The 72,089-nt window shown below is 42.7% G+C and overlaps 1 protein-coding gene across 2 annotated transcripts; it reads left to right on the top strand.

Annotated features, from left to right (window-relative positions):
• Positions 1 to 32,857: 32,857 nt before the first annotated feature.
• On the top strand, positions 32,858 to 63,346 carry NDP (norrin cystine knot growth factor NDP). Of its 2 annotated transcripts, XM_082057735.1 has the most exons (4): positions 32,858 to 32,909; positions 43,377 to 43,518; positions 54,700 to 55,055; positions 62,390 to 63,346. In XM_082057735.1, the coding sequence occupies exons 3-4, from the start codon at positions 54,882 to 54,884 to the stop codon at positions 62,615 to 62,617; spliced, it is 402 nt and encodes a 133-aa protein (XP_081913861.1). In that variant the 5' UTR covers positions 32,858 to 32,909; positions 43,377 to 43,518; positions 54,700 to 54,881; the 3' UTR covers positions 62,618 to 63,346. The 2 variants fall into 2 exon arrangements, with proteins under 2 accessions (XP_081913861.1, XP_081913862.1); XM_082057736.1 differs by lacking the exons at positions 32,858 to 32,909; positions 43,377 to 43,518 and adding an exon at positions 44,442 to 44,561.
• Positions 63,347 to 72,089: the final 8,743 nt, after the last annotated feature.

The raw sequence follows: 72,089 nt of genomic DNA, 5'->3' as shown, positions 1-72,089 counted from the left end.
CCCTCCAGGCTACTCTAACCCCAGCCATAATTTAGTATGAGGCATGAATATCTTCACTTATTTTACCCATAAAAGAAGAAAATTGGGAATTTGTTCAGACTGCCAGGAATCTGGAATTTGTTGATGAATGGACATTTGGCTGAACACAGTGAATTCCCAGCTAATTGAAAGCAGATAACAAAAGTAATGCATTTACGTTGAAAAACATAATTTTCTTAATAAATAATTGAAATGGCAATCTACTGACAGATGAAATAAGAAAAAAGTACTAAATAAATTCCTATGTATTATATCCTATATGTTATAGACTACTTAACAGTCATACCTTATGAGGAGATTAAAATCTATAAATCTTTTTTTAGCACAGTCCCAGAGAGTACTTTGGCCTCAAAAGTGCAAGGGCCATCCTTTTCAGGGGAATGTGGTTTCAGTCATCATCAGCCCATGTTTCTGTCTCCAGATATCATACCTAGGGAAAAGAATGCAGAAGCTGGGGGAAGAAACCAACCTTGGAAAAATGTAGGGGGTAGCAAGTGTGATCACAAACAATTGAATTAGCATCTTTGTAGGTGTTCACCCTTCTCATCTCTTTCCTCTCCATGAGGGTGAGCCAGAAAACCTGTTTCGCATTGCACTGGTGAGGAACTGTGGCTGGATATTACACTTCAGTCAAGGGGCAATGATTTTCAGTTAAAGGGAGGTTAAGGGCTGAAAACATGTTACTTTGAAGCACTTACAGATGATCTGAGCACACCCTCCATTTTAAGGAAAAAAAAGTGAAGAATACAAACAAAAGCATATGGGTCCAAATATCCCGATCTGGGTAGGGCTATGACTTGGAAACCCTTCTGGATCTAGAAGCAGGTTCCTCCCATCTTTATGCAACAGGACAAAATTAAACTGCGGTTCTGAACTCCACTAAAGTGTGGAGTTTTCAAAATGCAAAGGTGGACTTTTTTATAGCTTTAGTTTGGCGGTAATAATTTGTTGTGGGATTGTGGTTTGAGTGGAACAAAATGTTCACAAAGAGACATTGAACATGACAGTGTTTAATCTGTTAAACTGCAAAACTTGGCCATTCTAATTGGAAGCACTATTAATCTGGGTTAAGTTTGGAATTACTTTTCACTGAATTTGCAGCAGGTTGTGGTTTTGGGAAAAGGCCATGGAAAACTTCGTAGTTTCAAAAAATTTTAATGGGAAAAGGGGGGAAACCACAATGATTTTGCTTGAGTTGTGATTTAAGAGTTTAGACGTGGTCAAACTGATGGGCTTCAAGGCCATGCGAACTACAGCAGAGCAGCTTGCAGAGGTGCTTCCCCTCAGATCAGCTCTTAATAAGCCACAAGAGATGCATCTAGCTTCCTCATAAAATTGGTCAACACAAAGTTCTACGACGCCACAAAAGGAGCTGAGGAGTCTGAAGAAAGGGGATAAATGGTTTTGAACTTCTAGCGTCCTTGCTACTAAATGTTCACTAGTTTGCAAGATCAATAAGTCCTATTAGCAGGGGAAAATTGCCACACTCTCAAGATAGGGTTAAAAGAACAACTGTTGAAAAGCTTTACAGTGGGAAACATGGTGGCTGCACTAGCCAAGAGGTCTTTTTTTTGTCTGTCTGTAAGAGCATCTAGCTGTTAAAAGCAAAGAGTAACTTTGGGAATGTTTGAGCACTCTATTGTGTAAAGAAAGGTCTTCCTAGTTGTCCCAGTGATGAGACAGTGTGCTGGATGAAAGACTCACTGAAAGCGTGTATCATCACTAACAATCTGTTTTCTCAGATTTTTTTAAGGTCAGAATGGACCTGAGGGTCTTCCAGACAGATCTTAATTTTAACACAACCCATGGGACCTATCTGGCTTTCTTCATGCTTGAAGTTTCTAGATTTCAATGTTTTACAGTACTTTTTTTCCTTGCTAGGGAATCCTCCAAGCTTTCTTAGAAACTGATCAATAACAAGGAGCCTATTGGTGAGTAATTTTGGAAGTTATTTATTCTCCCCTCTGAAAACCAGTGTCTTACTTCTGTCAGAATAAATCTAACCTCAGCATCAGACCATGAGATTTGTTAAATGTTTGTCCAACAAGTGAAGGAGTCCATCTTTGTGAAAGCTCTGCTGTCTATGCAGGCATAACTTGTTAGTATCAAGTCATCCTTGAGCCTTCCTTTGGACATGTCACATAAACTGAGCTCTTGAGTCTCTCAGAATAAGGCATGCTTTCTTACCCTTTAATTAAGTTAGTATGTTTTTTTCTGAATCTGCATTATTTTTCAGGACCCTTCTTCTGCATTATTTTTCAGGACCCTTCTTCTGAACACTACAACGCTTGTAGGAGCCATCACACCATGGTGAAGCACAGGGAATGTCTTTGCCTTAACGGACCCTGCTTTGCAAAGCCACAAGCTGTCTTGGCCCCTTCAGACATGGAACTCACGTTCATTTGACTTTCTATCAGGATCTGGAAATCTTTTCAGAATCACCAGGCTCCTCACTGGTAAGTCTGGCCTCTTTTGCTGTGTCACAGTTACGGAGCAAACTGGATCCATCTCCCAGATTAGCTGTTGCATCTTCTCCATTCACCAGTCCCTCCCGGTCTTTGTCTTATTTGCCAGCTCCATCAGCAGGGAACGGTTGTTAAAGAGTGAAGGGCCAAGAACCTAGCTCATGAGACTGGTTGATGCCCCAAAGACAGTTTTATTTGAGGTCCTATCAGTTGGTAAAATAGTCCAAGAGTACAATTTACATGTGCACCATTACCTTTACTAATTAAACTTGTACATGCTCCAATATTATATAATTACTTGGATAAGGTCTGGTTTTAATAAGTTCATGGTAATTTCAATATAATTCTATTTTTCCCCTTTAATTCTTAGTAGAGTCCCCAAATAACCATTCTGTTATTTTGTTCAGATTGACGTCAGGCTCATAGGCCTATATTTATTCATGTCATCTTAGTTACTCTCTTTAAGTGCTGGCACAACATTATCTTCCCTTCACATCTCTAACTTCTCTAGTGTTCCAAGACTTATTAAAAATCAGCAGCAGGGGTTCAGTGAACATCTTTGCCTCTTGGATTAAAATTATTCAAGATCTGCCAATTAAGCATTTCTACATTCAGAAATTATTCCTATAAAAGAAAGCGTTGTTTTTCTTACATAAGATGCAATACATTATCTGACTTTTCCCAAAATACAAGTGGGAAATATTTACTCAACATTTTTACCTCTTTGGGTCTATTGTTGGCAGTCTTAGCATGTCTGTTTAGAAGCAATGTGTTACCTTTGTGATGACCCTATTCGTAGCTAACATACTTTTAAAACTCCTGCTGACCATAGATGTTTGCTTGTGTCCTTTTCTTACCATACTGCTATAATTTACAGCCTGTGATTCATATTCATTAACACTCCTACTCTTTTTTTTAATTAGTGACTTCTCTGGACGAAAATCTTTAGTATGGGTTCTCAACTTCCTAGACACCAGAGGACCCACCTCAGAGAGACCTCATATGAATAGCCATCAATAACCAAAGCTTTGACCAAGCTCAAGCCTTATCAGACACCAATAGCTACTTAGTGGTGAAAGAAGTTCTTTACCAACCAGGATACATCAGCCATCACTTATCTGCTATCATTCAGCAGTTGTCAGTCATCTGCGTTTCTGTCCTTAAATTCTTCCTCGTAATATTTTCAGTTTTCTGAAGCCAGGCTTTTCAAAATACCTAATCCTGGCAGGGGCCATATGATGATGATCCCAATAAACATGATCCAACCATGATGGCTTGTATCTATGCAGCTACTACTTTGCACTGTCTGATCTGCTGGTAAGCTGTAAAGAAAAAAATGTTCAGATGGTATGTTGCACACCAGATTTTACACAATACATATAATACACTGCATGTATTAAAGTCATGCTATGTCTTCTGCATGTCTGGACATGCCATAAATGTGTTGATAGATGCAATGGGAGGTGTCTTGTACTACACGGGCTGTAGTGCCCATGACAATGCAGTTTTTTGTCCCCATGCATCATAATCCAGGGAGCTGAACTCATTCTTTCCTGTTGGCATTGAAGTTAATACTGGTGGTACCCATCTCAAACACCATTTCTGAGGACACTAATCCATAACAATATAAGAAAATTTGTTCCAGAGTTGCTAAAAACTTGAAAGCAGACCAGAACACTTTTCACAAACAGTGCAAGTCCTTCTTGGCTTTTGCACAGCTGATCCTCCTGAAATACATAATAAAGATTGATTTAAACATTCCAGCCATGGGAATCTTCCTTACAGATTTCAGCTGTAGCAACCAGGTCAAGCTTATGTTTCTAAAGGAGCAAAAATTGTTCCCAATTTGCTATACAAGCAATTACAGAATGTTTTCTCTTGGTCTATAAGGATGTTTCTCCTGAACTTTCTAATTTTGTGCTGGAAGAATGGTCAGGTGTTCTCTTGCTTGTCACCTCTTTGCTCCAGTATGACAGGAAGGTCAGTTCCTTCCTGCGACGGAGGCTCCTCAGCCCACTGCAGCCCCTGCACCAGAGAATAGAACCAGCCGAACCACAATCGAATGACAGCTGCTCTTGGTATTTTAAAATGGCCAGTGGTAATTTTACTTATGAAGTAAAGTTTCTAGCTGTTTCTCACGTAGCACAGGAGACAGCCTGTCTCAGTGCAGATTGAATTATTATAATGAGGCAATCATCCTGTTACTGCCAATCTACCCATACTCTGATGGGGTTGTGCCAAGTGATAAACAGAGACAATAGCAAATGCAGCTACAATATTGGCTGGCTTCCTTCAGAAAGTCCCCTCAGGTCTTTACAGAGGCATGGAAAGAGAGTCTAGGTTGGGGAATTGTTCTGTCATAATTAGGGTGAGGATAAAGAAGTGAAACATGAAGTCATTGTTATTTAAATGCCTAATTCATTCGTTATGTTTATTAAGATACTCTGGCTGGTTTTTATACTGATTTAACAGAAATGTGTCATTTAGTGAAATTCCCACCTTTATTTTCTTGTTGATATTCATTTTTGGACGAAAACCATGGAAATACTAAGTTAACCCAAAACAAACTTGTCATCTATTAGCAAAGGCTTATTCCACCTTTTGTATGTCTTTGTTGGATGCTAATGGTGAGACTGAGACCAGTCATCTTAAAAATCATTCTCCAAAATGAAACCAAGTTGCACTTGGGGCTGATGGCTTGCTGTGACCACAGAGGTGGAGGTTATTGATGCAAGTAGACAACCAAGGCTCAGATAAACTCAGGGCAGGATTAATCTCACATGGCTAGAAGGAAGATTTTGTCTTCAGTGGAGAAGAACAGGTTTTTGCCAGGGCTTCAGCTTTCCTTTCCTATGGTAGGTGACCACACAGATGTCCACATAGGCTTCAGTTTTAATGAACCACCATTACTCATCCTCAGCAACCCCAAACTGTGGGTAGCACTGGTCTCCTCAGCAGGACTGCCCAAGGAGTGGAGTCCTGTGCTAGGTGAGTCTTGCAGAGTGCAGGTTGAAGCCAGCCCATCATTTTGCATTCAGTGTGTGGTGATTTGATCAATTTCTTTAGATTTCAGAGTTTGAAAAGGAACAATGCAATTTTCACAGCTCTTCCTTTCTGACTGTCCTGCCAGCCTTGGAATGCTCTTCAGCCATTTGGGAAGGTATTATACTTGCAAATCCATTTATTACTTTGACTTTGGCATTCTCAGTAGAGCCTTGGCTGTACATCTGAACTATTACCCTAGCTCATTTTACCTTCTTGTAAACTTCGCTGAAATGTGAAGTGTTGGATGGGTCCTGTGTAAAGCATATTGTCCTATTAAAACACATTTAAAGAGTCTTGTAAACCCTGGAGATTAACCTCAATGTTTATGGAGAGTTATAGATGCTAATTCTTGCATACTTGTCATTCCAGAGCATGGCCTGGTGGCAAACATTCTTGCTACGCCACAGCATTTACGTCAATGGGATTTGTCCATGCCTTGACTCCTTAGGACAGAGAAAAGAAATGGTGGGAAAGTGAGGAATATGGGCATTTGCCATCCTGGACTACATTAGCTGGTCATAAAATCTTATAGCTATCTCATAGAAGGAGGGAAACAGACTGGGAAACAGCAGGAGGACCTTCCCCAGAGGACAGTTTCGGTTAAGACCATATTGATAAGAGGTGGTCTTGTCCTGTTGGAAAAAGAATTTTATCTTTCATTTTTTGTTAATGTTCCTGTGATGGGGCACAACAGTGTATGTTCTCCTCTCCTTTCTGTCCTGCCAAACACACTGAGTTGGCAGCAGCAGCCCCACAAACTCTGAGCTTCCTCGCCAGCTGTATGCATCTTAATCTGTCCACCATCCATCAGTTTCTTCTCTTCTGGATTCAGCAGATTTTCTGTCTCATGGTAGAAAAGTAAATAAAAAAATTATGAACTCAACTGTTTGGTGTATACGGGTATAACTGTAGGAAAATACTTTGTGTGTTCATATAATTATGTACATATATTGGTTCAGTGCATTTGTGTGTGGGGGGGTGTGCTTGTGTACACACATGCATGCATAATTTGGTGCATATTTATATGGCTAAAACAAATCTGAGCAAATTAAATTTGACTGAGCTGACACCTAAATATACCACTGCCTTTGTTGATATCTTAAACATGTAACTCTCTAGATCTCCATAAAGCTAATTCTGTCAACTTTCTGGTGGAACAGAAAGCATGTTTTGGTGATATCATTTTAGGAGACAACAGTTACATCAATTGAAACACTCAGTGAAGCCACAGCTAGCTCAAGAATTTGTACTTTATGGATAAATGGGTTTTTGGGGCAGAACTAAGGTTTATGAGAGAGCCCACCATGAGACCACCATGAAAGGAGGTGATGAGGATGAATAGGTAGAGCAGCTCTGACCAGGTGCTTTGGGACCAGCTGCCATCCAGAAGGGCTGAAGTTGATCATTCCTGTCTTCCCGTCTTCAGGAAAACAGATCTGTTTTGTTTGTTAGTTTGTTTGTTTTCTAATCTGATAAATAAACAGATGCTATCAATAAAACAACTGGCTTTATTATCTTCTTAATTTGAGACAATCTTCTGGATTCCAAATCTTGGCTGACCACTGTGATTAAGATGAGTGTGGTAGATGGAAATTAGTCATTCTCACACTAGCCAACTCAAAACCAATTTTTTTTGATGAAGGAGGGTTCTTTGAAGGTTGAACAAAGAGAAAAAATGCTCTATACCATTGGAAAACCAAGAGGCAATAAAAATTAAAATTAATTAAATTAAAATTAATAAGTTAAATTAAAATTAAGGAAAATTAAAGAAAAACAGATTAAATAGTCCTTTTTGTTTAGAATACTGCTTGACAAAGTTGGGCTAATAATTTGTCAGTGCAAATCAATCTAATGAATTTAATCTCTTTTTTCTTTTTAATGTGTTTCCAAGAGAGCTCATTGTTTTGAGTGCATTCATTAATCAACAATGCTTTCAGGATACCTTCTGAAAAATATTTTTTACTCTCTTGGTCTAGAGCAGGTCACAGTGAATAACAGATATTTATGATGCTTTGGTTGCATGCTTCACCATGTAGTAGGCTTCTGCTATCTGCCTGAGGAAGTGCAGCCTAAAGAATCAGGTTTCTAGTAACTATAGTGTATCTGTTACCCAGCTGTATCTATGATGTAGCCTAGAGGAAGGCACACTCACCTGTATAAGAAGATTTTAGGTGCAACATAGACGGTGAAAAAGACATGCTCCCTTTGGCTTCTGAAGTATGCTGGGTCTCCTGATTTCTGCCCTGTTTTCCCGAAAATAAGACAGGGCCTTATATTAATTTTTGCTCCAAAACTTACTACTTTTTAACATGAATATCTGCCTGGACACTATTTAAGTTGACTTTTTAATGAACTTTAACTAGGGCTTATTTTTGGAGTAGGGCTTATATTTTGAGCATCCTCAAAAATCCAGAAAAATCATACTAGAGCTTATTTTCAGGATAGGTCTTATTTTTGGGGAAACAGGGTAGTAGTAGTTAAATATTTCCCTTAGTGCCTTTGCTGTGGCCAGTCTCAATAAATAGATACAACTAGGAGGGGCGAGTAAAATAACTCTTGCCTCCATGATGACCTGTCTGCATGTCCCTAACATTTGATCATGCTCCCAAATTAAAAACCTAAAAGGATGCCTATGCAAAGAGCCACAGGCATCCAGCTCCATGTAGTGCTGAGCACAGATATTTTACACAGATGTAGCATGCAGCTAGTGTTTTTTTTCCCAATGGTTAGTCCCGTCAGAAATACCCACCAACTACCTTATGATTACTTGGTGTTTCTGAAGGCAAGATTTGCCCTGCCTCATTAAAAACAAAAAAAAACCCAAACAAAACCCAAACTAACCTTCAGGTGCACTCTCAGTTTGGACTGCCTTGTAACTCCTGGGTGGAAACGTGGGTGCACATGGTGTTTCAGGCCCTGTTTATAGTGCAGCCTGTGAGCAACAATGCAAAACCTTGCACTCTCTTCCATCACTCTTTCTTGGTTATCCTTTGTGATAATTACATCCTCCTGTGAACAGTTGTGTGGGCACTCTATGGAAATGTTACTAATAATGTTTGAATTTCACCTCTTGCCCTTCCACAACATCAATTTTAGGTAACTTGCCTTGGGTAGGAGCAGGTTCCGTGTCCTGCTGACCCACATGCTTGCACCAAGAGCATAGGGTACAGTGAAAATCAGGCCATAATACATACCAGCAAAGAGCTAATGAGAGTTTTGCCTTTGGATGACTAAGAAATTTGAGTTTGTTATCTCTAATAGCTAAAACAAAGAGAGCCAAAATTACTTCATCTTGGAGCGGTGCAGAGTTGGATGAAGACAACTCCTCCACAGAGGGAGAAGAGGAAAAGCTCCCCTTCCCAATCGTTTGTCAATTTCATGCCTGACTGGGATAGCCAATGGCTTGAAATAACAAATCCATTCATTTCACTTGCTTATCGAAGCTGATTTTACTGCAGGGCATGGGCCAGGGTGCTCTTTCCCATGACTGTGCAGCATCCTTCTGAGCTACACAACCTGGGACTACCAAAACAGCAGCCAGGCATGGGCAAAGTGAGCTGCATCCTGCCTAAGTAGACAGTCTGCCCCATGGAAAAAAAAAAGAAAAAATAAAAAAAGATAAAAACTATATAACTGGTAAAGAGTTTGATGACAGAAGACTGGCAAGTTTTGCTCATAGTTTGGGAGCTGTAATGGTCCCTTGGGGTTGATCTCCCCACCGCTGCTCTCTCAGTGGGGTTAATTTGGACCTTTATTTTGCCAAAAATGTTATGTGTAGGCCCTGTATGCTCCACTTGAACAGGATTTTTTGACATGTTCACAGCAGGTCTTTGTGGGAGAAAGAGTGACTGTGGGAACATCTACAGTCTCACTGCTTGTGCATGTCTGATGGGAATGGAAAAGCCTCTGAGCTGCTGTGTGGGCTCCTTCTGCAAAGGCCTCCAGACAAGGTGGAGAGCAGCAGAGATTGGGCTTTCAGCATTATGGGGAGACCCTAAAACTTCAGAATTTCCTAGTCACTAACAAATGTACCTTGACTGGATCTGATTTATTTCTTCCTCAATGAAGATAAGATGTTGTTGTTTGGGTCTGTTAAGAAGACTAATCAGGAAGAAGCCAGCAGAGTCAAGTGGCTTGCAGGCAAAAGCAACAGACAGCTATTGAGTTTGGTCTGGGTGAATGATTGCTTGATTGCACAGTTACTGGAAAATGTGGTTTGAGTGGCAGTGCAAGTGGTTTGTTCTAAAGCTTTGGGAGATGCTGGGTTCCCGCTAATCGTAGGCTCCCTCACATCCACTGATGAGTGGTGAGCCTCCAGGGATGTGTGTGGGAATGCCGGCTGCATGGCAAACGGTGGCAGATGATGTGGACCCAGAGGATATTGGTTGCTCCCGGGCAATTAAAAGGTCAGACAGCATTCCTGACAGAAGTTTAGGCTCATTGTGGAAGCCCAGGCTGCAGCATCACCAAGCAAACAAAATTTGGCAGCCTCAAATGAAATCAGTTTGGTGGACTGAATGAAGTAAGAAAAGAATTATGTAGCTTAGAAACATGCCACGCTGCCTTTCTGCTTGTGAGAGAGTTGAGGTCATAGCCCACAATACCGACCACAGAGATGGCAACCAGAAGCGCATTGTTTGTGAGGAAGGCCCTGTGTTAATTGTTTGTTGTCCCAAGCAATTGCTTGTTGCAATTAGTCTGTGATTGACTGGTTAAAAAAAACGATCTGTTGCCTGTTTTTTAAAAAAACTCTCCTATACAAGCTTGTGATGAGGGGTTTAGCTGGCTGAGCACAGGAAAAGGAGGCTGCTAGCAGGTTGACTTGACTTCATCATTCATACCAGCTCCAGCCTAGGCTTGGGTTGGCATTGAATGGGTCATGGCTTAGCTGGGGCTGCCCACAGCTGCTTTGGCTCTGCACAGGGACTCCTTTGGATGAGCAGGGCTGGAGGGACATGTAAGCCAGCTTGTCTGGTCTGACCCTTGAATGGTGTTTTCCTGTTTGGAGGAGCGCAGCAGAAGAAAGAAGGTGCAGATCATGGGAAAGTAGTAAGAACCTCCCCCAGTGAGCCAATTACTCAGACTTTCCTCCACTGATTGTGTCAGGTGCCTCTTTCAAAAAACTTAACTCACACTGTTAGGAGTTTAATTTTAGGCTCATGCCTCCCACATATGGCTTTTATACTGTGGGAAGCCTTCAGACATATCACACTTAATCTGTTTATCCTTACTCATTTTCTTGCCATGCTCAAAATTTGTTTTTAATCAAGAACAACTTTTCTGTCTCATGCATTCATCCAGCTAAATGGTAATGTGCAGTTCTGCTCCAAGAAGTCACTGTGTGCTTGCTATGTCAGTTCAAAGCCGGGTTTGCCGAGTTGGATGGCAATATGGCTTTTTCTCCTGCCACTCCTGAGCAGCCAGCACAATTCTGAGGCAGTAAAACAATTAAATTTTATTTCATGCCTCATCAAAAGACATGGCAGATAAATTCCCTATCTGTGGCCAGCTGCGTAGCACTTTGAGGATGCTTGTAGGACTCTTCCTAGGAGGGGAGTTAGTAAGGACAGAAATATTCCTGTTTCAGTGACACTGTCCACCTTCTCATTAGAAAAACCACAGTGAGTGAAAGCTTGGCCCTTCAGAAGACTGCAGGAGCTTTGCTACAGACTTTCATAAAACCAGGATTAAACTCAAGTACTTTTAACACAAATAAAACAAATTTTGTAACCAATACATCTGACACATTTCCCACTGAATTTACTAGTAGCTGAAGTGGGATCTTGGTCTGAAAGATAGGAAAGTCAGACCCACAACCATATTTCACTGGGGAGCCTACGCTCTCATACTACAGCTGATGTTGCCAAGGCAAAAGTAAGTGGAAGACAAATGAAGATGTTTTAGCTCTATAAATCTTGGAGTCAAACTAGAGGAAGAGTTGGATTAAAAGAAAATACACTCTGCTTCCCTTACAGTCATTGATGCCATGACAGAGAGAAAGGAAAATGCTTGTCCACAGCATGTATCCATACAAACATGAGTTTGTAGGGTGTTAGGGGAAATAAAGATGTCCCTGCTCATTGCGGGGAGGTCGGACTATGTGACCTTTGAAGGTCCCTTCCAACCCAAACAATTCTATGATTCTATGATAACATCTATGAAAGCAGGTTTTGTCCAGACATCCCATTTTAATCTGCTGCTTTACTTCTGTTGGCTATTTCAGGGAATGTAGCTGTTTGGGAATATCTGACACACACATCAGGTATTTTCCGTGTCAGAATCACCATTTAGGAGATATCGTTATGTTTTTCAGCACTTGTTTTTATCTCTTAGTGAAAGAGATGAGTGAATGAATCTCCATTCCCAGCAGAGCTGCCCAGGTGAGAGAGACATCCAGTACAGACAACCTCGTCACAGATGCTGCCAGGCACCAGCACTTAAAAACTGCTTATCTTTCACCTTCCATTTTTATGTACAAAATACCCTGCACAACAGATATGCTCTGGAGGGGTCAAGGGTTAGGTGCGACATAACCATACCTAATTTCTCTTTTACCCTCCCTTTCTCACAGAAGCCATCCGCCAAGCCTCTTCTTTTAACATCAGCTTTTCTCTGTTTTATAAAGGGTGGTTCTCTGCAAGGCCAAGTTTTTCAGCAACCTATGCTGACATTGGTCTGTCCCTTCTCTGCTTCTTGGAGCATCAGCTTGGACATGGGTGACCAAGAGGCACTGCACTGCAGAGCTGCAGTGTGACACTGCCAGTGCGTGGGAGGGGGATGGGGCACGCGTGGGTTGCTGTTTCGCTCAGGTGTAGATATGAAGACAAGCTTTAGCTGATCTGTGTGCAACCCCTGGGTGAGCAAAGCCCTGGCCTGGTGCTTGTTAACTTCTTGGGGCCCAAAGCCTTGGCACTGCCTCGGTTCTCATGTGGCTGCTGGGGCTGACAATTTAAAAAAAAATTACCTATGTTTTGCTTTCCTGGAACATGCTGCAATCATGGGGCGACTGGGGAAGTGGTGACATTACAAATACCAGACAGTGACCATGGGGCAGCTGTAAGGGAAGAGATGCTTAGTCAGATGGATTGCTAGAATTTCTCTCCAGCTGAAGAGGTATCCCAGTATTAATTCAATGTGTCTCTTGTTATGGTAACAGACAGTTTTGGTTTTGGCTTCTATCAGCACCCACATAACTCAATGACTACTTCTTTATAGAAGTAACCATTAAGGACTTGAACCATCTGAGACTCCACAGGCAGGTGTAAGACATGACAAATAAAAAGTCCGTAACATCAGTAAAACTTCTAGAACAAATATGAGATTTGAGGGGGTTTTTGTATTTCAGACAGAAACAGAAAACGTGTCTTTAAACTTTGATCTTCTTATAGGCCATTAGCTAAAGTGACTGTAATCCTAAATTAAAATAAAATATCCTTCCTAAGTCCTCTTTAAATTAGTCTTACATTTCATCCAGGTACTGAAGAAGCAAAACAAAGCAAAGCAGTTTTTCAGTCTCATAAATCAAAAAGCTTTTCCCATCATACTAAAGCTTTGTGCCAGAATTTATTTTACAGATAAACGTATACACATGCTCTGCCTGAAACACTCACAATTGCTGGAAAACACAGAGAGGCTTTGAAGGATTAAAACAGAAACTGGAACCTGCAAACAGACCTTGGCTAACAAGGGGTGTTTTTTGCAGTTCATTGGCAGTGCTGAAAGAACTAAAACAGTTTGTTTCAGGTTGCCCCAAAATGGGAATATTCAGTGGTTTGGATGAACAGAGGAGTGAAAAAAATAATTTGTGGCTGAACAAAATGTCTTATTGTGCCTGAAATAGAACAATATGGAGCATTTAAGTGAAGCTGGAATCCAGTTTATAGTGTAGTGTTGTATCTTAAAAATACGGACATTTGATTGTTTATTCACTTAGGGCTTTTAAAGTCTTATTTTTTCTGACAAGTCCAACTAGGCAACATTAGACATAAATTAGAACTTACTTTTGTCAATTTGTGTCAGCACTTTCCAGGAAAAATCTACAGCCGTATATGCCACCCGTCTGCCCAGCCGGCAACCATGATGTTACCTGTTTCTGATTTGTATAATGAGTGTGATTCACTAATAACATGCAACTGTTAGGAAATTATCAGGAACTCTCAGTCTTACAGTAGACCTCCAGTTCCTCATCCTTTTAGGGTAATCTTCTACTGAAAAAAAAGAAAGAAGACACTGGTGTCCCCTGCCTCTTTGGGAAAGGTTTTTCTCTGAAGTATTAACTCCATCTGCCATGCAGCTACATGAATTGTGGAATCTGCTAGGGCTACCAGGCATGAATAAGTTTGTAGATTCCAAGTGAACAAGTTCTAGAATGTTGTAATCAGCTAGCATTTTTAATGGTGGGAAAACTTCCATCTCTCAATGGGGTCTTACCTAAAATATGTTATGCAAAAAACTTACCATCCGATCCTGAGGTTATGCAGAAAGCTATTGAAAAGACAGAATACATGTTATTTTACATAATAATGTTTTATGTGCAGCACATATTATAAGTTATTTACTCTGCAAAGACTTGTGGTAAAACATATGTTGACTGTTAGTAACATTCCTTTTTTGTTTTTTTAATTTGCAGTGTATGTGGTTGTTGAAGAGCCAGCACTCTTCTATCTGTGACAACCTTGCATTTGAGAGCAAATGAGGGAACAGAAGACTCAAATAATGGGAAATTAATGTTTGTGTAATCTTCATATTTCTTTCTGGCATATTGCTGCATACCATGGGTTGAGATCTTCAGTTGCTGAATTTTTGCCCTTTGTGTTTTTCCTCCACACAATATACTGTAAAGTCCAGTGGCTGTAATGCAGCAACAAAGCAAACCCACTAAGCCTGGGGCAACCACAGTGTTTCATAACAGAGAAAATGAATACAGTGGCGTTGCCAGGACTGTCAAAGCAGCTGTGTGGACTCCTGAACCTCGGGGAGTTCGGTGGGGCACCTCAGTCAATGGACATAATGACTTCGTGGAAGTCAGCATTTGTGTTAATTAAAATAACTGAGATAGATGCTTGTCCGTTTTTGCTTTTGATCTCTGTTATCCATGGATATGTGTGCTCAAACTGGACAGTATTGCTTTGACTAGGAAACCCACAGTGTTTTTTGTTTCTTTGTATTGTCCCACCAGGCCTAGCTTCCTGGACACAGTGCAGAAGGATTTTCAGAGGGTTACTCAAAATCTTTTCTTCACTGGAGATTGTGTACAGCTCCAGGAAAGAAACAGGGAGGAGGGCATGAAAAAGCAGCAGACATTAAAAGTACCCTCACATGCTTCTTTTCCATTCTCAAAAATACTGGTAGTAAAGTCTGCTTGTTCTCTATGAGGAAGAAGTGGTGGGGGTGAGGGCAGGGGTGTGTGTCAGTTCATGGAGGAAATTATTTCTCTTTGTCCTTCTCCATGTAGGAATGGGAACCTCCCAAGGGATGGGATGCACAGTCTCAGAAGGATGTGCTATTGGTAAAATACGACACTTTGTAATGTAGCATACATGCATTAAATCATGTCCATTGATGGGAAGGTCATTTCTATCCCGGGTAAGATCATGTCTTTGATTCTGCTGATTTACTGTGTGGCAGTGGGGGGCTCATGGAAAGTCCTGAGTATTCTGGTATGAGCTGTGCTGTGGAGGTGGGGAAGGTTTACACCTGCCTCAGGCTGGATCAGTGTCAGAAGGCAGTGGTTCTCTCTGACGTGATCCAAAATGAGATTATAGAGGACAGCTGCTCAGAAAATGAGTCTGGAAACAGTAAACTGATGAAAGCAGCCAAGGTGCATTATGAGAGTGAGAAAAATCACTGGACATGCTGGTCTGTTCAGCACAGTACGCAGACAAACTGTGATACCTTGCACTTTTTATCATAAGCATAAAAGTAAACAAACTTCATAGATGCTTTGCAATTTTTCAAAAAAAGACTCAGGGAGAGAGGCATGTCATGTGAAGCATGGGGAAAGTAAGTGGGATTTTGGTTTTCCAAAGACAAACAAGCATGGTTTTGGCAATTTCCAGAGACACATGTGATCTTGCCCTCACCCTCCCGCCCCAAAACAAGTGGTACTTGGCAGAGACAATCACAGCCAGTGATGCTGGGGGGAAGGTACCCCATCTTCACCCTTGAGACTGGCATCTATTTGTAGGAAGAGAGTCCTGAACAACAGCAGTAACCCCCCCATGCAACCTTTCTCCACTGGCTGATTTACTCTTTTTATGGAGCTAACCCATCTACAGATCTCCTTTTCTCCACAGTCAGAAATTATTTGCTGTTATCTTTTTTGTTGTTGTTTGGTTGTTTTATTCAGTAGAGTATGCTTGCTCCATGCTCTCCCTGTCCCCCTGGGGTGCCACGTGGCAGACAAACTGACAACTGGTCCTGTCATTGCTGCCCTGTTTGCCCAAAGCCCATGACAGCATCCTTGGGGGCTCAACATCGCCTAAGAAATTAATATGTTGAAATGTAGGGCATGGGACTTGGTCCTCTTTGCTCCTTTCACCAGCAATGTCATCTCAGAGCAGGGTTTTTATGGAAGCTGGTAGCTCTGGTGGGTTCAGATCTTGGTCAAGAACAGGGTGGGACTGCGAAACTATGACAGAGAGGGCAGGTGGGTGGCCCAGGACATCAGTGGGACCATTCCCTGCTCTGAAGTAAGCTCGTCTGCATTGCCCTTGGTAGTGTGCTCATTCCTAAATACTTTGCACCACCTCCCCACTTCTGTGCCTGACGTCTCTTGAAGAACCCCAGCATAGTCACCCAGTGCCAGCAAGTCTGTGAATTTTAGCATTTAATACTGTTCTGAGTAGTATTTATGGCAGAACCCTTTTCTAGCCTAAATGAATTATTCTTTCATCTTTCCTCATAAAACATGAGTTTCAGTCCCTTGCAGCTCTTCTTGCTTCTCTTTCCTATGTGCCCCTGTCTGCCTGCATCCTCTGCAGAGCCTGGTGCCAAGACCTGGGCACAGGGCTGCTGCTCAGGGTTCCTCAATGTGGAGCAGAACAGACTAATTGTTTACAGCGCTTGCTGGCATATCCCAGAATGACATTTGCCTTTTTTCCAACAGTATCACATTGTCAACTCATGTTCGCTCCCTGCTTGACTCTGACCCCCAGACCAGTTTGTGCAGCAGCCTAGTCCATCTCACCAGCTTGTCCTTCTTCTGGGCACCCGAGATTTCCTTCCTGATTGCTGCCCTCCACATCCATCTTGCTGAGTTTCACCCTGCTGATTTCAGATCTGCTTAATTTTATTTTATCAGGGCTGCTCTAAGTTCCAGTTTTGTCTGTGTAAGTGCTGCTCAGGCCTCTCCAGCCTCATGCTGGTGAAAATCTGATTGAAGTCAAGATATAGCAAATCTACAGCATAACACTAACCACCAGGCCAGTGACCCTGACAGAGAAGGAAATTCAGTTAGTTTGACGTAATTTCATAGATTCATAGAATTGTAGAATGCTTTGGGTTGGGACCTTGAAGATCATCTAGTTCCAACCCTCCTGCTATGGGCAGGGAGACCTTCCACTAGACCAGGTTGCTTAGAACCCCATCCAACCTGGCCTCGAGGCCAGGCTGCTCTTCACAAATCCTCGTTGGCTGTTGCCCTTCCCCTTGTTATTCTCTGAGAGTCACAGGCTGCCTGATAATTTAGCTGAGTATTTTTCGGGGTACCAGACTTCTGCAGACTGTTCTATCATTCCCCAGGTGGTCTTTCTCTTCCTTTCTAAATCCAGGTACCATGCTTTGCCCTCAGTTAGTGAATCTCACATTTCAAAATTAATTTGCACCTGGCTTATTGGGAGCACTCTCCCTGGGATTTCCAGGGGCATCAGCAGTATGCAATGAGTGCATGGCCAGTCCTGTAGGTAGATATACACGTGCTTACTGACCAGCATTGAATGAGCCATATGTTCCCAGAAAGCAGTTTGCTGCTTTTCAACATACTGCAAAAGTGGTATCATAGGAAGAAAGGTTGCTGCAAATAAGTAAAAATCTGCTGTGTAATTCTGGGAGCTGAATTTGTCCCACAAGGGACAGGTCTCCACACATGGGTCTGGGGGAGATGCCTGAGCTGACCAACAGAGCCACTGTCTTCTGCTGTGTTTTTGGAAGGTGTCACACGGAATTTGCAAAACAAAACAAAACAAAACAAAACAAAACAAAACAAAACAAAACATCCTTGTGTTCACCTCTCTTAAAACATCTTCTAGTGTAGTTCTCCCCTTCCCTAATCTCTCCCTTGAGATTCACTGCTGAATTTTCTGAATTTGGGAATGATATAATTTCCTCGATCTTAGTCTGGTCCCACAGCCACCTAATCCTGTGCTACTTGCACCTACCCACATGACTTAAATCCCTGTGCGATACCTTTTACAGATGCCTTCTTTAAAGATAAACATATGTTATAATAATAGTAAAAAAACGCATTACTCTTACAGGCCTTCACACTCATTAACGCTCATCTGAATCTATGCAACCTCATTTTTATGTCTATAATTTTATTTCCATTAATTTTAAATCCATACCTAAGCTGAGGGATTTAATAACAGGTAACTAATGCCTTTCTTTAAGAATCTTTTTTTTGGTGCATTTAACTGTCATGCAGAGCACAAAGTGCAAGAGAAAATCTTTCCTAGGGACCATATGTTAAAAGAATAAAATTCTGACTTAATGCCGTAGCCTTGCAGAGTAACACAGTCAACAAAACACAGTCAGATCATGGGATAAATATCGACAAGTTCCAGGTATTGTTTAAGCTTGTTGCTATAGCAATTTGAAATTTTGTTCTATCAGCTACTTAAAAAGCGGATGAAACAATGCACCAGTATTTAATTCTTCCCAAATTTGCGGTGTCGGCAACACTCAAACCAGAATAGTCTGCTTTTAAAACAAAAGTGGTGCACGGGCATCTCTAGGCCAAGTTACTCTGCATAGGCTTCCAACCTGGAAATTATTTTTTCATATTAATGGAGAACAGTCTTTTCCATGCTCACTCAGCAGCTGTTACTTTAAGGTTCACAGTTCCAAAATAGATGACACTGTCTATTTTTCGAGCCACATAACTTCATAATTTCATGTGAAGGATAAGTGTTTTACTGGGTAATCACAGAAGGGCATGGGGTCATGTGCAGAGCTTTCCTGAGCAGCGAACGCAGAGGCTCTTAAGCACAGCTCAGGAAGGCGTGAATCATCTATAATGTATGGATGACCCCCGAGCAGACTTTCTGCAATGTGAAAAGATGGTGTCAGTGCATTGGGGAACAACAGAGATGAAGGTCAGGAACCCAGACCATCCAGAGGGGACTAGATTAATTGTAGGATGCAACAAGGGATCAAGCATTGACTCGGATTCAAGGTACTTCTTCATAGCTGTAGCAACTGTGTGAGGCTTGTGTCCCTTAGCAAGACTCAACAAACTAACCAGTCATAATTTTTCCTTTTTTCTTATGCATTTTCTTCCATACCCTTGGTAAACCACAGTGCAATCCTCTGAGACTGCATCAATACCCTCATGCATGTACAAAGTTGCTACAAAGGGTGTGTAGTTTGAGAAAGTTTCTTTTGCATTTTCTCTGAAGTAGGCAATATTTTTTTGCACCTCTGTTTTTTACTATTACCTTTATAACCAGTTAAGAGGTGTGCTGCTGAGTAGTTTCTTAGGATTTTACAGTTGCCATTTCTTGATAGAAAGCTGCAGTTTAACTCTTAGTGTTTCGTCATACTAAGGCTCTGAAAGGGAAAGGAAAGTGCTTTTCAGTCTGTAGTATGCAGATTGTGCTGGCCTGTAAGGCAGCAGACGGGTGGTCTGTGGATGCATAAAAGAAGTAAGAAAATCAAGGCACGCCCATACACATCCGAGAAACAAATAAACTGGGGTGGGGGGGAACAGACACAAAAACTGACATCTAAGGTTTAGCATCAATTGCATTTGGCTGCAGAGGAAAAGCAAATTGGCAGCACTACACAAGCTGGCTTTTGAATTTTTTTTCAAGATTATGCGTAGCTTTTGGAATAAGGAACATTAAACAACGCTCTTGGGCACTGTTGCCCACACTGTTCCATAAGACTGACAGAGACTGCAACACTGCCTTGTGAAATTTGGTAACTGCCTTTGTGTGAATCTCTGGGGATGGTACAATTGTTCTCTGTCTTATTGAATGATTGCAAACAAATTTAAATTTACTGAAAATTATTGAACAGATGGCTGTGTGCTATGAAGTTCATGCATAAGGACCTTTGATAGCAAAGACTGATAAAAGTGAGCTTCACTGGCTTGTGCAAGACAGGATTTGTTATTCTGGTGAGTCTTGGTACCTTCCTGGTCACGTTCTCTGTTCGTGCAACTCGCTGCAAGAGCAACCCTGGAAGGGTTAAATCTTTCCATCGCCAGTGACACCCCTGGGTCTAGCCTTTCTCAGAGGAGCAGCCTGTCCCCCTTCTCAGTGCTCAGAAACTGGGCAGCTGGCACCCTGCCCAGGGCTTGTTTGTCAGAAACTGGGATCCTTTCTTTCCTGAGTGCATGGCCGGAGAGCAGCGAGTATGCCTGGCCTGGTCTGGCAATGTCCTGAAATGTCCTGGGGCTGGAAATGTTTTTCATGGCTCTGGTGACTTGCTGCTGGTGTGGTGATAGCTCTCAAGATCCACAGGATAAGATTTATTTTTTTTTAAATTATTTTTTCTTTCTTTCTTTTTTTTTTTTTTTCCACCTTGCACCCCTTGCAGGTACAAATTTTCTATTCACAGCTCATTAAGCCAGCTTTTTCACAAGTAATAGTTTTTTCCCCTCCTCTGCACTACTCTTGGCGTGCATCACTCAGAAATGAAGACAGCCGGGTGGAGGGAGTGAAAGGAAAGGGGAGCAAATACTCTGCGCTTGCACTGCTGACTGCTCACCCTCTGCAGCTGCCATGAACACCTCCAAGGGCTGTCCTGTAGTTGAATCTCATGCAAGGCCAGTAAAGAAAAATTCAAAGGGAGTTACTTGCACCTGCAACTCATTTGGAAAGTGCCATGCTGCAGCTGCAACTGAAAGGTTTGGGACAAGTTTTTTTTTTTTTATAATCTACCCTGAAGCACCATTGTTTGGGCTGCTGGAAAAATCACTAGCCCAGTGAATGGGGTCACCAAATGCTTTTGTACACTGATTAGGTCTCATATTTGCAGGGTACCCACATAGCTCTCATCTGGATCCTGACACACAGGGTTTATAGGCATTCAAAATTATACAATCAAGTTATTTTTGCTAGAGTATGTTGTCTGGGCAGTAGTGAACTGTAGCTGCTACTCCAGCCTGGAAACTGAAGTAGTCTGCGTGTCCTCACCTCTCTTTTCCATGGGAAACAATGGCAGACAATTTCATTCAGCATCACCTACAACATTCTACCCCCAGCACTCTCAAACACCTCCTGTGCAAAAAGCATCTGGGGAGTTTTCTCAGAGCTACATGCAGTGATGTGCAAATTTGCCTACTTGGCTGCATGCTGCAACCACCCTGAAGCTTTCAATAGTGGCAGAGGAGCTGTCTCCGAACCCTTCTCAGAAATGACCAAAATATGTAACCTATCCACAGCTATTTTCAAGAGCTGCCTGTGAGTTTTACAGTAATGTTTACTTGCTGGGCCAAACTTTCTGTTGACATAAACCAAGAGAGTGCTAGGGACCCAGTTAACGAAAACCAGATGTGAGGGTGGAAGTACTCATATCACTGGGGACAGTTCTGAACTTGCACTGCCTGCTCAATATTTTCTGCTGACAGGACTGAAGAAGACCCCTCATTTTGGAACCCCCATGCTTGCCTTGCAGCATGCCAAAATGAGTTGCAAGCAAGACATGTTGCACATCTCGGCCTCCCAAGCAAAAGAGCTGGCCTCTTCCCTTAAGGCTAACAGGAGTTTTCTCAGATGCAGAAGCCCAGGAAATATCATGGCTGCAGGTTTTGGATGGGGAAAGAGGAAGAACATTGTCTGCTAGAAATCTGCGCTGTTGGCCTCACTAAAGATCACAGGTTGAGCTCTGGCACAGCACCTTTCTGCATCAGTGACAATTGGTGGAAAATTTGAACCAGTTAGTGAAGCAGTAGCTTGGAAATGAAGCAAAAATTACTTGGAAAAGCAATATTTGATGAAGCTGTATTACTATGACTGAGAAGAAAATATGCTCAAATAGAATATGAATGAAATAGCTGAAGGACAATTCACCCATGTCTCACAGAAAAAAAAAAAAACCTATTTGGACACCCTTAGCTCACTCTTGCAGGAGTTATTATTCTTCAGATATGACCTCTTTTTTTTAGCATTACTTCTTTGCAATGCAAGGATGGTCTCTGAAGTGCCTCTGTAGGGAACTGTAACTCTATATATGGTATCTGTGAGTTTAGCAGGGGAATGCACCCAGGCAGATGTAGCCATCTAAAGAAAAGGCTCTTGAAAAGTGAAGAGTGACCCCGTAAAACTGAGACACTCTAATAACCAGAGCAGTTGGCAGGTCTAAGGATTGGACAGGGCTAGAGACGTGTATGCATATGCAAACATGAAAACAGGTATGAAACCAGATAACATTTATTTTACTTAATCCTTGGTAGAAGCACATTCCTGAAATTAATTCGAGCACCACATCTCATGTGTGTTTCAGGAAAGCTACTTCTGCAGCGACATGATGCCAAAGGGGGACACAGCCTTGGCTGCATGGGGTTGCTGTGCTCCTGGCACAGGATCGGGTCCATGGCTGGTGTGTTGAGTTGGCAGAGCTGAGTGTTGCATGGGAAGCATTGGCACTGAGATGGGCATGGTGGGGAGAGCAACCACCACCATGGGTGCCATGAGGAACAGCCCCTACGACTGAGCTTCTGGAGGGGGTCAGAGCTTCCCTGTGATCCGAGAGGTGGGAGCAGGGTCTTTGCTCCACCTCTCTGAGGTGCAGTTTGCTTTCCATTCCAAATTTTTTTTTGATGGGTGTCTACCCACATCTATCTGATTTAAGTGCAGGTCTGTGAGCATGACAAGCACCTGAGCTCTGCTCCTTGTGGCCCAGTGAAGCAGATCTGTGGCACACACATGGCACGTTCTCCCACAGCAAGAATGTCATGGGTTGAAAGACTCAAGTGTGTGCAAAGTCAGTGCAATAACATGCATTTCACCAGGACAGATGTGATATCTTTCATGAGACCAGCCATATTCAGAAAAACAAAAAAAAAAAGCAAAAAAACCCAGACAAATTGGTGTATACACAGGTCTTTCCTCAGGACTCAGAAAACAGCAGCAGCATCTTCCAGACAAAACACAAGTTAAAGCCCATAACTCTCTGTTGAACTCAGTTGTGCTAGCCGACTGGTCAGCTTGAGAGAAAAAGGGCAGTTACAGCCTGGGGGGTCAAGACAGGGTATTAGCAAGGGAAAGGCGATAACATACTTATTCCCTCAGAGCAAAACAGCACATGTGGAATGAGCATAATTCAGCTAGACAGAAGGAAGATCAAAATATGCCTTGAATACAGGGACTTTGTTGAGTCCTTAACCTTTTTCTACTGTTGTAGAGCTAAGCATTTTCCTTTTCAAGGTTGCCTTTTGGAGTTGTATCAGGAGCCATCCTTTAGAACAACCCTCCAAGAGGTCAGAGGGAACATTTAGTGAAAAATATTTTCTGTGTGGTAACCGGATGCTATGGTCCTTTATCAATAGTCCAGCAGAGTTCACTCCAGCACATTAATGTTGTCCAACTGCATAGTTTCCATAAGTCCTGTAGTGCACGGGTGTAGTGTGTGTCACATTTCATGGTTAGCATGTGAAGGCTCCCTGGATTGCAGTGGGGCTGCTCAGAGGGCAGTCATGGCAGTGGCTGGGGAGATGGGCTTATGGATTTTTTCCTGTTTGTTGCAGTTCTTTTCTCAGGGGAGAGTTCAGTTTATTTTGCTTTTGAGTTTGTTGAGGGTGGGGACTATTTAAAAGTTAGGAAGTTAGATGCTGGGGAGAGTTCTTTCAGAACATATGGTCTTCCAGTGCTAGTTGTGGTTGCTTGCTGATTTTCCATGCGGATCTCATTAAGGTTTATTATGTGAAAATTGAGGGGTAGAGTCAGTCGGTTTGGTTTTTGCATTAAAGTAAGCTTCTGGTTCCACATTCGTTGTAAGTGTAGCTTCTTTGATAAGCAAAATACAATCTTACAGTGACTAGCGGTCCCTGAGAGTCTGCCCTAAGGCACAGCAATGTAAGATATTCTGAGTGGTTGCAAGCTTGGTAGAGATACATGTGTTGATCTGCAGGCATGCTTGTGCATGGAAGATTCATTGTGTCAGTTCTCTAATGATAATGCCCATGCAGCTGATAGACTGTAAGAATATTTCAAAGACAGCTTGATGGCATTGCTGGTTACTGAATTTGCGATGGGAATTGAAAACAAAGTACAGACTTCCAATCCAGGTGGTGAACATGTGATTTCTGAGTGTTGGTAGAATCATAGGCTTGGTGACAGAGTTATTTAAAAAGAAAAAAATTCTGTGAAGTTGGTTATAAAAAAGTTGGTGTATTTTAGGGTAAACTATGTGCCTGTGGCCTGAACTTATTAAAAAAAAACAACCAGTGGGGTCAGGGATGAAGTGGGTGAATTTGGTGGTGTGCTTGGGTTGGGAATTGGTGACTGTATTTTATTTTGTAGGTTCTTAAGAGAGGCTCCAACACTGTCACTGGGGATGTTGTACAGGTAATTCTTGGCTGTGGTAGCATGAATGGTGGTAATTTGGGGTGTTTCATGTTACCCAGCCCATGGAAAAAATCTTCAGCTTTTTGTGTGAGGAAAGGCTGTCTTGTGATAATTCTTCAGGAAAGTTGGAAACAATTGATCTGCCAAAGTTGGGATGGATTTTTTGTGTGTTGTAGGCTCAGGAGAGGAAAAGCACTGGATTCAGGATTGTTGTCTCAGTGCAACCTCTGTGCACTGTGGAGATTTCCAAAGCCTGCAGCCAGGCAGCTGACCAGCCTCCAGAGCTCCCAAGCTCCCGCTGCCAGTGCTACGTGTGCAGGCATGCAAAGAACTGCCTGACCTCCTGCATCTCCCCCTCTTTTTTGCTCAAATCCTCCCGGGGAGGAAGAAGCTGCTGCACGGATGAGGAGCTGCACAGGCAGGGAGCTTGGGGGACGTACTGGGATTTTCAGTCATATTACCCTGACTTGGGAAGCTGTTTGTCCTCCTTCATATTCCAGGCAGCCAGCCTGAACAGAAGTCCATATCCTGTGCCACAGGCCAGCCATGTTCACAAAGGTCTCTTTGTTACACCCGTGTCTGTTGCATTGTTCATCTTGAATTAAACTCTCCTGCCAAAACCACAGTGTACTTGGCTCTGAAAGCACCAGGCTGGTAGTGCAGGGGGTGAATTCCTGCTTGTTCCTCCTGCTCTGTCTCCTGCATCCTCCTGCCCCATAGCTTTCTTCTCACTTCTTTAGAAGAGAAGACTGAGGGGAGACCTCATGGGGCTACAGCTTCCTCACAAGGGGAGGAGGAGGGGCAGGCACTGAGCTCTTCTCTCTGGTGACCAATGACAGAACATGCGGGAATGGCAGGAAGATGTGCCAGGGGAGGTTTAAGTTGGACATGAGGAAAAGGTTCTTCGCCCAAAGGGTGGTGGAGCACTGGAACAGGCTCCCCAGGGAGGTGTCACGGCCCCAAGCCTGACAGTGTTCAAGAGGAGACTGGACAAGCCCTCAGATACATGGTGTGAACTGTGGGGTTGTACTGTGCAGGGACAGGAGTTGGACTCAATGATCCTTGTGGGTCCCTTCCAACTCAGGACATTCTATGATTCTATGATTCTATTATGATGTGTGGGAGAATGCAGGCAAAATGTGGTGATGCATCCTCCTTGCAGTCTGTGTTTTTCACTGGCTTCACATTATCAGGTGGGCAAAAAAGTCCTACTTTCCAGACAGGTTTGGATGGGTTTGCCTAGTGTCAGACCTAGCATCTGGGCTCTGAGCAGATGATGGTGAACAGGCTTTCAAAAATGAGACTGGCTGCTCACCCTTTAGGGAGCGGAAGTGCTAAGGTTTTCATCATACAGGAGGGTTTTTAATGTGTGCTGGATTCGTTGTGAGGCTCCTCCTGCCATAGGAGCAACTCAGAGAACAGCAACATTCGCTTAAAAAATTGACCCTCCAGGATACAAAGCAAAAGGAGAGCAGTTACAGGCCCACAGAAGAAAGCACTGGGGCTCTCTGGAGTTGCTGTTCCCCTTAGTGTGTGCACAAAATCACACTGCCAGGAAGCTGGGAGAATCTGACAGCTTTTTCATCTAATGCACCTATTTCTGGCCCCTGAGGCAGGGGACACACTGCAAGCCCAGTGCAGCCAAGGGCTGTACCTTGAGTTGCTGTTGCTGGAGGCTTTACCTGAATTGCCATGTAATATTGTTAATGTTCCTTTTTATTTTTCTAGTTAACTTGCCCTGTGCTCCTGTGTGTATTCACTACTATACTTTTTGCTACCTTAGAGGAAAATCAGGAGAGTTTTCCAACCAGTATTTCTGTTCAAGTTGACTTGTATTTCATAACAGGAGGCTTAATAGGGAGATAACTGAGCTAGGGAACAGTAAAGACTGTCTCCCTTTCTGCCTCTCTGGCTCTGCATCTCAGTCCTAAAAGGCCCCTCTAAGGCATCCATCTGCTTCTGGCAAACACCAGTCAAACACCTGTGAGCCAGATGTAAACAGCTGCATGGTAGGTGTCATTTTTGATCCAGCCTTAATACAAACCATGCTTAGGAATGGTTACAAATGGCTCCATACAAAAGACAAAATGCATAGCACAGGTAAGTAGCACCTCTTTTCTTATTTCATCTTGCCTTTTATCTTATTTGCTTTCATATCTATGCTATGGATGACACTTTTTTTGTGGTGGGGTGAATAGCAGCTGAATTTCATTAATCTGGCCTCAGTGTATTAAATCACCTAAGCAAATGCTTAAGTCATGTGCTCAGTATAAACATTGGTTTAACTGCTTACCTGAATAGGGTTACCTTAGTGCTATTACTTACCTCCACTAACACTTGTGGCTAGCCTGGCAGGCTGGCTAGTTCTCCCTTTGATATTTAACTTGGTGCATGTAAAATTACCTAGTCTGAGAGTTTCTGATAGCAAATCCCTTTGAATAGTACAATCCGTAGGGAGCACAGACTTTGCAAGGGCATTACCTTCCAGCAAAGTACCTTCTGAAGACCCCTCTGAGTAAGGGTGATGTGCCTTTTGCCTTTGAGTCATCTGTGTTACAGACTACAGTGGCCTTTGTTCACTCCTCCAGGGCTGGCTCTTCACTACTTGCTTCCCATTACATTTTCAATTTTTGAATACTTTGAACTGATACAAGAAGCACCTCTTCCTCCCCCCTGCCCCCCCAATTTTTTTAGTTTATTTTAAATTTAAACTTGCAGCTTCTTGCCTTGCCCAAAGGCCGCTCTTAGCAGCTGTAGGGAACGCACCATATTTCAATAGTCTATGTGTCTTTGCTGACAACCTCAACAAATATATTGAATTTCAATCTGGATCGTGATATTTTATAATCTCACATTTTATAATCTCACATTCCAGACAGTTACAGTTTGATTCTCCTGTCATTGTGAGCTATTCATATTTTTAGCAGGCTGCTGAATAGCTCACGCTGTGTCAGATCATGCTGGTTTCTCTGTAGTAGTTGCATTATAAGCCCCCAAGGAAACATATGCTGTAAAACAGGTTTGGCTCAGACTGGATGTTGAATCAACATTATAAAAAAGCTTGCACTTTCTTGTCTTCATTTTTTTTCCCATTCCTTCTCTTCCTTCCTTCTTTCCTTCTTTTTCTTCCTTTCTTCCTTCCTCCATCCATCCCTGCCTCCCTCCTGTTCCTGCTTCCAAAAACATCTGACATGTATCTGTTTTCATTTTCCCTATAGGGTGGGAATCCTCAGCAAAAAGAAAGCCTTGAGGTTGTTCTCACCTGCCATCAAGCAAAGTTGCTACAGTAAACTTGTAGCCACAAGAAACAGGATCAAAAGGTAAATGACAAATAAAGGCAATGTCAATATGCTGCTCAGACTCATTTCAGAAGCCTTTAGAAAGTGGAGTACCTTTAAGTAGACTTTTAGTGTTTTTCTAATCACACCTCAATAAAGCACTCTGGACTTGATACTTACAGTCAATCGCTTTCTGTTTACTTTATTAAAAAAAACAGTGGTCATTAACTGGTATCCTTAATTGTATCCTCCCTAAAATTTTAAGGGGTAAATAAAATACAAATCTAGAGATAAAAAGCACATGTCTATCAGGTAGGTGTGCACATGCACGCAGAGCTATGGCAGCTGCTCTTATAGGAGGCAAACAGGGCTGGAGACTTTGTCAATGCTCCCTTCAATCAGGAGATCAGTCAATAGCAGGGGTCTCCTGTACAGGGGCCAATTCTCTGCCCTCTCTGCGATGCTGTTTCCATGGTATCACTTTGGCGACAAGTCCTGGAGAGGTGGGGAGAGACTGGAGTCGAGTGTCTGCTGGTACTATCGCACGTAAACATGGTTTATTTAATCTTCAAATGTCAAAAGAAAATGTAGAAATATTTGGCTTGGCTGGCAATACCAGTTGTTGGTTGGACACTTGAAAGTTAGAAATTCAGCAAATACAAGCCTTTTTTTGCCTTGTTTGCTCTTACTACCTCCCCACCCTTTCCCCACCAAACACTTCATTCTCCGACCCAGCAATATGTTGAATAATTTTTGTTTCAGTTCCAGGAAGTCTTAACAACAAATTTCAGACTTTAATAGAAAGCAAGAAATAGGGCAAAGGAGATAGAGCAGCTTGGATTTGTTTCCTTGAGAGCAAATTTGCAGAGGTGTATTTGGGTAATTCAGTTTATAAATTAATTTATAAATTAAATTTGCATAACAGAAAATAGAAGATGACATTTAAAACTGTTTAGTATCAGGGCAAATTCTTAACATGAAGAAAATCATTTTGGCTTTCTTTGAAATCCTTGCATTAAGGCTGGGGTTCACCATTGAGAGTAGAAAAAAAAAATAGAAAAGAGCAATAGACAAGTTGTTTTTCCCCATGAAAAAAGGGACTGAAACATAGTCTTCATTTGGGAAGCAAGCAAGAAAAAGGTAGGCTTTTCAAGGTTGAGTAACCCTTGGTAACAGCTACTGGTACTCTACTTGAATCTAAATGACAACTGTACATTGCATTGATCCGTGTGTACAGACTTTGCAGTTAGCCTGCAAAGGAGGAAATAAAGAAAAAAATAAAAGTTATTTCATCTCTGTATTTGATCTAAAGGCTTTAACCTGTTTTAGGAAATGGAGTGATACAGTAGTAAAGATGGACCAAGTTAAAAAAAAGTCGCACAATTATTCCTCAAAACTTCCAACCCTGCACCTGCCTTTCCAGTCCTGTATATAAATGACCTCTTTCAAACTGACCAGACTCTACGGGCCCCCAAAAGAAGTCTGGTCCCTGGTGTTTGGACAGTGCAAGCGACTCAGGGATGTGCTGGGAGGTGACATAAGGCCTTTTCTCACTTCCCTTCCTGTGCTGTGGGACAAGTGCCCTCCTGAGAAAGGCCACTGCTGCCCAACACAAGTCAGAGCTGCTCCAACCACCTCCTTGCATTTTCCTTTCTCACAGTGGTTTCAGTTCCCAGATGGCAAAATTGCTCCATCACTTTGTGGGTGTCAGTACCCCACTGTGTGTCCCTGGGGAGGACACTGGGTACAAAGGCTGAAACTGGGAGGTAAATTCTGGGGGATCAATGCTCCCAACTGACCCTGGCAAACCCCCACCTGAAGCATGATGCCAGACCATGGTTCAGACAGCTTTTCCTGCACAAGGGCTGAAGGGGTGGTTCATGTCCCTTCCATTGCATGAATTGAAGAATGAAAAGTTTCAAATGAGATTCACAAGCCCCTGCTTGTGTCTTAACATTGAGTGCTGTAGCATGCGTGATGCCAAGTAGGGATTTGTTATTTATCCAAGACCTTCACACCCTAACCCTGGATATAAAGCCAAACAATTTGAGGGACACAGCCGGGATGACAAGGGAACACACCAAGTCATTGCAATTAATGTCTTTGGTCTGTACGTGAAAAAACGCTGCCCTACAGCAGTGCTGTGTTTATAAAGGAGTGGGAGTGACAGATCCTGGTGCTCTGGGAGCCATGAGAGGTTGTATGTAGACGAAGAGTGCACAGTGGCTACAAAGTGGTGCTGGTACTGTCCCATTCCTGCCGCTGCAGCCTTAAAACCCAAGCCTGTTTCACTGGCTTCCTCTGGCACCAGCCACTTCTTTTCTCCTTGCCCCTTTTTTAAGATGGCCCCTGCCCATGTAGAAACTGCTAATGAAAAGCAGGATTTTGATTTCCTTTTGGGACCCACCACCAGTTGGATGGTAACTCTGGGGCATCAAGAGGGACTTGGACATGGTGATGTGTGTTGATGGCCACTAGAGCTTTTCTCTCCAGAGGATGCTGCTGCACATTCCTGTGTATCTGGGGATGGTGGTGGGGTGTTACTGCTAATCAACCTTTACCAGCTGAAGATCTGCAAATGAATTAGCTGTTAACTGGTGGATTTAGTTCTTATTTTTAGATTTCTGGTCCTTTGTACACATCAGAATCACCAGACAGGTTTAGGGATCTTTGTATTTTGTATTTGGTAGCATTATGTAGACTTGTTGACTACAGACTGTTTTCATTTAAGGCCATATAAATGAAGTCACTGCACAGCTCCTGGGAGGGGTTGTTTATTTGGAAGAGAAACTATTCAGTGTTTTAGCAAGGTGCCTGCCTTCACCTGGAAAATCAGAATTGGCAATGGTAATTAAAGAAACTTTATATAGAGACATCAGTGCTTGAGTGTTATGAGTAGTCTGAGACTGCTGTGCTGAACAAAAATGTTCTTCAGTTTATTACAAACTGGATAGATAGAGCTGGCCTTTCATGCTCTGTAGACTAAGCCATTGAAATAAATGAATTTGATTTACAACTACAGAGAATCCATTTTTTAACAATATCATTTTCTCCAGGAAAGCATGGCATAAATGCAAATGAAATGTTCTGTGAAATGTAACAATCTTGGAAAAACCCCACAACCCAAATCCCCAGACAAACAAAATCAACAAACCATGATATTGCCATTCTTTATCAGAAGGTTTGATTTTAATAATTTTGAGAAGTTCTGTTCTGAAGAAGCAAAACCATCTCATTTGGACTTCATCATTTGCCTCACCTACTTCACTAAACTATTGTGCCATGCTATACCATGCTGTGACATATTTTACCACATAAATCACAAAATCCCAAGTATGGCTGCACTGCACCAGGCAGAGGTCCACCCAGCAGCACCCCATCCCCAATAGTGGCCAGCAGCAGATGCTGGTGGTGAGGAGCAGCCAGACTTGTGGTGCAGACTGTTCCTGGGAGCATCCTCATGGCTGTGAGCACTACACAGCTGGAGCTGATGTCTGTGCTGCTCTGCCATCGTGGTGAAGCACTCCTGCTCGAGGGCTTTGGCATCACAGGACTTTCGGAGTAGCTTTTCACCATGACTTTTCAGTCTTGTGGGAGATCTGGAAGCTGCAGTTTACCCCCCCGGTGTCAAGAGGGGAGAGATTTGGATGTATTGGATGGGTATTTCCCCTGCTATGTTATCTAACCATGCTGTAAGCAGCTTTAGAAGACATAGTACCAAAAATGCTGGTGTTGTCTAAACTATAGCTCCTGGTCCTCCATATAGTGGCTTGACCTACTTCCCTACATGCATGAGTTTGCATGACTATTTGCAGATGACAAATCTGGGGATGAACAGCTCAGGCACGCACCATAAATGCAGTGCTGATAAGAGAGGCTGAGGTGCAGGAATTGCATGCACAGTTCACAGTGCCTCCATTGCACTGACAATCTGCTCAGTGGCTGCTGCATCTGTATCATGTTTATTGTATACAGTTCATAATCATTAAAACAGTCTTGCTGGCTATGAGTGTATCTCTGTTTTGACAACTAACTTGGAAGGCCATGTGTTTTAAGCCAGAACAATAACTGGAAAAGAACAAAATCGCAACAGTTCCTATGGACTGACCATCCCTTTTCTGTGCTGAACAACAGTACAAGAAACTGCAACTACCATGTCCCCAAACTCTGGGGTTTTTTTAGAAAGCCTGGAGCACAGCCATGATTCCTTCTTAAACTTACAATGAGAAATCATCCTACTGTGCTGTGTTTTAAGCATCAAAACAATACAACTGCTCCATCACATTCATTGGATTTATTAGCTCAAGTATTGAAATTACCTAATTAGATACTATCACTGTATAACCCAAAGGATAGATTTAGAGCTGGTGTAAATTTAGGAGTGTCACTGACAGAACTAATGTAAGCCCTCATGTTTTGAAAACTAGGGCTACGGCCTGGTCACTTTACTTTCCAGAGTAATCTTTTGAAATAGAGGGCATGAGCTTAGAAGTTTGAGGCACTCCAGTTCCATAGCATCTCTTAGAGTCACTGTAAATGGATGTTACAGGCTGGTAGAAGATCGCAACCCCAAACTAATCTTGCACAGGTGGTAGCTACCCAGGGTCTGAGTGCAGTCAAGGGAACTGTGAAGGCACAGCTGAGAAGGGGGTGAATAACTGGAGCTTTTTTTATGAGCTTTGGACCAGTTCTGACTAAGCCAGTCCACAGTGAACAGGTATTGGCAGTCATAGCAAAATCCGAGCAGTTCAGAAACCAGGGAACCTGGCAAAGACCTGTCTAATTAATTTGTTACTTCATTCATGTATTTGTTCATGCAGTGGCTGAGTTGTAAACGATCAGCATATCCCAGCAAGGAAGTATGCAACTCTGAACCATAATTCCAGCTAGCTTTTACAAGAGCATCTCAAACAAGTTTCCTGTTTCTTTCCTACCAGGTTAAACAATAAGCATAACAAGGAGAAATCAACAACACGGAAGTTAATGCCATATAGTTACTGGTGCTTGCTGAGCCTCTGAAGAGCTTTTCAGTGTCAAGTGAAGGTGCTGGCTTTGCCTGAGATGTCTGCATGGGTGCTGTTAGGAAGCAGCAAACCCACCTGCTATCCTGAGCTCTGGACCTCAGCCCCAGCCTGCTGCAATGGGACGAACTGAGTAGGGGTTTACAAGGATGTCTGGTTGAGTTTCCACACCCATACCTCAAGGTCTGACTTGGCTGTGCCCTTGTCAGATATTCTTCCATCAGGTACAATATACGTGGCAAACCCGAAGTCTTCCCACTTATTTTCCCAGGGTTTTCAGTTGATGTATCTGAGTCCAAGTCCCAAGGCCACAGGCTCACAGCAACATCAGTAAGTTCTATTTCCTTCTCTGTGAGGTTTTTCTTGCTGGCAGCCAGCTGGGTTGGCCCAGATGAGAGCCAAGGAGCGGGCTAACACTTATGGAGCATGGACCAGCAGGAAACCACACCTAAGCTTGCTGCATCAGCCTTATCCAGTTAGCAACGTGCCCAGACCCTTACTGCCCTTCCTGTGTCCTTCAACCTTCAAAGGTTTCTTTTAAGACTGAAAATTTTCACTTTAATGCTTACTTGGTATCAGGAAAACCTGGTGCCTTCATCCTGACCAGCATCTTGAACTGCTGTCTATGGGGTGACAGCCTGGACTGTGCCTGTAGCAATCACAGCCTGCACTCTATACAGTGACATCCAAATCTGATTTCTCATTTGCTCTTGGGGCCATGGACAGGCACCTTGTTCATGATACACAAAATGCCAATCTCCAGGCATGGGCTTCTCTCATCCTTTGCTTGGAAGTGTCTGTGATATATTTTATTTGAAGCTTACTCTTGTAGCAATACAGGGTTGAGGATTCTTTCTCTTTCACAAAGCCTTTGTTTAAATTTACACACTGTGTGCACTGGCTAGAGCTGCCCACAAGCCTTGGGAGCTTGCTGGTGCTATGGGTAGGTTTCTCATACGTGTCACCATCCCAAGGATACTTTGTATCCTTCTCTTGTCTATTGGAATAGATGTATCAGCTAGGTTGGATGGAACTTTGACAAACCTTGTCTAGAGGAAAGTACTCCCATCCATGGCAGATGGGGTTGGAACTAGATGATCTTTATGGGCCCTGACAACTCTCAAAATTCTACTATTCTGTGATTTCAGCCCTATCAGGACCTGCCTGCACCCTTCCTGTGCTATTCTGCCTGCCAGGCACCTGATTTCTGTTGCATGGAGTTTCCCCCTGTACTCCGCGCTGGTGGCGCTGCACCTTGAATCCTGCATTCAGTTTTGGGCCCTTCACAACAAGAAAGACATTGAGGTGCTGGAGAAAGTTCAGAGGAGGGTGACAAGGCTGGTGGGGGGCCTGGAGCACAAGTCTGATGAGGAGCAGCTGAGGGAACTGGAGCTGTTCAGTCTGGAGAAAAGGAGGCTGAAGGGAGACCTTCTCGCTCTCCACAACTACCTGAAAGGAGTCTGTAGCGTGGAGGGGGTTGGTCTCTTCTCTCAAGTAAAAAGCAATAGGACAAGAGGAAATGGCCTTGAGTTGCACCAGGGGAGGTTTAGATTGGATATTAGGAAAAAATTATTCACAGAAAGGGTTGCTAGGCATTGCCCAGGGAAGTGGTGGAGTCACCATCCCTGAAGGGGCTTAAAAGACATGTAGGTGACATGATTCAATGCTAGAGTTAGGCTAATGGTTGGACTCTCTGATCTTGAGGGTCTTTTCTGACCAAAATGATTCTATGATTCTATGACTCTATGATTTTGCGATTTTATGACTTTGCAGTCATTGTTAGCTTTGTGACAGCCCTGGGAGGCTGAGCCATTTCCCAAGCTGAGATTTGTAGATTTTCTTCCCTTAAGACAACAAGATTTGTATATGGAAACCAGGAATCTTTATGCAGTCAAAAGGTGGCTTTTCTTGAGAGGTTTCTTTTCCTGAGAAACTCCTCCAGTTTTGATCACTGACCTAATGGCAGTGAGGTAAGGACATCTCTGAAATGAGGGTGCTGAATTCACACTCTGTTTCAGTACTGGCTTTCTGCCCAAGAGCACTGCTTGGTGTGTCAGGTAAAGGGTGTGTAGTGTGCAGTATCAACCATCTCTGAAAAGCCAGTCCCCTCTGGGAGGAGAGGAAAATGTGCTCTGTTCATGTACCGACTTCATTTTCCTTATTTGCTAAGGAAGCGACATTTTGTCCTGAGGATGGATGCGGAGTCCCTCCAGGGCTGAGTTTCTTCCATGACTGCTTATTCCGAGGGCAGAATGCTTGCAGCCTTCACCCTGGGCTGGGGGTGAGAGGCTCCAGCCACCCAACTGGAGCAGGGATGGGGAGAGTGAGGTGATTTTGTGCTGCGTCCTGCAGTTTGCAGGGACCATCTCTACTCCCTGGAATCCCTCAGCCTTTTCCAGTGCATTGGCCTGGGGGTGAGATCAAGGATGTGACATTTGCCCATGCCTTTATCTCCTTCAGTGGGGAACAGCCCTTCTGAGCCCTTTCTTTTCTTACCTTATGCTGCCTGTAGCTTTTCTTTCAGTGCTCGTAACCCTGTCAGAAACCTTATCAGCCTGTGCAGCTCTGTCCAGCCGAAAATTGATTATTGCCATTTGCGTATGGTCTGGTTGTCCTTTTATCTTCTGCCACAGCATTTTTCGTTGCTCCTTTGAATAAGCCACATACAGTGCTGTCACCATCCTCTTCGCCCATGCTGTGCACCATAGGTTCATGTTTATTCTTTCTCAAACAATGTAATCTGTTGTAATTTTTGCATCTTTTTTCCAAATGCCAGGTGTAGCTGCAGCTTGCCAAGGCACGTGCATCGTATGTGGCCTTTCAGTGTCTCCCAGCACAGGAGACTTAAATTGCCCTTCCACTTCAGGGCTCTTTTCAGAGGTGTTTCATAGTCCTTGCTGTCCTTTCTTCAGCCTCACTCTGTTCTGGTTGCCTTCCTTTGCTTGGAAAATCATAATTCCTATCTCCAGAGTTGATTCTACTTCATGTAGTAGCCTCCAAGCTCTGCCCCAGGAAGCTCTTGCCATGGTCGGTTCCTGAAGCTTCTAAAGCTGTAGCTTTGGCTCTGCCATGTGAGGGCAATCTTTCCTTTTTGTACCCTGTATCTGAAAACCTTTTGTACCTCTGTTTGAAGGACTCATATTTCTACAATGGTTTCTTTGCCCAACAGAATTAAAAATTATTTGGAAACACCAATGAATGTCTTTTTTCTCTTGTCTTTTGCTGTCAACCTCTCTTACCCTTACTGTGTTCACTCTCAGTACACCACAGTTTTCACCTCCTTCTGGTGTCCTCTCCAGCTCCAGCAGCTCTGTTTCAGCTCTGTCAGGTCTTTTGTCACCTCTAGGCTTATACAAAGAATGTTTTCTCAGTCTGTTTTACTCCTGAGGCTGTGCGCTGCTGTCCTTGCTACCCAAAAAGCTACTCCGTGGTCTTACTCATCAGAGCCCAGGCTGGGGCAGAGGACAGTGAATCCCCTGGCTTTCCATGACCCCTCTGTGCCCTGAGCATCCCCCTGAAGTCAGCAGGGCCTCAGGAGTTTGACTAGCTATGGAAAATGGCTGGCTTTTCTTATGGGGTCCTTGGTCACACAGAGCATTGGGCCTACAGAGCATCTCTCCTTGTAGAGAGAAATCCAAATCACTCCTCTCTAAAGGCAGTAATGAGGCAGTGTTTTAAAGTTCTTTTCTCAATTTCAAAGGCATTTAAATTAATAGTTGTATGAGTCTTTAATCTCTTTCTTTACCTGAAGTTTGCCTTTGATTTACACTTGCAATTTGAGGCATATTCTATATCAGATGCTGCTTTTGTTTGAAAAAAAAATAATAAAAAATGGCATAAGATGCCAAAACTACTTGCATCAAAATCCATAGAAGAACCATGTAATTTCTTATTCTAGGTTTATAATACGGTGGAATAATTTAGTTTGTATGTTCATTTGGACTGAACAAACTGCAGTACTTGAAGGAAGTTCTGTGAGCTTCATCTCTGCTCTGGAGAACAGAAGGCAGAACATCCAGCTGCCAAGGACCAGGCAGTGGTGGCAGCAGATTTGCACTTACTGCCTGGTCACTGGTTGCACCAAAAGCCACAGAGCATTGTCAGCTCATATTAAGTGAGGATCTGGCCCCTGGGCTGTCTCATTCTATGGTCTGAACTGCAGCCAGCTGCCTTCTGCAACATTGGCATCTGCCAGTGTGGCAGATAGTGCATTGGAGCCAGGGTCCACATGCAGCCGTGTACAGACTTGTCCTTGCGGCTCTGCTCCCAAAAACCGCTCGGGCTCCAGGAGTTCATCTGAGTTCAAAGGGACTTGTGTGTGTGTAAAACAAGAGACCAGCATGGATTTCCATGGAAGCAGAAACCCGCCCACAGGGAGTGCCTTGTTTCTGGCCCTGTTTAGTAGGTGGGAGTTTTGACTGGGGACATTTGTGAAGTCGAGATTTCAGTGAATTGGCCAAAATGCTATATGTCTGAAGAGCTACTTGCAAAGAGTATTAATATGCACAGGTTTTGCAGCTGAGGGTGCAGTCTGAGCATCTGACCATTCCACTGTAATGACTTTTGTCCTAATAATAACTTAAATGGTTTCCTAAACATTAACTTGAACTTGCTCAAGGGAATGGCCTTTCTTTGCTTATAATAATTTCACATGAAGTACAGCATGCACATTGGAGGGTAACTGGAGTTAATGTCAATTATGAATCACCAATTTCCTGCTCTAAATAGCATTTCTTCTCAGCAACTTCACATACGGCAAGCTGCCCTGCAGTTTTAAACCAAATTGTTTAGCTGAGACTGACTTTCATTTAATGTTTCCTTTTCAAATGTGAGATTTTGCACAGGAAGTGGCCACACAAAGCTGGGTAGCAGAAAAATCCATTTGCTTTAATTTTTCATAGTAAATAGCATATAGAATGTCCTCACTTTACTTATTATATTTTTAATGCAAGAAAATCACACCATGTGGATACTGACAGGAGACTGCAACAAAATAAGGTTGTCATTATAAGTATCTGGTTGTGTCTTGCCAAACCATTTTTGCCACTCTAAGTGAATTCATGGGAAGGTTTTTGTCATTATGCAAATGTTCAGATCACAGCCTTAACCTGATACTATGCTGAGGAAGGCAACAATGCCCTTCTCAATTATAAGTGGAGATACTCCTGCCACCGTAGTTAGAATTTTCTCTCTCTCCTGCAAACCACCCTAGAAATGAAGGTGCAACTTGACCTTCAGCAATATGTAAGCTACAAGAAAGCACTCTGGATCTGACCTTTGCTGAGGAAACTGCTTTAAACCATATTTAGAAACACTGACCCTCAGTTTGTACTCAGATGAGACTGTCAGTTTTGCCATTGGAAGCTGTTTAGGGCTTTCTGACAAACTTTGACCTCTTGAGGAATATGGGGGACAGGAACAGCAGGTTTGGGATGGTGGGTTAGAGACCAACTTGGGTGCCTGAGGTGCACCATGTGTCACCCACATTGGGAAGCAGAGATGCAAATGCTGGAGAACCGTGGGTGAAATTGCCAGAGATACCACAGGTTAACTGTATCCCAAGGTCTCAAGCTCCACATTGGAAACCTGGGGGGCATGATTGTAACTCCTTCCTACAAGAGACTGTGTTTAATCCAGTCTGCTTTTAGATGTGGTTTGGGAATCCTGTAGGACAGATCATAACTGTTCTTTGATACTCAGATAAGCTTTTGACAGACAACAGGTCTTCACAGAGGGACTGTTTCTGCCTCTATCAAATGGAAGAAATACACTGCAAATTGCACATTGCATATCAGGTGTCATTATCCCACACTGTTTGACACAAAACTTCCCCTGCAGCCTTGGCAAAAAAGCAAGATATTTAGCATTGACCTATATACGACTATAGATATCTGGTATGTTATGTATCTACCACATAAGCTTACAAGATAATTTGAAACAACCTTAAAGGTGGAATTCATCTGTCCTGACAAAGGCATCCAACAGCTGGATGACTAAATCTGATCTAGTGACTCTTGGCTTCCTTTGTTATTAATAGAGATAAATGGATACCGCCAAAAGGCAATTCTGCCTGGTCCTATCATCTGCAAGTGCACAGCCGTTTGGGCAGTACCTACTCATGGTTTCCACTGACAATAAAAGGAGCCAAGCTGGGACTGAGACATCTGCCTTCAGGAAGGGCAGATAAATTCTCACAGGTGTCTGCAAAACTACTGATCCATACTGCTGAGATTCAGAGAAACAAGGTAGCTTTCCTCTTTCTCCATAAGATGTAAGAAGTGTCAAGGGAGACCAGAGAGGGGCAGCCAGTCACTCCAAAGGTGATGGGCACAAGGATTATGTTTGCCGCAGCCTCTTCTAGGAGAAAAAGACTCTGCCTTCCAGCAGCCTGAAGGTAGAAAAAAGACATCTTTACATTCTTATTTATGATTTTCTCTTAGGATTGAGTTGCTTTTTTGTCTGTCTGCCCTGATGTTAGTCTCTCTCACTGGCATTTCTACCAATTGTCCAATTTCAACCAATTTTAACAGCAAAGCAAAGATCTCTGAGACAACAGAGGTGAGTTCTGGGATATGTGAGTAACTGTGATGCTTGGGTGGGAGTGTTGCATTCTATTGCTGTCCTGCCAAAGGAACCTGAAGCACCCACATTTGGGCAGCCTGAGAAGGCAAAGAGCTGCAGTGTGCTGGATGATGAGCAGGTGCCCACTAGCCATGGAGGGCACGCTGCCCTTGCTTAGCCAGCAGTCACATAGGGGCTTTAACAGCAGTTGAAAATTCTATGAGAGTGCAAAGGCAAGGTGGAACATTACACATCATCAAGAGATGCGGGGGTCAGGGAGCTGAAGGTAATATAGAGGCAAAACTTGAGTGGGTAACCGTGAGGCACATAGGCTTAAAAATGTGTAGGAACCCAGGCTTCTTGGTTGTCCTATACAACCTGTTCATCATGGCTTTGTGGTGTGCACAGGGGAGCCCAGGTGTGACTAATGACAGGCAGCAACTTTTGTTAGGAGGAGAGAGCAGTGGCTTCATACACTCGAATCTCTGACGCTGACCTTCCCCTGCCTGACTGCCACCCGCCTCTTTCCCACAGACGTGTTCAAGCCACTCTTTGTTCAAGATCTCCCTTGGTATATTATTTTCCTTGTCAGGCTCTTTACCTTGTCTTTTCTAAGCACAGACACTCTAACACCGTTTGTGCATTGTAGGCAGCACACAGCAAGGTAGCCCTCAGTGACCAGCTCCTGCTTCTTGCTGGAGGAACCAGGTGGACACCAATTTCTGGTCCTGCTAAAACTACATTTTCAAGTCAAACTAAAGCCTGAATATAGTCCAAAGACAATAGACAGCGCACTGTACAATGACTTCTGTGATAAAATGAATAAGCTAATAGTTCAGATGCAGTTTTCACAGTCTTCTCCGTAGCAGTCTTATTCACCAGATGAAAGGAGCCTTGCTTTAATAATGGCACATGTGTAAGGCACTGAATAAACATTTCCAGATACTGTGCCTTAACAACACATATTAATGGATATATATAAACACTGAAAGAAGAGGCCCATTTAGGTTACAAAATAATATATGCATTTAAGTATTTAGATGATACCCTTGCAAACTGAATCGGAGGGAATGTACAACAGGATAACAGAAGAGATGAAAAAAATTGAATGCCTAAACAGGATTTTGTGCCACCTGGTCCTGCACTGGCATGTATGGGTGTGTAGTTTTATTTATTGGCAATATTATTTGCCTAATACTTATTTTGATTATTAAAATTAGAGATAACACTTCCTCTAGGAATTCAGGTATCTCTTGTTTGCACGAAGTATATATTAACTTTATAAGTATTATGTTGCTTATTATTGTGGACTTTCATTACAATAGTTTCAGTTCTTCTGTGGGTTGGAACCAGGAAAGTTGCTAGAACTCTATGGAGAGGTAGATCTCCATCTCCTCAAAATTATAGCCTGAGTACTTGAGGGAGGGATTTCTCTCACCTCATTTTACCTATTTACAAAAATAGATATGTAGTCCAACTGAGTCAGCAGAATATCTTTGTTTGTTCACAGAGTGTAAAACTGTTATTGGTGCTGACCTTAAACCAGCTTGAACTGAAAGTAATTTGGGATGGAGACTCTCCATTTGCTCCTGGGAGAACATAAACTCAGTTTTCAGGCAACAACTGCTAAGTGAGATAAACTCCTTTTGAAGAGAACTCAGATCAAAAATGATGGCAGTAGGCTATCTTAGACCTTCTGGAAATCTTATCTAATATCTGGGGCCATCTCAGATGTTCAATAATCTTTGAAAACTGAGCTCTGATCTATGCTTTCCACTTTTATTTGTTTCTTTAAAATGACTGTTTTTATGGATAGGATTAAGTCACAGTGGTTGAGAGAGGATGAAGATTTATGAACAGCTATGAAAAAGTTATGAGCCATAGTGTTCTTGAGGCTGGGGGAGGCTACATTTGGTGCTTCTACTTTTGTGTTTTGCTCATGTGTAAGTTCTTTCAGAAGCCCACAAATGAGAGGGTCAGTTTATAAGCTACCATACTGTGAGGTCAATTAACTGTCATTTAACTCCCGTTTACTGCCAAACATGGTCTTGAAGCTGAAAATAAAAAAAAAAAAAAAAAAAAAAACAACAACCCACAAACAGAAAGTTACTGCTAATTTAAAAAAACATTTTAGTCCAATATTTGCACTTTCTTGTATTAGGAATTTGTAGCTGTGATAGAAAATCAGTGAGCACTACTTCTCAAAGTATTAGAGGTATTATCAACAATTGTTGAGTATTTAAACCATGCTTAGCACCCAACAAATTACTAATGCAGATATTGTCCCCTGTTGATAACACAATGATAACAAATCTAACCTGCACCTGTGAAAAAATTAAGCATCATTTTCAGTAAGGACCATGAGTAGGATATCTACTGTTTCCTGGAGGATGTAATCTAGGAGACAGCCAGGATTTTGTCTGGCACATGGCAGGTCCTTAGTGCAAGCAACTGGAATACGTGAGGCACTTTTTTTCCCATGGAAAAAGAGAGACAACCTGGCACCATAAAGACCAAATGGCCAATACCCTTCATTTTAAAAGAGGTTGTTGGCTGAAATGAAAAAAACCCACACATTGTTATGTTCAGTCTATCTGTGTAGGGAAAGTGTAGTGCCAGACCATTGGTGACATTTCCACCCACAGTTACAGCAAGGTGAAGATGCTGGTGATCTCTGGCCATCCTCCACCCGGGGCAACCGTGGTGGCATCTGTGAGGGAAGCAGAGAGCTGGTACACATATGGTTGGTGAGAGAAACCCAGAGTTGACTTAAGAGGCAAAACAATGTAAACACTGCATGTGAGGGGAAAAATATGCAGCAAAATTCACATCCTGAGACTCTTAGTCCTAAGTGGATCATTTGTTTATCTCACCAGCCAAACCTGGATGTGCAGCAAAGCAAGCCAAAGAATGTCTCCTTTATTGTTTCCATGATGCTTACTCATCTACAAGTCATTCCTCTTTTAGATTATTCTATTTTTAAGGCATAATTTCCATCTGTTCTTTGATCTTATACCACATAAGACATTTAGCTAACAACATCATCCATCAAATACCAGCTTTCCTTTAGAGTTCAAACACAATTGACACAGGACCCCGTCCATCTGCTGGCCAGTGCCTCTGAACAGATCCAGCTTGTGAATGGCCAGCTATGTCGCCTATTTTTTAATTAACCAGCTAAGGTCTGTGCTTCCCGTAATGCCACAGGACAATTCAGGGACACTCCAAAGCGAAGTGAGGCGTGCTCCTCTGTGGAAGCAGAGAAGAAGGTATAGTGCATGCAGAGCTGTGATGTGCTGGTTTTAAGTGGGGTTTTCCAGTGGATGTAGCCTGCCTTCAGCTCCTCAGGGAATTAATTTTTGCATAAAATATGCAATATTTGTATAAAAGCTTTGAAGGATAACCGTTTTAAAACTTGCCGTTCTTCAGAGCAAGGTGGGTAAAGCAGAAAGATAATGTCTGTTTGAAATTTTAAATAGCTCTGCTTCTGTGAGCAAATTTCCAATCTTATTTGAGAGAAGCTTCCTAATTTCAGGGCAGGTTATCGGAAGCATTGGAATTGCAGATTTGCAGACAAATATTTATACAAAAAAATGCTTGACTGCTTACCCAACTGGGGAGCCAGGGAGTGTCAGATGACTTTGATGACCAATTGTAGTAAAGCAGCACAGCTTGAATTAAGGATATCTGAGATCAATCACAGCTAAAAAAAAAAAGTTCTAAGAAAAACCTGTCAGAAAAAAGACCAATGAGTAATCTGGGGAAAAGTCAGTTTGTCTATGGATATTTTCCAAGTACAAACAGATATATTTTAAAAATCGTTACTTTCATATTCTTCATTCAGCTCTGTTGCTGTGCTTCTCAGTGGTTTGCTTTATCTTGCATGCAGTGTATTTGTTTAGGAAGGAACTGGATTCAGGATTTATATTCCACTAGCTTTCATATGCCACAGCGTACGTATCTCCAGATCCGAAACAATAACAACAACAAAAAAAGCGCCTGCATTTCCTTCTATTTCCTGGATTGCCAATAATAAGAAGTCCCTGCAGAGGAGAGCTTGGCTGGTGGTGTTTTCTGATTTCTCAGATAACAAGAGCTTCACATTTCTGTGGAATTCCCATTTGCCAGTGAGCTGCTGCTGCCGCTGCCCTGATTGATATATGACTGCAATGGCACTCTTCCATTTGACATTCCCTCTCTCTCCCTCTCCCTCTCCCTCTCTCTCTTAAACAACAGCCCTAACTTTTGTGTGTTGCAAATATAAAAGGCAAGCCATGTGACAGAGGGACAGAAGAACAAAAGCATTTGGAACTAGCAGGACCTCTTTTTAGCTCTGTGAAGAGTTTGAGGAGAGGAAGGAGCAGTGCATTTTCCAAAGGTAAGCACACAAAGAAGAGATTCCTCCAGATTTTAAGTATTATATGGACTTAAACTGAGTGCTTAATCCCTTTATCTGACTGACATGTTCTCCTTGTAGTATTCTTTATATTTAAATATTTTGATGTGATCTAATGCCTGTGTCTCCTTACCCTTGTATCCTTATATATCCTGTCTGAAGGATGCCTGTATACAGTCAAATAGGTAGCTCAGTATGTTTCTGACCAACTTAAACACCTGCCCTTGTGAGCATGCCGGGCTCATGTCTGCAGCTGGTCCTAGCTATATGGATTTGAAGTGAATGGACATGCTGGACTCTGCCTTGAATTAATCAAGAGAGTGCCGGTGTGGCCAGCACCCTCTTTGTCCCACTACAATAGGGCTCTGTGAACACAGGAGAGCCTGCTAATTTAAAGCTGGACTGTTTACTTTCATCACTACTTACGCATGCTGTTCTCTTGCCAGTCATCTGTTGGAGTGCTTAGAATAATTTGAAACAACAGGCAATATTTATTTCTAGCTTTGTGTGTCGTGCTTCACAGGAGCACTGTTAATTTGCTCATTATTGTTTATCCAAACTTCCGGGAAGATTTACTACAAATTGGACAGCACTGGTGAAGGATTAGGAAAGATTTAATATACACTCTGGATTGGCTGAAACCTATGAGGAAAGCCACAGTGTTTGCCTTTGCTGTAAGGCTGAGGGGTATATTTAGTAGGTAGCTGACCTCGTCAGCACAACACATAATGCAGCGTGGCTGTGCCGTCGGTAGCTGACACTGGAGGATGCTGCAGGACCCCAGACTGCCTGCTGAAGGAGAGAGGGAGGCTCTCTTCAGTTGCTGGCAGCTCATTTCACTGTGTATCAGTGTCAGAGGCACGAGCGTAAACTGTTCTCTCTGTCTTTGGGACAGAGGAAGAGTTTCACTGTTATGAGCACAGTGACAAAGTGTCAGTGTAGTGTAACTGTGAGGCGCGGGAGTGGACACTGCCCTGAGAGAGCCCGGCTGAGGAAGAAAGCTCTATCTCCCTGATAGGATTCAGGTGAGTGGATTCATCCTATAAAAGTTCAGATTAATGCGTCCAATAGCAGAAAATAGAGTAACAAAGATGAACAATGTGAAGAGCAATCTCAGTACTGTTAGCTAACTGCTGTACTGCCAAAAAAGCAGGCTCACACAGAGTGCATGTTGTGGGGGGTAATTTTCTTGTGGCAAATCTGAATTTGCAAGACAATGTGTGTGGACCAACTCTTGTGGGACTGTCAGGCAGATTTCTTATCCTACCCCTTAAGTTAATTCACATTTCTCCCATAACCTCCCCATGGCACATCTTACTTGTTTCTGCCTGGGACAGCTGCCATGAAAAGTAACTTTTTAAGGTTTCTGCAGTTCCTTGAAGATGAAAAAAAATGTTTCCTATATGCCAAATGTTACTAACAGTTCCTAAAGCTTTCTAACTGTCCCAGTGGCTGAGAAGTGATCATGCTGCATATTGGAAAAGGACAAGCAATGATTATTTAAAACCAACAGTGGAGACAAATCAGTTCCTTATTGCAAAGTAATTGTCTACTAGAAGCAACCCAGCTGCCTGGTGGGGTCAATAAATGCCACTGTAATAATCACAGTGCTGTTATTTATCCCTCCTCAAAAGACTGTCTTAATTTTAGGACCTCTAATTTATTTTTTTTTTCTTTTGAATTACTAACAATGCTCACTTCTGCTTGGACTGTGGGACTTTACTCATATCTGTGAGCAGTAATACATACAAATTATGCCCTTGACCTAAATAGAACTATTTGAGGAGTAATTACTTACCAGTTTGAATCAGGTGTTCCAAATGTGACATGACATTGACATGATTTTGCTAGAATAATGAAATCTTTTTTGCAATATCGGTATTATAAGAAGTTTAAAATTTTCCAGTTAAAAGCAAATGTGGAAGGAATAGGTATTTCCAGCTTACAAAATAAAATGCAATTTGTTTTAGTGAAGACATATAATTAGGGGCTGCTGCTGATTACTCTAGTTACAAGCTCAGATATCTACCTGAAGGTGTCCCATGTAGGATCCCTGAGTTTGTGCAGCACCTGGTTATGGTCAGATGCTGATAATTCCTCCTTGCAGAGCAGGATACTTGTTATGGACGGTCTTCTGTACAGTTTGCAGTAGCAATACCCCAGGTATTTACCTACACATGGCTGATGTCCTCAAAAGCCATCTACCTGGAGTCAGCTTCATTCCCTGCTTCCCCTGGGGCTGACTATGTTCCATTCCTGGCTTGTCTGCTCGCAGATGCACTAGGAAGTCCTCAAGGCTGTTCTTGGACCCTGAAGAGAGTTGACTCTCTATGGTGCAAAGCTTGCATGAAACCATTGAGACTTTTGTTTTTGCAATAAGACTGGCAGATTATTTGTTTAACTGAAAGCAGAAGGTAAAAACATCCCTTTATTTTTCAAAGTACTACCATTGTAATTACTATTATAAATATTAGATAGTTGTATTGCAAATACTACGAATTCCTCTGCCTCTAATGTCCTGCTGAGTATGAGGAGAGACTTGTCTCACTGAGTTTCAGAAAAGTTTTGCTAGATGAGACCATACCACGGTCTCATGTTATTTGAGCAATCCACCTCCTGAGTGTGGCTATAAGCGGCCACATCAAAGAAATACATAGAGACCCTGTGGCAAGCAGCTACAGGATAACTATCTGCGACAAAGGATTTTTCCCTAACCCCATAAACTGAATTCTCAGAGTCCTGAGAGTTTCAACCTTTCCAAAAACTCTTTAAAAATAAAACCGTTGTGGCTGAAACCCTCCCATACATAACAGGTTCATTTGCTGAGCCCAGCTAAACTTTTGCCCCCTGTGATATCTTGTTCCACCGGATCATTGTCGGTTGTGTAAACATGTGTTTCTTTTCATCAGTGTTAAATGTGCAGCCTCTCAGCTCCCCTGCCCTTCTCCACGTCCTGGTATCTCAGGATGGGGTGTGTGGCTGTGCCCAGTCCACTTTTTTTTTTTTTCCTACTGTCTGTCTTTCTGATCAACAGCCCTTTTGCTGAAACTCAGCTCAATGGCAGGAGAAAGGTTTAGTTGCATCAGGTTAATTTCATTGCCTCTCTGGCCAAGACCACCCCACTTAGCCCATGCTTCTGTGCATGTATACAAAGAGATGCTGTAGTCTCCGCTGACTATGATCAGCTGTTATTTCCTTTTTATATGTGTCAGTGTGGAACATATTAAAATTTCTCAGTAGTGGTATGCTAGGAATCCCTCTGATGCCCCACCTCTAACTTAGCAGAACAATAAAAGCAACGTTGTAGTAAGCCTTTGAGCAGCTGGTCATCTATATATTCCTTCTTTTTTCACATAATCTGAGTCTATTATCCGGGTAGCAGTGGCACTACTACTTCCAGACACCATCAGTCCTTGTCCTGTTTTCTGGAATTTCGTCATGCAGCACAGAGATCCTTTTTACCACAGATGCGTGTAGCCTTTCTTCTGGTGTCAGGGTATCAGGCTGCTGATGCCATGGAGACACTGTTCCTAGGAATTTTACCACATCACTGTTTTTCAGCTTCTCTTTGTTATTTCTTTATTTGCATCAATCATTGTTATGGCTTATGCTTGTCACATTTATGTGCATATTATTGCTGAGCTGCAAACTGTGTCGGTCCAGCAGTACAGAGGGAGTGCAGGTTATGTTGCCCTTTAAGACATGTGAGTTGAAGATCTGAGTTAATGCCTCAGCTCTGGTTTGGCAAAGGTTAAGCATACCATGGCAGTGACAATCGCATTACTGTCATAGCAGCACAGCTCACAGAGAGTGGGACCTAGGAGAAAGCTCTTCCCCTTGTTAGAAGACATAAAATTGTTACCATGAGTCAAATATTTAGGTTCCTTAATTGTCAGAGACTGAGGTATCTGGATAGTGGTCTGAATTTTGCCTGCATATAAAAAAGAGAGAATTTTGCCCCTATGGTCATCAAAGAGGCAACATCCCCTTCAATCATGTGCTATCTCCAGCATGCATAGTGCTCTTTGCTTGTCTTGGTGGCAGGGATGTCTTTGCTTAGTATTAAAGAATAAGAAACCCGTTCCTACTCCTGCATCTATTGATGACTACAGTGCTTTGAGTTTTCTCAAAAATACATAAAAGACTGAGAACAAAAACTGCCCACTTGCTTGTAACACACTCCAACAGGTAAAGAACACATGCCTGAATTGCCCTCGACCTCTCAGCAACTTGTAATTTGGCCAAGAGTAATTTTGCCTCATATTGGGTCATAAGACTAAAGTAGAGGTACTTACTGAAGCAAATCCTATAGCTAATGCTTAGCTGGGAATATTTGCACTGTAGCCAGCAGTCACCCTTGCTGGTTTGCCTTCTGAGGTGGATGCGTGGCCTTAGGCAGCTCAGCTCTGCGCCTGGTGCTTCACTGAGGGGTGATCCCATCCAGCACTCTCTGGATGAGCAAGTGGAAATCTCTATTTCTCTCAGTTCCTGTCCCAGACTCAAGACCATTACTACTCTGATATTCAGTGAGACACAAGAATAAAAAAATCCCAAGGCTGGCATCGCCTTGCAATTAAATGGCTCTACTAGCTCATTAGAGAGAGATCCCATCTATGCCCTTAATCGATCTATTTGAAGTTTCCTGGAAGCAGAAAAAGGAAAGAATAAAAATACAAGCTCTCTTTTGTCTATCAGTAGTTATTCTTTGCAAGTGTATTAGAAACCTTTTCTCCATGTTGGCCTGTGCCTGTCTGCTGGCTGGGTGCCAGCTTGCAGTACCCACTAGAGTTTGTTATTTCAATTGCCTAGCAGGAGGAACCAGCTGTTAGCTCTCCCTCTCTCCTAGCTACCTGAAGGACTGGAAATATTCTTGGAAACTTCAAAAGGAGAGGGAAGCTCAGACAGCTCAAGTGCTATTCAGCTTAATTTGTTCCACCTCATGCACTGGGTCCCTGCTATGTGAACACTTACAGGGACCTTACAGGAGCTGCCCCATTGAAACCTGGGGAACCAGTTCCTTGTGTACTCATCCCATGCTTGCTGATGTTCCCATAGGTGCTTGTGGCCTTGTGCTCTTCCATTATATTTGTTGTGATTACTGTGTTGTTTCGTATGCTTCAAATACCATGGTCTTCTTATTTTTTCAGTCTGCTTACAGTTACAGGTATTCATCTCCCGAAATATTCAAAGATTTAGTGAAGCCTCACAGCAGAAAATGACAGGCAGGAGTTTCTCTCAACCACCACCAGCATGTCTGACATTTCTGACTGCTCCATTTTTTCTGCTAATTTTTTATGGGATGGTGCTCTGCTGTCAGCTGGCTGGCAGGTGGTAGGACAGAGCAGCCTCAGTGGGACCAGATGTGCTTCCCTCCTGTGGACAACCAGACGAAGAGGCTTCTCTCTTCTTTTGAGCCTCTTTTTCTTTCTACTGCCTTTTCCCTTCCTCCCTCCTCTTGCCCATCAGCTGCTGCCAGCTCTGGCCAGGAGTTCATGTTATTTGTGCATCCTCCTCACATGCATGATGCTGTGTAATGGGTGGATGGAGGTTGCAGATGATGGTTGAAGACATTCCCTTTGGTATCAGAGGGGACAAGGCCCAGCACAGCTGGATGTCAGGAGGGCAAACACTCATTTAGCACAAGGCATTGGGGAAACATTTTACTTATTTAGACTTGTAAGGATCTCATTCAGAATATTTATTTTGGTATTTGCCCTGTCTCAGGAGGGGAGGAAACCTGTTCAGATGCTGCACAGAAGCATTTCACAAACTGGAGTTCCCTGTGTTCACCTGCTGCTGCCCAGCTGCTGCATGGCCACTATGTGACATTGTCAGGTGTTTTGAAAGGCAGTTGCACAGCGGAGTGAGGATTTTGAATGCATATATAGGATGCCAGTTACTTCACTTCTGGAATAGAAATGGCTACAGTGAAATAACTAGATGAGAAGATGACTACACTTATTTACAGAGCTGAAACAAACACTGGGCCTGATGAAGCCTCCGAGTTGATTCAGCAGAAAGCAGGATAGTGCGCAGCATCTTAGGTTGTCTCTCCTACTACGTAAACTGTTCTCCTTAATTGCTCAAACAGTCACTTGTATCATTTTGTCCCACAGCACACAGTTCTTCCAAAATGGTTCCTGGGCATAGTGCAGTTGGTTTTGTGGGCTGGAAGCCATCTGAGTGCCATGGAGGCTGGAGGAAGTCTGGGAGCAGATGACACCATATGGCCACAGCACTGGAGCAACACTGTAAGGGCCTTTAATGTCCCAGCAGAGGCATGACTTTAGAGCAAGACTTGAGCTGTGGACACACAGAACAACCATGGCTTTAGGAGAGGGTAGCTCTGGTGTAAGGGCAGACCTGCTGCTCCTGTCAGCTGGGAACTGTGGTCAAGCGTGGGTAGCTCTGTACACAGAAGCCCCCCAGCCAGCCGCCCAGCTGAGGTCTTGGGAGCTCATTGCAGGAGCAGAAGCGATGGTTCCCCAAGTTCCCTGAAAGTGCAGATCCCCTAGTCAGAAATTCTTGTGATGGGTCACCATGGGTCATGCTAGCACTGCGACCAGGCCAGCAGAGACACTGCAGGTCTTCCTCATGCCCAGGGCTGGGAATCAGCTCTGGCAGATGGCTCCCCTGATTGCTTCCCCAGCCCCCTTTTTGGCCCTTCTCATGCCAGTGGAGAGTTTAACCCTGCAGAACAAACCCTGGTATAACCCTGCAGCATAGTTTCTCCAGCATGGTCATTTCTACTCCGGTCCATATCTTGGAGTGCAGAACCCCCAAATCCTGATCTTTTAGGTGTAAACTTTTCCAGGTTAAATGAAGTTCTTGAGAAACCCATTTTGGACTCATCAAAGTCTTGGTGGCACTTCTGTTAGAGTAGGAACAGCAAACTACACACATGCCTACATAAGTACATACATGGTTTGTGACGCTTTTTTAGGGCTGGAGTTTGCAGAAAGTAAGTAGTCTTGTAACTCTTCTGTTTACATAGCAAATTCAGAATGAGAGAACCACATGGTAGGATACAAGTAATTGTGTTTACTAAATATGCACAGCATGCAAGGCCAGGCTTAGTTATATATACACACTGCTGCTCCAAGGGGATTTTGGCAGCCTCCGAAATGTAAAAGGCATTAAGTGACTTGAATTGTACCCTCATAGTCAAGCAGGAGTCTCAAACATGGAAAATGCAGAACAATTGAAGGCCAAGCTGAACATACGTGCATGCTTAATTCACGGGGCTCAGGAATAGGGAACAGCTAAGTAGAAGTACACCATAAATGAGCTTTTCCATTGCTCTCTTCGTACCTTCCAGGGTAAAAGCTGTGCAGATCCAATAGACCTTTGGAGAATTGCTCAGTTCTTTATTTTTTCCAAGATACACAGCAAAAAGGGAATTTCAGTTTGCGTTCTCACAAAGTGACTGGCTAAATAATTCCAGATGATGGAATTCTCTTATGTCCTTAAAACAAAACAAAATCTTAACATTCACCAGTCTCTAAATAATATTAAGACTATGATAAAAAATATTTATGTCAGCATTCAAAAAGCAGTTAATAACAACATAAAGTTGGAAAAATAATCCTAAATCTGCCCCTATGTCCATGTGCAATACAGTCTTGGATTGTATGTTCTTATGGTCATTCTTTGGGATGTCTTCTTGTTTTCCCTGCAGTTTTCAGGCAACAGATGTAGCAGTTTTAGGTAACAGATGTAACAGCTTTTAGTACCTTGCCTCTCTGAGAGTTCCTGAAAACCAGTTTTTTGGAAAGGGTGCTATAAGCCTATTAGTAACAAGAAGTAATATCCATATCAGTGAATTCTGCAAAAAATGGGAAGTAGTGGTTTTCATCCACTGTTAGGTAAAATATTTTTGTTGCTGTTTTTCAGCCTGAGAATAGGAAGTCACCTTGGCATCTTTTTCACTACAGGATGCTGTAAAGAGCTTTTAGCTTTCTTTTTGTTAGCTTGGCAGGTGAGCAGTTTACCACAGTTTTTGACATGAAAAGAAACTGAGGGAAAAAACAGCTTAAATAAAAGAAAAAAATATGTGAAATTGTTGATTTTTGTTAAAAAATATTTTCCAAATGAAACAAAATATCATTATAAGTACAGTTATAATTATTAATGATTACTGGTGTATTTGCTTCTGGTTTTGGACAGAAGGATAGACTGGAAGCTACCTGAGTCACTCCTGATGTCATGTACTCTCTAGGATTTTATAATTTCAGACACTATTTCAAAGGGAATATAACCTTTTTATTAAAAAAAACCAAAGTTAATTTAAAGTGAAATGCCATTGCACAATATCAGCTGGAAATGAAAAATGCCATGGTGACATTCTGCATCGCAGTGATGTACCTGAGTGAAATTATTTAGACTATTTTTACACAATCAAAAATCAACACACTAACTTCTATACTTTTAAATGCCCCTGCGAGACTTCTTACCATATATCTCAATTTTATATGGCATATGTACTTGAAAAATGTAGGTATATTTTTCACACAGCTGTGTCAGGAGATACTAGCATGTACAAACAGCCTGGTGTTGTCTGCAGTCCTGCTTCCAGTACCAACACACTCATTTCACCAGTATGTCCATCGACAACTACACAAAAGATTTTTGCACAAAAAAAGGGTCACATTTACATCTGTGGCCTCTCTTTTTACTAACAAATATGTGATAACAGTGGTTCTTTCTTCTTTCAAAGTTCTGTTACCAAAGCAAGCCACATTTCTTTGCCAGGGAAGTATCAGGGCAATTTTAAAAGATTGTGAAAATGTCAATAATTTTTTGAATTGTGCTGTGCTTATCCAGAAGGTACAGATGTCTTCCTTTTCTCTCATTTTTCCCTGCTTCTTTCCAGCTCTCTCAGAGTGTTTTCATGAGGCAGACTTTATGTTATCCAATTATTTCCTGAAGAAAACTAGAGAGATAAGCCTTTGAAAACTGACTCAGGACTCCAGATTTCTCTCACTGTATTAAATCACACTTATCAAAACCACAGAAAGATATAGAAGCACAAAATTAACAGTGGGACAGAGAGAGTGGGAAAAGGAGATCCCTGGATGTAATACTACATGAGATGAGACCGTCCAATATCAAGTAAATTTATTTGGACAGAGAGGGAATTACTGGGTGTGTAATACTGATTAACTATGTTGGAAAGAGACCTTGCCAAGTAGCATGTTTTGGTCAGCCTCTTTATAAAGAAAAATAGGAATGTAGGTAAAAGGTTACATATTAAAAAAAAAAAAAGTGCACCACTCCTCCTGTTAGCTAATCCTTGGGCATCATCTGCATGAATCACAGTAGTACAGTTCACTTCTGGGAAGGAGTCTGTCCCAGCTCCCATGACTGAGAGATATTTGTTGACATGAATGAGACTGTGCATAAATGTGTCCAAGATCCTAAGTGTTTAGTGTTGTTTAAAATCCTTATACAGCAAAGATATAGTATTTATTTTTAATGCCGTATCAACTGAAAAAACATTTGCTCGAGGAAAATACACTAGGTCATAGGTCAGACTCTGGGAAAAAAAACATATTGTCTATTAGAATCAAAGCCACATCATTTTTCCTTTCCTACTTAGGCACATGGACAATAGTTTGAAACCCAAAAAAGGCTTTAAAAATGTCTAATACACAGAGCATACCTAATTACATTTCTTCTCAGCGTGAGACATTGTATGTCACTTCAGCCCGACAAATCTTGACTCCCAACTTGGATGAACTCTGGAAGTGTTTCTCACTGCTATGCTCTCCTCTTACAGAAGCGTTTGAGCAAGTTATTATATAAAGAAATACACAAATCACCAAGCACACTGGAGGGGAGGCCTTGTAATTTCAGACTGTTTGGGAGATGAGTATCAGTTGGTTTAGAGCATCGCCAGAAAACAGTTTTGAAAGAGGCTTGTATAAGGCAATAAAGGCACACATCTGCTCTTTAAATAGGCAAGAGGCTCTGCGGAGCATTTCTGCATGACCAGAGAACTGTTTTATCACACGTTTTGTCAGAAAGTCCTCACACTTTGGACTTTACTTGTAACTATCCTTTGCTTCTCCAGGCTATATTTAGCTGGATAGTTCATAACCCTTTCAAGCTATATAGCTCTTTGTTGTAAAAGGAAAATTAAACCACCCATTTGAGACTACGGGCTTTGTGAGAAGGATCAAGGGGCTGTTAGGAAGCAGCTGAGGGAAATGCCTTCCTTACCCTGCCAGCACAGAGCTCTGGGCAGCTTTTCTGAGGTTGTCCTGTGCCTGTTTTCTGGGGGATCACCTGGATCAACATGTGCCAAAAATCCAGATGCTCAAGTGCCAACCTGTGTTACTCCACCAGTATATATATATTTTTTTCCCAACTGATATCTGGGAAGTACTTGGATATTATGGAATATGATGTATTTTTCAGATGCTGCCCTTTAATTAACAATGAAGACACCATCACTGAGCAAGTGCAGCCTGACAAGTAAGCAAGTAAAGCATGCCCACCTTTGCGTGTCTGAGTTTGGTGCTTGGGAGGGCAGGGCAGACAGAGATATAGGTGCAGGTCCCCCATACAGTGCAGGTCAGTGCTCAGTGAATTTCCCAGGGGACTGCCCTGCTAATATGTGGGCTTGGACTCTCTTCATTCCTCCATCCTGGGGGTGCCCCATGTCCTTACAGCACAGAGGTTGTGGGAGAGCAACACGCAGCTCCTAGAGCTGAGGGTCAGCCTGCCTACAGCCTTTCCATGTGCTGCCTGGGCCAGAAATTCCCACTTGTAATGCAGGAGGCAGCCTAATTTTGCCCCCCAAGTGTGTTTTTTGGTACTTTGAGTGGATACACAGTCCTCGTAATCTGCAGAATTCTCTGATGTGTTACTCGTCACCAGTTTTGAGCGGAACCCATTAGAGGCATCACCAAGTAACGAAGATTGGCATTGCAGCATTTGTGATGTTCAAAGTCAAAAGATTTTCCCCAGCAAAATGATAGAGCAATGCTTAAAGTAACAATGCCTTGACATCTCTTTCCTAATGCCACATAATCTACCTACCGACTCAGAACATGTATTTTGGCTGGCAAAAAAATCCTGTGTGCCTTAAGGTTATTTATGTCTGTTTTTCTCCAGAGCTCTCCTTGGTCAGGATTGTGATTTACGTTGTTTCTATTCCAGCTACGGCAGGAGATTCTTTGACGGATTATGATCTCAGCAAACTCCAACTCAAGGAGAAGAATGACAGCTAAAAGACTTAAAGCAGACTTTTCACCATCCTGGAAAGGAACTGGCTGCCAGAATTTGGAGTTTTTTTAATACTCTACCTCCCTCTGCTGTTATCAGTGAGAAGTTCCTCGACAATGGGAAATCATGTACTTGCAGCTTCGATTTCCATGCTCTCGCTCCTGGCGATGATGGGAGACACTGACAGTAAAACAGACAGTTCCTTCATGATCGACTCTGATCCCAGCCGCTGTATGAGGCATCACTATGTCGACTCCATCAGCCACCCTCTGTACAAGTGTAGCTCGAAGGTAAGGACTTCCCTCACCCCTTCGCAGCAGGGTGCTGTGTCAGCAGAGTTGTTAAAATGAGCCATTTGTGGTGATTTTCTCTGCAAAAATTCCTTGCTACCAAAATCCAGCTGCAGAGACATACAGATGTGGAGACATCTATGTGTGTACATCAGAACTGGAGCTGGAGAGACAGGCGCTTGAGTCTCTTTCCACTTTTTCAAAAGGAAAAACATACTATGATGGTAAAGCTAACATGCAGTAAATGATAAGATTCGAAGGAGCACGTTGAGGTTTCAGCCACCAGCACTAAGAAGATGGGCTAGTTTGGAAGTTTAGATCACCCCAGTCAGCCCCTTCTTTCAAGTGAGTCTTTAATCCAGAATATGTAAACTCGTAACTTTTGAAGTCCTGAGATAAAGAATCAAACTGTAAAATAGTAATGAAAAAAGAATGTGAAAAACATCACTAATTTTTTTCCTAGTTAGTTTCAAGTCCTTTGTTTTCATACAGAATGACAATTGGAAGTTTACTGTAGGGCTTAGGAGCAGAAGGAAATACAATATTGCCTTTCATTTGGGATTTCAAACCTGAAAAATTTTGTGTTAAAATGGTTTAGCAGCCTGCATATGTAGCCTACAGTCATTTATTTCATTGAGTGGAGAAAAAGAATGGGGAGAAACAATGGGAAAATCCTTGCTGGTCCCTTTCATATTGTCCTATTTTTTTCTGGCTAACCCAGCACATATTCAGATGTACAGTCTCCGCCTGGACCATCCCTCTGTCCCGCAGAAAGTGGTTTTGCCTATTCACCCACATCCCTGGATTAACATAAGGCAACAGCCACCAGCACCAACACTTTTGCCAGCCCTGTGTTGGGTAAGAGAGCAATGGGAGATGGGTGGGAGATCAGAGGCTTTAGCCTACTGCTCTTGAGTTCAAACAGTAAAATCATGTATTACTTATGATTCAGGAGAGATCTTTTGTTTTGCTCTTAGCCTAGACTAGACCTTCTTACCATCTGGGAAACATCCAACGTTAACATACAGAACTGCAGAGATGCATCTGTTTGTGCAATATTGATTTTATTGCAGCTGACTCCAGTGGGAGGCAAAGGTGAACAGTGTGGGTGGTGTGGGTGGTTTTTATTTCCTGGCAAGGGGGTGCCAGCAGCCCACTCCCACAGCAATTCAGATCACCTCTTACATCTGAGAAGCCATAGCTACTGCGATGGTTTGGCCCAGGAGGGTGATGCTCCCCCCAGCTGGCCTTCGCTTTTGGCTCCCTGCACTGCCAGAGAACAGGAGGACCTGTGGTACATAATGTTGGCAAGATGGTAGGTAACCCCCAGAGGCCCTTTGGTCTTTAGGTTTGGGTAGGATCCCTCTCTGCCCCTCTACAGGCAGAAGAGCAAATGTGAAACAATCACTGCTTTCCCTAGGGCAGTGAGGAATGTAGAGTATAACTGCCCTGGGCACGCTGGCTCAAACAAAAGAGGATAAACACAACAGGTTCCAGACCAACCCCTAAAGCAATTCAGTCCTGGAGGATGAAGGGTGGGGTTTCTCTGGCCCAGGGCCAAAGGGTTGCCATGTCCTGGTCTTTCCTGTGGGCCATCATCTACCCACCACCATTCCCCCGCTGCAGCAGGTTTCCACAGGATGTCTTTGCCTCCAGTTGATCCCACACTACCGCCAGCACTCCAGTGGCCACTGCCCCAGCCAAACCCTCCTGTCCCTGGGCCAGCTGGGCTCTTACTGTGAGGCTGCTTTCCCCATACTCCCAGCCCCTCAGTTCATCACACTTATGCTTACCCCATGGTCAGACCCTGACTCATCACCAGTTATGGTTTTCTTCTGTGCTCAGGCCATTGCCTCCTACACAGCCCATGGAAGGTAGCAAGGAAGGGAGGAAGGGAGGAAGGAAGGAAGGGAGGAAGGATACCCAACAACAACTCAACTTTTTAACATCCCCAGCAACAGAGAAAAGCAATCAGGACTTTAGGAGTGGGACTGATGGAAATGAGAATAAGGAAGGCCTTGTAATGAAAACCATATTACTTCAAAACTGAGCTTTGAGAAAAAAGCTGTTGACATAAACATTTGTAACTCTGACTGAAAAATTGTTAGCGAATTTTTTTTAAAAAATCAAGCCTTTAATGAAAATCACGTTTGAAAACATTGTCACATCTTTTGGCTTCCCAAACTCCACAACCATTTCAAGAACAACTTTTTAACAATCCTGCAAGTTGTATGGACTTTCTCATGAAGTGGAAAATGAAAACAGTTTCTATACTAAGTGAAATAATTTTGACGTTTCCTAGAAATCTTGTCTCTGCTTGTTAGAAATCTTGTCTCTGCTCTGTTTTTTAAGGTCTAAGGGATCTGAATCATCCTGCTAGACATATGGCTTCTGTTCTGGATCTAGCACATAAACATGGACCAATATTAGACTTGCTAATGAAAATTAGACACAATGTCTGTTCCTATATATATTGTGATAAAATATAAACAAGTAAAAATGGAAGGTTCTTCTGGAGCAGCTGTGGGAATTGTGGTACTTTTTTGTTTCCGTCCAGTTTCTATTGTGAAGCTTGAACTGACAATTGATGCCAACCAGAGACTTTGTCCTTTTTTGGCATGATATATTGATTCCACCAAGCCATCCTTTTTCACTCCATATGTTTTCTCTTCTAGTGCAGCATAGAATTACAGAAGGTAAAAATGGCTTCAGAAATTGCAAGATGTTTTACATTTGCCTTCTGTCTTGGTTAAAAAAGGATTAAGTCCACTGTGCTTCTCTATGGAGGCTGCCATTTGTACCCACATGGGAAGTAGTTTTGTTACATTTGGGAACATCCGCCCAATATAATTTAATCATTAAAATGCCTCTTGCTTGTGACCTTAGACAGATGTTGAAAAAAGGTTTCCAAAGGCGTTGAAAAAAAGGTTTCCAAAGTCTTTGGAAACATAGTCCATTATAGTAACAAAATGTATAAAAGAGACACAAAGGAGGGATAGAAGAAGGTAATTTGTTCCTGAAAAAAAGTGTTTTCCTTTGACTTCAAGGAAATGTTTGCATCAGCTCATTAGGTATTGCCTTTCCTGACCATACTGGAGTCTGCCTGACCTCTGTCATGGAGACCTACTGGTCTTCAATGTGCTGGATCACCTTGTCACTGCAACCAGAGCTTGCTGAATTACAGTATTGGCTGTCACAAGTGCTTTCTCCAGATGTGCCAGAAGAGTGGTACCACTGACAGCCTCAGACTAAGGAATTCAGCCCAGAGAGACATGGACGAGATGAAGAAATGTTTAGCAAATGTTTGAAGGCATTGGCTCATGAGGTAGCTCAGGAGATTTTCAGTAATTCCCACTTGCAGGCAGGCCATGGATACTGTGTGAAAGTTTGTTCTCATTCATCTCAAGCTCTCTGCTTTTGCGCCTCAGCTTGTTGCTGGAGAGGAATACAAACACTGTTAATATCAAACCAGTTCACAACTTCTGAGTTTAAAGAATACAGCTCAAATGATCAAGAGTCAAATATTGCCTCAGATTCAGGTTGTTCTCTTTTGTGGCTGTCCAGATACCTATGAGACTGCTGAGTTTAAGTAAGAAAGCCTGTTTTTCCCCAGCTGCTCATACATGTCAGAGCCCCCGTGGTTCCCACATTGTGCTTCCGGATCCAGCATCGCAAGGTGACACACACAGGCTCATGGGACAAGGGGAGCTGAGAGGCACATGTACCAGGTTATAAAATAACCACACGTTTTTACTATATATACACCCAGTGTATTACTGTGCTATGCTGTCATAGCATTACTAATTATTTAGGTGATAATCTCTACTGCACTATAGTATACAATGCAATAAGCAGCTGGTGTGATTGATTAAATGGCAAAGCAAAGCCTACGAAGTACATGCTATTTCCAGCTCATTTGCACACATGTCAAAATTCACTGGTGCTGTTCTGGTTTTACGAGGAGGAGGTTAAATTGTGCTGAGGACTTCAGGTTTAGGACTTCAAGTTTAGAAAGCTATCAAAATACAAACTCTGAAAATTTTTTATCCTGTAAGCTTGACTTGATACTTATGGTGCAGTCTCATTTGTAAAAATTTACCCCGTAATGCAAAACCAGAGCACAAAACCAACACTGTGTAATTTTACATGATACGTATATTGACCACACTCTCTAAAAAGCTAAGCAGACAGCAAAATTTGAGATTAAAATTAGAGTCTCCACAGAATAAAACATGGTTTTAATGATGAGGCTTGTTAAGCAACTATAAATGAAGTTGCATATTGAAGAAATTATGCCTGTTTTTTTCTTTAGAAAGCTTGCTGTTCATAAGAAGTTTATTGAGACACAGATGTTGGCACATTAAGTAATTCTGCCCCATTATTACACTGCTGCAACTCTTCTGCAGTCTTAACCCTGTTCCTTGTGTGTTGGTTGTTGTTATTGTTGTTGTTTTGTTTTGTTTTGTTTTGTTTCCCCTGGTGTTTCTGAAAGTACCTGCACATACAGGAGCAGCTGAGTGCCGTAGGAAGTCCTCCAGTTATCAGTACCAAAAGTGACTAGACATTTCAGTTCCAGAAGCATCAGCCATGAGAAGTCACCTTCACCATACCATGTGTGCTGTCACATTTGGGCTGAAACAACAGAAACATAGAATGATATGTTATTTGGAAGGGATTCTGGAGGTCCTCTGAACCTCCCAAAAAGCAACTTGTGGCCATTGCATGTCCTCCATTTCCACTCCTAAGGAGTGGCTCTTTTGTCTTTCTAATTCCTCTTTGAGCAGTTGCCCGCCGCCGCTGGATTGCTCCGCATCCTCCTTTTCACCAAACCCTTGAGAATAGCCTGTGACAGAGCCTGTACACAGTCTGGTGAACTGGTCAAAGTGAGGCACCTAACAAGAGCTGTCAAGGTGCCAGGAATCTTTGTTAAATGTCCCAATCTGCTATCTTTCCTTTGCAATACAGGCAAGATTAGATACCTTTGTAGCTTTTTACCAGCTTCCCACCTGTTACTATGGGAAGTGAGTTTTGTTTATCAGGAGACAAAAGTAGATCTTCATCTGTCAGTAGTGGGGTGCTAGCACTGTAATAGCTGTCCCTTTCCCTGTTCTCATATACACTAAAGATGCTGGTATTACGGAACTTGATATAGCTGATACGTCTAAAGCCAGAGTGTGGCTCGACCCTGCACTGAAATTTTCTTTCCACCATATTACTGCTAACAGCTGAAGTGAATTTGCTTATGACTAGGCAGTATCACAGGAAGGGAACCGTGGATGGTAAAGTTATTAGAGAGCCACAAGAACCCATCTCTTACTTAAACCAAGAAACAAGATAGTACCCACCCCAGATCATCAGCTCATGAAGACATCTTCCTTGTGATCTGTCTGTGTTGACTGAAGTGTACTTGTTAACATTAATACATTTACAAGTAAACTATTTGGCATGCAAATACTCTTGGAAGAGAAATTTTTATGTTATTTATGGACAATCAGTGCCTCTCCCATGGACCCAGGCAGTGCTGGTATTTCCTACTTTATACCAGAAAAATTCTCTGTCTTTCATTTTTCCTCATGACTGACTAAAGAGAAAATTAGACATTCGGCATACCTGCTTGCAAGACTTCGAGATTTGCAGCAAGTTGATCATGTGTAGTGAAAGAATCTCAGAAGTGTATAATGTTGTAAAATATTTACTGCTACATTTGTAGTTCTTTTTAGATTGTCTGGAAAAATATGCAGATATATGCAGAATAGTTAAAATGTTATTTTCTTCCTTGATTGTAGGATAGACTTAGGACTGTTTTACTGCCTGCTTTCTCACCTCTGTCACATTTTGACCTTGTTGGGATGATACAAGAAGTTTATTTTGAACTTGCTGTTGGTTAATGAGAACTAGATCATTTGGGCTTAAACAACATTTTACGTAGAGCTTACGAGACTCTATCCCTCTTCTCTGCTCAACAAGAGCTTTTCAGGAAGGGAAGTAAGTGACTCACCATGGGCTTTCCTTCTTTAGTGCCTCCTGTTGTGCAAGTTACCTTGCTCTGGTCACAGCTAAGTTGGTGAACTCAGGAGAAGAACCACGGAACCTGCACTACTTTTGGAAAATCTCACTAGTGAACCCTCATATTTAGCAAAGAGTTAATCTTGTTTACATTTTCATTGCCTTATGTTATATGGTGCATTTTATGCAGATACAGCTCATGCAATTATATATATATACATACATATAATTGCAAATATGTATTCAAGGTGATCTTTGTAAAAGGAGTGAACTAGAAATTTACTTCTAAAGAAGCAACAAACTGAGCATCTTTATACTTCTACTTTATATGTGTATATATCTAAGCATTTGAGACAATGCTCTCGAGGACTAGTTCTGCTGATCACTTGTACATGAACTCAAAATGTTGGAAAATATTCAGTCAAACTATCAATCTGGCTGATGATTTAAGGGCTTAGCTGCCACAGTTCTGGAGTCAGTAAGTCATAGTTGCAGTCAGTGTGTCTGGAAAACAGGGCTGGCTGAGATCATTTGGAGTCCTGAGGTCAGCCTTCAGAAAACCAAGCCCTGTAGTCCTTGCTTGTGTAAGTGCCTGGGGCTCCAAGAGGAGACTCGCTTTTCCTCCTGCCCATGTTACCTCCTTCACTCTGCTGGACACAGCTCATGGACAATGCATTCTGTGGGGCTGCATTCCCTCCATGAGGCAGGGAGATGCAGTAAATGAAGTGAGACTACCCAGACTAGATGTGTTGTCCTCAAAACAGGGTTCTATTCCCCTGGTGCACAATAAGCCAAATTGTAGCACACAGAGATGAGATATTGCTTATTACAGAGTTGCTCAAGTTTGAATGCTGGAATAAATAGGGCATGTCAGAAAGAAAAGTAACAGCCTTTATATACAAAATCTGATCCCTACTCAGGGCAGTCCTAAAGAGCCAATTGGTTACACATTTGCATATTGGTTACATAATAATTTTAGCATATAATGAGCAACATTCAGCTAAAGGACATTTTATCCAACAATCTCAAGATATATGTTGAAACAAGACTCAACTAATTGTGCAGGCTCCAGAATGTCTGCACTACAAGGTCAGTAGTTTCTGCAGTTTTTGATTAGGTGTTTTGCAAGTCACTTTTATCTTTCTTAGAGGAGCACACTGGCCTAAAACTGAGAGGATTTACATACCTTTAGGTTAGCAATTGCCATCAGGATTCATTCTTTTAAGTGATAGTGACTACAGAAGGAGATAGATAGCCTTCCACTGGTGTTAGCTATGTGCTGGCAGTCACTGAGGCACATTTCCTAACCCATCTCTCTTCCTTCGCAGATGGTGCTGCTGGCTCGCTGTGAAGGGCGCTGCAGCCAGACATCACGCTCGGAACCGATGGTTTCTTTCAGCACCGTCCTGAAGCAGCCTTTCCGCTCCACCTGCCACTGCTGCCGGCCCCAGACCTCCAAGCTGAAGGCCATGCGGTTGCGATGCTCAGGGGGCATGCGGCTCACTGCCACCTACCGCTACATCCTCTCCTGTCACTGTGAGGAGTGCAACTCCTAGGGATGTACCCGCCACAGCAGTTGGGGGACTGGGATGCTGCTGTCAGGGAAGGCTCCCAAGAAGAAGCCCGAGGTGAGGCTGATGGTCCCAGCATACAGTTGCAGTGAGGACAGGACTAACCAGGCTGGATTGGATCTGAGAGCTAAAGTATAAAATATGCTGGGGCCCTGGATGGTGCCAATACTGAAGTGCAGGCTGTGACAAACGCAAAAGCACAAGGACTTGATTTTAAGAAGCCTTTCTTTTTTTCTGAAAGGATATTTTTGTGAGTTTCTTCTTTTTCAGGCTCAGCTTTGACTACAGAGAGGTGCTTTTACTTTAGGCCAAGACCAGCAGATGAAAAGAGAGCCAAGTCATCGAGACAACTGCACTGCGCTCTGGAAGTTGGTGTTCAGACAGGGGATGGGCATCAATTCCCACATACAGCCTTTTAACCTATCAATTTATTCTAGTTATATTGGCCTTCAAAACAAACTGTTACTGGCAAGGGTTATCTGTCACTGATTTAGCAGCCAAGTGCTGGATAACTTGAACTGTGGTTTAGCAGAGATTACAAATAAAATACTGAAAAGTGAACTGGATATGAAATGTAGGGCTGGGATTGCCCAGCCCTAGCCCACTGAAATTATTATTTGCAGCTGAAATTATTATTTGCATTGTGCGGCATCACAGTTCAGTAGCTGAGCAACTCCTGAGAAGTGAAAAGTCATGAAACTTATTTCCCTCTAAAAGTCTTGAAATGTGACAGCACATCTGTCGCAAGAGCCGTTATTCAAACACTAAAAACTAATTGAAAATTAAAATGACACATACTAAATGGAGTCTTGTCTTAACTTGGGTAGACCTGTCGATGTACAGAGCCAAAGCCACCAGAATAATGCCCAAGCCTAGGACTTATTTTCCTCTATGGCTCTGAGGCCATTGAGTGAGTACTATTTTGCCTTTTAAAGACACGCAATCCCAGACACAGGGGAATCACACTGGTGTGCACATAGGAAGTTTAAGGCAGAGTTTGAGTCCCAGTGTTATTCACTGGACCACAAAGGCTGTGTTTCGATTTACCCCATTATCTGCTAACTGGGGTGCTGGTTGACTCACCACCCAACTTGGCAAGCTGCTTGAGGCATGGTACAGCTCTTGGCTGGGCCGTATACCCATGCATCCTTTGTGTGCACACAAGGATGTAAGAAGCTGCGGTAGGGTGAGTACGAGCCCAGATATCACCCATACGTGAAGCAGGGGTAGCCAGAGCTTCTCTGTAAAATGTGAGTCCATCAGCTGCTTTCCCCTGTATGACCATTGCAGAAAGAAATGAGAAATGTCCCCAGGAACGGAATGAATTGCAGTGACTGACAGGATGAAAGGATCACAAAATAACAAAGGATCCCAATTTCTGGAATGGTATCTTTAGAGGAACTCTGTCCCTTCTCCATTAACATGCAGTTTTTTAAGGAGGTTCAGTCATAGTCTCTTGTGACTGCAATGAAACAACATAACATATTACAGTTCTTATCTCCATAAGTGGCAACACATCCAGTGAGTCAGCAATATTTCTGTGATGTTCACATGAACCCAGCTAAGCCACTTTTTTGCTAGAAGTCATGAAGACTATCTTTGCTGTTCAGAGTAATTGATTCAGAGTCAGTGCAGTTTCTGCCCCTTGGTAGCAGCACCCACATGTGTAGTCCCACAGTTTTTTTCTGGGACAGGCTGGAGCAGCTCCCCTACACAGCAATGTCTGGCAGGGCCCCATGGTAAGGAAGTCCTAGCCACGTCCACCACTCGATCCATCTGTTCAATGCCATCCAGCCTGCCTGCAGCAAATACCATATGCGGCAGCTTGGGGATGTACGTTGACATTGCAGGGGGTCCCTGAGGTCTGCCAGGGAGGGCAGTCATCATGTGGTCTACACAGGAGTTACTGTGGATGCTTGGGCAAAGCCAAATTCCTTTGCCACTGACTCCTCATGATGAATACGTATGGGATGTGAAGGCAGGCAGGTGACAGACACCGATCTTGTGAGTCAAATCCTGGAGCAGGAGGGCTGTCAGTCAGAAGTGGAAAACAATAGGGGCCAAGTACACCCACAGACACTGGCTAGAGAGTTTAGTGGTACATGGGAAGTATTGTCTCTGTCTTCTGGAGATGACTTGGAGATGGCCAGTTGCCAATAACACAGAGATGTGGGCAAACAAAAGAGTGAATCAAACTGTGAGAAGCTGAAGGGCTCAGATTAAAATGTCCAAACCATAAGTGATGAGCCTTGGTGAGCTCATTAGACACCACTTGTCATTTCAGCACCATCAATCTTTCTTTTCACATCTGATGCAAGGTCTAAACATTAAAGGTTGAGTGATGGGAGCATGAGCTGTGCATTTTCACCAGATTACTTTATATGAAAGATCATATGTGCATCCCTTTTCCAATCTCTTAATCACCAGCATCTAAAAATCACATTCTCCAAAAAAGCACCACCCCCTACTGCTAATTATATGTAGAATATTCCAGTCCTTATGCGAATCATCAGCAGTACGTCTGATAACCATATAACTATACTGCAAAATATGCGTGACCTCTAAGCATGGGTATCGAGACTGCTGCATACAAGCAATGCTATGCAGTTGTCCGACAAATGGGAAATGTTTTAAGGGAAACTGCTATATCCAACATCATGCCAGCCGCCCTGAGCTATGCTGCCATTAGCCTCCTTTGTTGGTGCAAAATTGGATGCTGGGGGGCTGTAACAGGAAATTCAGGTGACAATTCAGGGTGCTTCTGCATGGCTACAAGCAGCTCTGCTGGCTGGACAGGTTGCTGCAGAACAGTGTGGACCTGATCATGGTCCTCTGGTGAGGAGAGAGGAAGGGTTTCAGCAGAGAGCAAGTCTGAGCCAATTTAGAAAAAATAAAAAGAGACTATTTATAGTGAGAGTGTGGTATTTATTCCCACATCCCCTCTCCATCTCAGTGCCAGAGCTATAACTGCTCAAAATGGTCTCAACAAAAGCCTTTTTTTTTTTCCCCCCTCACACCCCACATTCCTTCCACTTTTGCTCAGTTCCTCTAACGAAGTCATCACCTTGTGACCACAAAGGCTGTTACCAGGCATAAATATTTAGGTGAATTCAACATTATCTAATTTAACTGTTGAGTCAAATAAATGCATGGAAGGAATATAATAGAATGAATTACAAGACAAAACATACTAGTAAATAGCTAGAAATCGCTATCAAACAATGAATCAAACTTTCAAATTCTCCTTTTAGCTTTGACAGGCGATCTTCATATTAACATTTAAGAAAATGAGACATTATTCTTCAAAACTAAATGCCCTGAAGTCAGTTATAAATCCATATTCTGATGCTTTTTTATCAGTATTTTAGGCAACTAAGTGCTGAATGAAGCATACGAGTGCTACCCATGTTAAAATTCAGGAGGTATACGGAAACAAAATAAAGTGAGGCTTCAGGTAAAAACCACAAGGTATGGCTCATGGTGAGAAAGAATCTAAATGATGCTTGAAGATGAAATGGTTTCTTGATGTCTTAGCCTGACCACTTTGGAGACTTGAGCTCTGTTTTTCAAGTCAAGATACTGTATAAGTGCTTCTTAAACTAAACAACAGGGAGAGCAATGTCTAGTTTTCCAGACAATGTTGTGGGGCTTTTTCATTGTTAAAGCATCCTCTCACTGGGACTCAAATGAGAAGGCTTTGTCCTTTTTTGCCATCACTGCTCCTCATGCTTCAGGCACCATCTTCTCTCCAAAAAAGGTTGGTTTGGCTGTGGCCATTCTTTGGTTTGCTCAAGATGAGATGTGATACAGACTTTAGACTGTCACCATCCTACAACCCCTTTTCTTTTGATTAAGTTTCTGAGTCCAGCTTTGCTTTTGAAAGCCACGTATCCGAGCAGTGGTGGTGTTACAATACAGTGGGAGGGATTGCGCTCATGGGGACCAGAGAGAAGCACTAGACCTTTGCTGGTACATTTTACTTGTGAGAAAAGACTAATCATGCCAATGCATTTTGTGCCTATCACAAATAATCCATGATTTGCCAGAGTAGAACAGTCCATGGCCTAGCAAGTTTTAATTATTCTGCTCCCAGCTTCAGGGGGTCTGTTAAACGCTTAAAGCTGCATAGACACAAAAAGGGTTTGCTGGTTCAAGCCTCATATGAGTCATAAAACTGAAGAACTCACTGCTTTCTTGGGGATATCTCCACTGGCTTTCTTTACACCTCACCTTCTCCTCTGAGCTTGCAGAACTTCTACCAGACAATAGATCCTGGCTGTTTCCCAGTGACCTTTATCAGGGCTTTCATAAGCTACTGGCACAGCACTCATGGCAATAACGGAGAGGAGTTCACTGGCAACCATGGTACACCACAGCCTGTGCTGGGCATTCACATGAGAGCTATTCAACAAGTCCTTGCAGCCCTGAAACTCAGGCAGGACTGTATAGATTGCAGCCAGAAAGTTTTTGTGAAAGAGGAGAAAAATAAAAGATGAGAGGTTACTGTCTTGTGGGAGTAGTCAGATGCTCTGCTGCTTTGTGTGTCTCAACTCAGTGCTTAGGATCTAAGAAAATAGATGCTTCTGAGCCCCCTTTGGTGTTTTTTCAGTGCCTACTCCTATATGTTTAAAGGCAATGGTTTCTTACTGAATTTGTCTGAAACAGGATTAAACCCTCTAGGAAACACAGTTCTGCTAAGTAAGGAATTTTTCCTCTGACTTGGGCCATAAGTGATTTTGAAAAATCCAAATGCCATTAAAAAGTCAGGGAGGGTGTGTCTGAGGAAAAAATAAAACATATTATATACAGGGCAAAAGTGACTGACAGCTACCTTAGAGAGATTGTATTATAGCTAACAGGTATTGGGGCAGATAATCTTACAGAAGTGCTGCGTTGGAACATAGCAGCCCAGTAAGTTTGCAGTGTTGCATATGTACAAATAAGCCAGTTGGAAATCCAAATAGTGAGTCTATTACTTTTATTTTGCAAGCAAGGGGTCACAATCTTTACTTTTGGTCCAAAAGAAACAGGACAGGTAATCACTTGTCTGCAAGCTATGTTAGCGAGCAGGCTAATGCACTGAAAATTGTCCTTGGTGGTTCTATGATACGAAGAAAACTCTTTGTGTACCTCAAAATACAGAAAATTAGAGTTCACTAATGAGAATAAGTAATTTTGTTTGGCCTGCACCAAGAATGCATATTTCAAAATGTTTCATTTTGCCTTTTTTTTTTTTTTTCAATATTAATAGACCACTTGGGAACAGTCTGGGAATCAAAAACATGCATGAAAAGACAAAAGGACATCTATCATTTGTCCCACTCTCAGTTAGTACTTCCTTCAGATGCCGACCAACAGCACAGCCCATTAAAACAAAATTTTCAAAAGACTTAATCAAATTCCCATGTAATCTCCATGTATTTATTTTTTTTTTTTTTTTTTCCTAGGAATATTGAAAGAGCTACTCCTGAGTTAGGGCTGTTTTCATTCAGATATACAATTGCTATTGCAAGCTATACACAGATCACAAGACTTCATAACACAAAACCTAATGGAGGTTAGCACTGATGTTGTGTAGTGCAGACAATTACTGTATAAAATGAGGATTAAACCAGGGAGCAACAGTAAGTGGTGTGCCAGGATGTATCTCCCCTAGTTCTCTACCTCAAGCACTAGAGGCTTTGTCTTGCTGGCTCTAGTTCTGCCTCCAGAATGATTGATACTCAGGAGGGGAGGTGGAATGTCCTCTCCCCTGAAAGCATAATTCTCCAGCTATGTAAGACATGGGGATCAAACCCCTGTTTGAATTGAGGGATGTCTGAAATGAGACTCCACTGTCTCGGGTGAACACGCTGCCATGCCAGGAGCTGCACAAAAGGGAGGTGGTGCAACCACCGATGTGGTTGTCACTAAAGACAGTGTGGTCTGAATGAGCTAAGCATGCTATAAGCATCGGCAGAAAAGATAAGCTTCTCTTTGGACTTGAGCTTTCTGTATATCAAACGACTTTATGCAGATATGAGTTCCCAGGTAACCCCTGTAGGAAAGGCAAAGATAACCTCTGCTGGTCACAAAGACTTCTGTCGGGAACTCTGAGGCCAAAAATATCCCAGGGAGTTCTCTGAGCATATTAGAAACTGGATTTGCAGAGCAGAATACAAATAGCATTGAAAATACATTGTAAGTATTTCAGGTATTGAAATGGCATGCTTGCTGCCTGCTTTGCTCTTTGAAAATGAAATAAATATACTTTTGCAGAAGTCAAACATTCACAAGGGCAATCAGGCCCATAGCTTTGTTAGGAGCAGTTTGGTACTATTAGATGTAAGAACTTTTGACCTTTTTGCTGTGTTCCTATGTACATGTATATGTACATATATGCAGAAAACAAGGCTCTATTTCACAGACATCTCCCTTCGGCCTCAGCCTTCTACCATTCCCCGAGAGCAAAAACCTCTCCTAGGCCCTTTCCACTGCTCTTGGAAAGCGTCTTTTTTCACCACCAGTGGCATGGTGGACAAAATTTAGCAAGCAGGTGGCCTGAATCCCTCATTGTTCTCCTGAAGTGAGGCATCACAGTAGGCACCTAAATCCACCTCAGTCCCTCAGCTGACTGCTCAAATGCAGCTCTCTGTGGCCACATCTGGGATCACTTGCTGGAGCCAAATAAATATTCCAGACATAAAGTTCTGAAACTCCTTATATAAAAGGGATCGGAGTGGTCCCATATGAAGCTACATGTCTATGTTTACTCTTTTCATCTGTACTTTTTATGGGTCTCTAATTTTTTAAATTGCAAATCTTCCCAACTCTTGATTTGATCCCTTCAGGGTGTTGACAAAGAGAATTTATTGCACAACATTGTGCAATGATGTTTATAAATTGTGCCTTTCCTCATTTCTGGAATTACATTTTAAAATGCAGTTTTCTCCAGACTGTAACTGTGGGAAAATACATCAGAGGATGAAATGCAGCAGAGGGTGCTTGGGGGAACTGAGAGACCTTATTCTAAACTTCGATGAAATTACAGTAAGGGATTTACTTTAGCTAAAGACATCCTATAATTAATACTTAATTGAATAAACACTAGATGAATTCTGGGTGAGATTTTTCAAAGGTGCTCAGCATTGACTTAACTCCGCTTTTACACACACCAAAGGAGAGCAATTGGTAACTTCACTCAGAACAAACCCTGTCCAGCACCACAAAGTCTCATCTCCTGCCTGAGGCAAGGAGGGAAGAGAGAGGGAAGGATCCAGTTCTACGACACACCTGCTCAGGATATTGGCAGTCTGCAGCATCAGATGTTCACAAGTCAGCCATCCTTAACTGAGAAAAAAAAATCAGCATTATGCTCAGTTAAGTTTTCTTTATCCATTTTGCCTGTCCTGCTCCTCCTCACCCACCCTGCAGCTCTAATACGTGGAAACAATCATTCTGCTGGGGTCCCACTGGTACTCTTATACACATTCCACATTGTCACATACAGAGCTTGTTCAAATGCTCCCAGTAGCTGGGAATGGGATGCTGAGAGAAGAAACCTGTGGTCCGCTGCAGAAAGACTGTGCAGACTTAAAAGGCATTCTAATTTTGCATGATCTAGATATGTTCAAATATTGTCACTCTGGGGACTTGAGTTGCTACTGCCTCAGATATTTCATTCCCTTTGAAGTGCGAGAGGCCCTGTACTAGGAGAACACATTCCTGTGATTCCTAATTTCTTCCATTTTGTTTCTTTGTTTATATTTGCTGTTGCCTTTAAGGCCTTGAACAATAAGGAGCTGGTAGTACACCTTTCTTCCTCTATACTCTCCAATCTGGAAACAGACTCGGGGGAGAAATACATGCATCATCCTCCTGTATACTGAAGAATTCTTTTCTCTTTTGCATCTTATTTCAAAGATCGAATGATGTGCTAATCCTGGCTTTTCATCTGCAGGCACCATAGAGTCCAGGACACTGGGACTGGAAACTCACTAATGACTACTGTGTTATTTCCATTAAACTGTAATTCTAGATACAGGTGTATGTGCATGTGCACACACATACATGCACACACAGACAGAGGGAGTGTGAGACTCCTAGGATGGGAAAAGCTATAATTTCTAGCTTTGATAACCACAGTTTTATGGGAAATTATTTAAATTACAGCCCTTCAATGAGATATAAAAGATAATCATACAAAGACACACTCAAATCTACTTTTATATATTCACAAATATATTTTTATGTGTTTCAACCTAATAGTGCCATCACTGTCAGACAAAATAACAGCACAGATGATAACCTTGAACACAGTGAAATGAAAGGTGATAAACACAAAATGATGCTCGGTCAGCAGCACACCTGGCTGCAATGGAGAGAAAAGGACTTTAGTGACTGCTCCCCCATTTTGCTGAGTAGCCTACTCTGTTCCCTGGAGGAGGAGCACAGCCTGAGCCTCAGGCGTGATGAAATCCCTGCGGCTCCCTCCTCCCTTCCCGGGAGGGAGCTGAGGCTGGCGCTGGGGCTGAGCCTTTAGGTGGAGCTCACGTACCGCCGCTCCCGGGCCGAGCAGCGGTAGCTGCGGCGGGACACAGCGCACCTGGCCCGGCCCTGCGAGGAAGGAGCCGGGAAAGCAAAGCTACTCTCCTGTTTTTTCACAGCTCGGGTTAATAGTCAGGTTCCTCATAAGCTGAAAAAATGGTGTCTTTCGAAAGCTGTTTGAAGGTGACTTTTGTCCTGTGTCCACGGTGTCGGCTGCTGTGTATGGTACATAAGGCTGCTGGTGGATCCACCTTGGCTAGGCTACGTTAGCAGGGCTGGAGGTGTTTTGTGCACCTGGCTACCATTGCAGGATGAGTATGGAATCAGACACTCTTTGTGTAGGTCCACACAGCCAGGGAAGCTCACTTCAGGTCTGCCTCACATCCCAATCTAAAAGGATCCCACGGACAAGAGGAAATGGCCTCAAGTTGCGCCAGGGGAGGTTCAGATCAGATATTAGGAAAAATTTATTCACAGAAAGGGTTGTCAGACATTGGAACAGGCTGCCCAGGGAAGTGATGGAGTCACCATCCCTGGAGGGGTTTAAAATACGAGGTTCTTAGGGGCACGGTTTAGAGCTAGAGTTATGTTATAGTTGGACTTGATGATCCTGAGGGTCTTTTTCAACCAAAATGATTCTGTGATTCTGCTCTATGATTCTATGACCTTCATCTCTGGAATGAGACACAGTATGGTACAGGCACACAGAACAGAGGATGCATGTGCCACATTTTGCTGCATGGCTGCAGAAAGCTGTGCTGGGAGGTTGTGGAGTCTCCTTCTCTGGAAACATTCAAAACTCGCCTGGACGACTTCCTGTGTAACCTCGTCTAGGTGTTCCTGCTCCAGTAGGGGTATTGGGCTAGATGATATTTCAAGGTCCCTTCCAATCCCTGACATTCTGTGATTCTGTGATGGGGAGAGCAGTGCG

Source organism: Streptopelia decaocto (genome assembly GCF_964273445.1).
Source record: "Streptopelia decaocto genome assembly, chromosome: 1".
In the NCBI taxonomy this organism is placed as follows: Eukaryota; Metazoa; Chordata; class Aves; order Columbiformes; family Columbidae; genus Streptopelia; species Streptopelia decaocto.
The sequence above is the reverse complement of the archived record's forward strand: the minus strand, read 5'-3'. Positions and strand labels throughout refer to the sequence as shown.

Coding starts and splice junctions, on each gene's coding strand:
- NDP (XM_082057735.1), top strand. CDS start 54,882: ATGGGAAATCATGTACTTGCAGCTTCGATTTCCATGCTCTCGCTCCTG. Junction 55,056..62,389: donor TGTACAAGTGTAGCTCGAAG/GTAAGGACTTCC, acceptor CTTCCTTCGCAG/ATGGTGCTGCTGGCTCGCTG.